Raw genomic sequence first — 72,089 nt, 5'->3', positions numbered from 1 at the left:
ACAATTGTATATTGCATCTGTCTGGTTTTTATGCAAATTAACAAAAGAGACGAAAATTAATGAACAAGAGAGTAGTGAAGAATTATGGTAGGCAAAGTAATATTTGGCAGGGAAAGTCACTGGTGATAAATCGGTAGGGGTGGCACCGTGATTGCGTGATTTTCGGGGATTCGGGGAACCCAATTTTTTTTCGGGGTGACGCATAGATTTTCGGGGAAATACCTGAAAATTCGGGGATAGAGCAAGCCCTGCTTGATTTCTAATCAGGAAAATCGAAATACAAGACCACACGACAAGGAAAAGCTCCGACTTTGCGGTTGGCGCTATAAAGAATTGCCCCAAAAATAATTTAAAGTCGACCGAACGCCGCCGCCTCTGCCGGCGGCGTTCGACCGGGCCTCTCGTCGGCGGCGTTCGGTCGATCCGCCGGCGCGGCACCGGGGTCTATTTGCAATCATCAAGGCATGGTCTGTAGCAACGTCGGCTCCTCTATAGGCTCTTACATCTTGGAGGCTCGATTTCCACTTTTTGTTGATCAAGATATGGTCAATCTGGTTATAAAACCATCAACCACAATAATTAGCTCCCTAGAAGAGATCTCTAAGATACCTGGGAGTCATGGTACATCCCCCAAAAAAACTATTCCTTAAACTCTCCAAACTTTGGCAATTACTCATAAATGTTTCAGGTTATACCCCTACTCTCCACAAAGGGGACAGACACACTCAGGGGCGTCCCAAGACTCATTTCATTGGGGGGGATCTTCATAAATTTTACCAAATTGCTACCTGATTTATGCCGAATTTTCTGCCGAAATAAAGAATTTTGATAAATTTCGGCCAATTTTGCAAAATTTCTGCCAAAATTTTCACCTCCGGTGAAACTTTTACCGAATGCCAAAACGTGGGGGGGGGGATTAACTCTATTATTCAGTCTAGGATGAGATCTATTGTGGAAAGCATGACACTTGGAAAACATCGGTCTTTGTGTTTATCAATTCAGTGTATTACTGCGTTTTTGGTAGAAAGTTGTTTTTTTTTGTAGAAGTGCGTTTTTGGTACCACGCATGAGCGTGGTAGAAAGCGAGAGATGAAAATGGGCGTAGTTAAGATACTTTTAGGGGCTAGGAGACCAGGCAGTTTTTGATAAGTGATTGGATTGAGTATTTTATGAGTGACTCTTCACCTCCTGATGGTACCATTGAAGTCAAATATGAGTCTGAGCTTGAACAGTCGCCTATAACTCCTGGTTTTATTGGTGCAATCCCTAGAGTATGTGGTGCTGTTCTGAAGTTGAAAAAGAAGTATTTGCAGGGTATTGACAACCTCAGAGGGCTTCATCTTGCCCACGGGAGCTTAAGTTAAATGTGCTTAAATTTAATATGGAGCTTAAGTTTAATTTGGAAACTCTATTTCGAAGCATTTTTAACAGTGGTCTTGTTCCTGATGTATTTTGTAATGCTTTGATAACTCCTGTCATTAAGAAGGGTAAATTGTCATCTGAGTTTAGTTTGTATTGGCCCAATACTATGTAAGTTGATGGAACTGATTGTAAGTGATGAGATACATTCAGTTTATTCTGCATCTGGTTGCCAGTTGTGACTCAAAAAAGGTCTCAATCATCAATATGTCCACTCAGTCTTTACAAATTTATTAATTGATACAACTGAAATTAGAGGAAAACTATACCTAGAACGTGATGTTGTAAGAAGGGTATTTGATTCTAGTATGCACCCACAAATGCTTGTTTCAGCTTGGCAACCTGTTTTAGATATATCTAAAGCAATACCTTTCTGTTGCATATACGGATGACTATGTTTTAGGCTGAACTTGTCTTTGCCTAATGAAATGTCTATTTCATAACTGATAATTTTCCTGAGAAATGTTATTTGTCAGGGTGAAATTTCTTTGCCACCCTTTATAATAATAGTGCTGTACCAGCCCAAAAGAAAGTAATGACAAGTTTTATTTTCTGTGGTCTAGATTTATTGTTGTATGATGCAGACAAGAGCAGGTCGATATCTCACAAAAAAAAAAAAAAAAATAAATAAAAAAAAAATAAAAAAAAATTAATTAACAGCATACTTATATGGGCCTGGAGTTAAATGCAAGCAAGAGCAAATCAGCGAGACTTTCTGGTAATCATGGTGATTATCTGCTTCAAAGTCTTGTACTAGGTGATAATTTTATTGAATTTGTGTCTATTTTGCATTATATAGATTCTGATTCTGATTTGTAAGGTACCTAGGCTTCTTAGGCATTTTAGTTATAAAATTAGAAGCACTTGAAGAACACTTAAAGAGCTACTGTATTGGCCCATCTTTATAAGCCTTACTGTATGTACTATCTTTAGTGCCTTTTTAAAGGTTGTTTGTAGACAAGGACAATAAAATTGTTTTATAGTATTTTTCACAAGCATGGAAAGTTTTTGCTGGAAATTAAAAATTGAGCTCATAATCAAACAATTACCTCTAGATATGGGATAATTGACCCAAGTCTTACTGCACCAGTATGGTTGGTAATTTTTGTAATTTACTTGATTGAAATCACAATATCTTTTCAGTAAAATTGCGTCAACTGTTATGCATATCTAGGCTAGTCTATATGTTTTGTTCTTTATTTTTCTTTGTAATCCACAATCCAACACTTTGTGTTTTTAGTGGGTAACAAAAACAATTATTATTGTTAGACCCCGGCGCCGCGCCGATGAGGGAAGACCGGCGGCGGCGGGGCCAAAAACAGCACGCCGCGCCGCGCCACCGTTAAGATGTCGGCGGCGCGCCGCCGGTAAGATGTCGGCGGCGCGCCACCGGCGTGATCAATGTTAACCGCAAACATTAATGTTTTCATCAGTCTTTCTCAAATCACATCTTAAATTTACAACAGATTCAAGCCTATTCATGAGTTCAAAAATTCACAAATCGCTGGCTGGAAACTGGTCTTCTTCGTTATTGATCAAGAGAAGTAGAAATGTGGTAGAAACGAAATGGCTGTAGCGTTTCAGAACCCTTGCATAATACGAGTAGTTGAAGTATCTATTAGTTATGTTTTCTTAACATAAATAATTATCAAAATTAGTAGTTTTTTCATCGAGCAATACTGCCTAAAAAACTTCAAATACAGTAACACAAAATTCGTCAGTTATCTGGGTAATAACTTTGAATATAACTTGAACTTAGAAGCTTAATTTTTTCATAATGCCCTTTGCCTATATCTGTTTTGTCACCTTTAAGACAGTTGAAATGGGCGACTTTGCTCATCGGCGTGGCGCCGGGGTCTACTTACAACCCTTTCCCTAGAGGCTGTGGGGTCAAGTCATCCCCAGAAGCATAGTTATTGAACCTTTCAGCTATGATGAAACAGTTTAAAACAGTTGAAATGGGCGACTTTGATATTGATTGTTGTTTTGCTCTTTTGGATTCATAAAAAGACTTCTTACATTAAAATTTTGTTTTTAATTACAATTTAAAAAAAATAAATGTGAAATCTTTTTAGCTTCGTTATAGAATAAATATTATGTAGACTGAACTGCTTCTTTTTTATTACTTTTGGCTACTCTTCTGGATATTATTCGTTTTTTTTTTCCTTTTCAGATTCATTCCAAATTATAAATTGATAAAAACCTAATATGGGCACTGGACCAAGGGTGCCATTGTCACTCGAGCGCAACGTTAGGTGGGGATGTCGATATCGCTTTCGTCACACCAATTCGTTTTGGTGTGAATCTGCCAGGTACTTATGAATGAATGTTTTCAAATTAAACCCGTTTCATCAATAAGAAAAAAAACGGGTTGGACGCATATGTCCCTTTCCCTTTGGACGATAAAACCATGCAAGTGGTGTATCAAGTATAACTCACGAAAATCTTGTTAATTTTTGTCAACTTTTGAACTTTTTGGCATCCCTGCTTTCAATAAAAGAATCAAGGTACTAACACTTAAATATAATAACTCCCTATGCCCAACCCCTTATGGATACTATCTTGATAGGATACCGTCTCTGCTTTAAATAAAAAAAATAATTAACTTATTGGCACCCCTGCTTTCAAAAAAAAAATCGAGGTATTATCATTTAAATATGATAGCTCAATACCTCCCTCCCCCCTCTGGATACCACTTTAATAAAATGCCGTCTCTGCTTAAAAAAAAAATTGGGATCCCTGCTCTCAATAAAAAAATTTCGAGATAGTATCATTTAAATGTAATACCCCCCTACACCCCCCCCCTCTGGATACCACCTTGATAGGACACCGTCTCAGCTTTCTTTAGAAAAATAAGTTACTTGATAATTAACTAGATCACTATATGGTTCAAAAAAACAACACGCAAAATAACGTTAAATAACTTAGTGTTCCTTGACAAAATTGAGGGTATGAGTAAAGGGGTACAAAGACAACAACAAAAATATCGAAATTATTCAGATATACCTCAAGTTATTGGAAAACTGAGTCATAGATTTGCCGTGGCATTTAATAAGATCCAAAGAATATAATTAAAAGGGAGCACACACAAAAGCCAAATTAGGCCAGTAGCATTTGAGAAATCGCAAAATACCCAAGACAATGAACAAGTCTTAATGGGGGGCCCTGGGTCTATCAAAATATTTCAATGGTTTCCCAGGGAATTTGATATAATTTTCTTCTGTCTCCACTTTAGATGAAAAAAATAATTATCCTTTTGGCATCCCTGCTTTCAATAAAAAAAATAAGGTATTATCACTTAAAAATTATAGCCCCCTATCCCCCCCCCTATAGGCAATAATTTACAATTTATTTATTAGTCATATTTTTGGGGTAGCTTCCGAAAAATTGAGTATTAAACATTCAGGCGTTCTAAAATTGAGTGTTAAACATTAAGAAAATCTTATCAAAAAACAGCAAAAAACAGCAAGGGAAAGTCACTGGTGATTAATCGCTAGGGGTGGCACCGTGATTGCGTGATTTTCGGGTATTTCGGGGAACTAAATTTTTTTTTCGGGGTGACGCATAGATTTTCGGGGAAATACCCGAAAATTCGGGGATAGTGCAAGCCCTGCTTGATTTCTAATCAGGAAAATCGAAATAAGACTAAACCACACGAGAAGGAAAAGCTCCGACTTTGCGGTTGACGCAATAAAGAATTGCCGCAAAATTAATTTAAAGTCGACCGAACGCCGCCGCCTCTGTTGGTGGCGGCGCACCTTTGGCACGCCGGCGGCGTTACGACACTTCGGCGGCGTTCGACCGGACCTCTCGTCGGCGGTGTTCGGTCGATCCGCCGGCGGATCGAAAAATCTTATCTAAAAACAGCAAAAAAAAGAAAATCTGCAAACTTCCAATTCAGCTGTAGAAACAATCTGTCGGCTGTCAATTTCAAAAGTCAAACTGAAGGCTGAAGCTGTATAGTAGTGAATTCGTTCTATAATTCTATTCAACTTGAAAATAAAATTCTTGACTACGAACGTTGTTAGGAATAGCGATTGGAAACTACGTTCGAAATGATTTAAACTCATTTTATAAAGACGATACTGTTTTTTGTCAACATATGAAGAACTGTGTATATTGCAATATTTGCAATTGCATTAGACCCCAGCGCCGTGCAATTTGCAATTGCATATTGCATCTGTCTGGTTTTTATGCAAAGTAACAAAAGAGATGAAAATTAATGAACAAGAGAGTAGTGAAGAATCATGGTATGCAAAGTAATATTTGGCATGGAAAGTCACTGGTGATAAATCGCTAGGGGTGGCACCGTGATTGCGTGATTTTCGGGTATTGAGAGAACCAAATTTCTTTTGTGGGGGACGCATAGATTTACCCGGAAATACACGGCAATTCGGGGATAGTGCAATCCTTGTTTGATTTTTAATCAGGAAGATCGAAACGCTATACATCACGAGAAACAAAAGCTCCGACTTTGCGGTTGACGCAGTAAAGAAAATTAATTGAAAGTCGACCGAACGCCGTCACCTCGGCTGATGGCGGCACGCCTTGGGCGTACCAGCGGCGTATGACACTTCGATAGCATTCTACCGGGCGTCGCGTCGTCAGCGGGCGGTCGATCCGCCGGCGTGGCACTGGGGTCTACTGCAATTGCAAATATTGCAATATACACAGTTCTTCATATGTTGACAAAAAACAGTATAGTCTTTATAAAATGAGTTTAAATCATTTCGAACGTAGTTTCCCAATCGGTATTTCTAACATCGTTCGTATTCAAGAATTTTATTTTCAAGTTGAATAGAATTATAGAACGAATTCACTACTATACAGCTTCAGCCTTCAGTTGGATTTTGAAATTGACAGCCGACAGATTGTTTCTACAGCTGAATTGGAAGTTTGCAGATTTTCTTTTTGTTGCTGTTTTTAGATAAGATTTTCTTAATGTTTAATACTCAATTTCAGAACGCCTGAATGTTTAATACTCAATTGTTCAGAAGCTACCCCAAAAATATGACTCATAAATAAATTGTAAATTATTGCCTATAGGGGGGGATAGGGGGCAATCATTTTTAAGGGATAAGACCTTAATTTTTTTACTGAAAGCAGGGATGCCAAAAGGATAATTAGTTTTTTCATTTAAAGTAGAGACAGAAGAAAATCATATCAAATTCCCTGAGAAACCATTGAAATATTTTGATAGACCCAGGGCCTCCATTGAGACTTGTTCATTGTCTTGAGTATTTTGCGATTTCTCATAGGCTACTGGCCTAATTTGGCTTTTGTGTGTGCTCCCTTTTAATTAGATTTTTTGGATCTTATTGAATGCCATTGCGAATCTATGACTCAGTTTTCCAATAATTTGAGGTATATCTGAATCATTTCGACATTTTTGTTGTTGTCTTTTTACCCCTTTACTCATACCCTCAATTTTTTCAAGGAACACTAAGCTGTTTAACATTATTTTGCGTGTTTTTTTTAACCATATAGTGACCTAGTTAAGTATCAAGTAACTTATTTTTCTAATGAAAGCTGAGACGGTATCCTATCAAGGTGGTATCCAGAGGGGGGGGGGGGGAGGGGGGTATTACATTTAAATGATAATATCTCGAAATTTTTTTATTGAAAGCAGGTATCCCAAAAAGTTATTTTTTTTTTAATTTAAAGCAGAGACGGCATTTTATCAAAGTGGTATCCAGAGGGGGGGGGGGGTAGTGAGCTATCATATTTAAATGATAATACCTCGACTTTTTTTTAATGCAGGGGTGCCAATAAGTTAAGTACTTTTTTTTTATGTAAAGCAAAGACGGTATCAGAACAAGATAGTATCCATCGGGGGGTGGGCATAGGGAGTTATTATATTTAAGTGTTAGTACCTTGATTTTTTCATTGAAAGCATGGATGTCAAAAAGTTCAAAAGTTGACAAAAATTAACAAGATTTTCGTGAGTTATACTTGATAAAGCACTTGCATGGTTTTATCGCCCAAAGGGAAAGGGACATATGCGTCCAACCCGTTTTTTTTTTTCTTATTGATGAAACGGGTTTAATTTGAAAACATTCATTCATAAGTACCTGGCAGATTCACACTAAAACGAATTGGGGTGACGAAAGCGATATCGACATCCCCACCTAACGTTGCGCTCGAGTGACAATGGCACCCTTGGTCCAGTGCCCAAGTTACATTAAAAGACCAGTTCATAATAAAAGCTTTCAATTTGGAAGGTTCAAAGAGGAGTCTTTGACAGTCTTTTGACATCAGGGTACTAGATGTTGCAACGTTCTTACGTATCTAGTGGTTTAAAAAAATCGATCACCCCACAAATGATTACCAAAAATATGCACAAATATAACAAATGTAACATTTGGAATAATATAACACTTTTTTCAAAGCTTTGAAGAAAAGCAAAAAAGGCTAAATACTCCTAACTACGCTTAAAAGCTATTTTAAAAAGAAACTCTTTGAAGATTTCCATGAAAATGACCATAGCAGAAGCTTTGAGCCTGGGTGGGAATCTAAGAGGAGTCTTTGAGTATTTTGACCACAGGCGACTTATTGTTGCGACTTTTTTAAATTTGGTAATTTTTTTTGAGCATTTGGAAATCAAAGCTTAAACTCAATAACTGATACTAAGTGTCCTAACATTTTGCTTGGATTAAAAGTGACGAACTAGGATGAAAATCTCAATATCTTCCTGGAGCTACTTCAGTATGCATATTATTTCATTTAATTACACTTAAAACGGAGGAGTTTTTGATTTTTTACCGGAAAATAGCTGGCATTTAATCTGTCTTCATAGCGAATAAACTATTAAGCGTTTATTGTTTCATTGTAATTGAAGTGTTCTCATGTGAAGTGTTCATCATGTATTTTTTGATAAATTTACTCCTTTTACATGCAAGTTTACCATTTGGCTGCTATTTTTTATTTATCAATCTATAATTTTGAAAGAATCCCCAAAAGAAAAAAACGAAGGACTTCAAAAAGAACACTCGTAAGCAATAAAAAAGCAACAGTTGAACCTTAGTCTCCATGAGATGTATTCTATAAAAAAGCCAAAAAGCTTTAAAATACATTTTTTTTTTAATTATAATTAAAAACAAGTTTTTAATACAAGAAGTCAAACAGTTCGTGGTAACGAACTGTAAGTAAGGAGCGACCCGGCTCAATGGTAACCGAAACTCTAGAAAACGGGTTTTTGATACCAATAGATATATCAAAAGAATCAGATTTCAATGCTGATTTCAAATATATAACTTTCATCAAGTTTAGAGCTACCCATCAAAAGTTACGCGCCTGAGAAAATTTGGCTGATTTTCAAAAAAAGGGGGAAAGATCCCCTAAAAGCTATAGAGCCTTGATGAAAATCGCACCATCATTTTAAGCGTATAAGAGAACCCTATTATCGAGGTTTTAAGCTCCTATCTAAAAAAAATGTGGAATTTTGCATTTTTTGCCAGAAGAAAGATCACGGATGTGTGTTTACTGTTTGTTTGTTTGTTGTTTTTTTTTGTTTTTTTTTTTCCCAGGGGTGATCGTATCGACCCAGTGGTCCTAGAATATCGTGAGAGGGTTCATTTGAACGGAAATTAAAAGTTCTAGTGCCCTTTTAAGTGACCAAAAAAAGTGGAGGGCAACTAGGCCCCCTCCCACGCTCATTTTTTTCCCAAAGCCACCCGATCAAAATTTTGAGATAGCCATTTTGTTCAGCATGGTCGAAAATATGATAAAAATGTCTTTTAGGATGACTTGATCCCCCAAAGTCCCCAGGGGGAGTGCTTAAAGTTATGAACTTTACTCACTGTTAACATTTTGTATTGGTTATTGGGAAGTATACAGACTTTTTCAGAGGATATTTTTTCTGGTAGGTGGGGGAAGGAGAGGGTCGGGGGCGATATGGAAGGGATATCGTTCCAGGAAGGAAGTGTTCATGGGGGAAGGCACAGTGCTCTGACGGGCGCCCCGGATTTCCCAGCATTATTAAAGAAAAAGATCAGGAATTAAATAAAAAAAAACAAGTTTTTCAACTGATCAACTGATTGTGATTAAGAGGTCATTTTTAAAGAACTGGAAAAAAAAATTCGAACTATAGTTTAAAGAGCAGGGTATTGACTAGGGGGCGAACCCCTAATATACGTGTTAAAAATTTATGAATATAGAAGTTCGTTACGTAAGTTAATTCTAAGTTACGTATATTTATTACTAATAAAAACGTTCGTAAATAAAATTAAACAAGTTTCGAGAAAGCCATTTAACCAAATAATATGAAATTTTGTTTTAATTATTCATGTACGGTGACGTCGGTGAGCCACAATCAAAACCTGCATTAATTCAAAAACGTTCAAAAATTAAATAAAAAAAACAAGTTTTTTTAACTGAAAGTAAGGAACGACGTTAAAACTTAAAACGAACAGAAATTATTCCGTATATGAAGGGGGATGTCCCCTCCTCAACGCCTCGCTCTTTACGCTAAAGTTTGACTTTCTCACAACTCTATTTTTTTAAACAATAAAAAAACTTTAGCGTAAAGAGCGAGGCGTTGAGGAGGGGACAGCCCCCTTCATATACGGAATAATTTCTGTTCGTTTTAAGTTTTAACGTCGTTCCTTACTTTCAGTTAAAAAAACTTGTTTTTTTTATTTAATCTGTTTAAGAATCCAAGAGAGCAAAAAAACAATCAATATCAAAGTCACCCATTTCAACTGTTTTAAAGGTGACAAAACAAATATAGGCAAAGGGAATTATGGAAAAATTCGGCTTCTAAGTTCAAAGTAATATTCAAAATTTTTACGCAGATACCTGACGAATTTTGTGATAGGGTATTTGAAGTTTTGTATGCAGTAATGCTCGATGAAAAAAACTACTAATTTTGATAATTATTTATGTTAAGAAAACATAACTAATAGATACTTCAACTACTCGTATTATGCAAGGGTTCTGAAACGTCACAGCCATTTCGTTTCTACCACATTTCTACTTCTCTTGATGAATAACGAAGAAGACCAGTTTCCAGCCAGCGACTTGCGAATCTTTGAACTCATGAATAGGCTTGAATCTGTTGTAAATTTAAGCTGTGATTTGAGAAAGACTAATGAAAACATTAATGTTTGCGGTCAACACTGATCAAGTCGGCGGCGCGCCGCCGACATCTTACCGGCGGCGCGGCGTGCTGTTTTTGGCTCCGCCGCCGCCGGTCTTCCCTCATCGGCGCGGCGCCGGGGTCTACTTACAACCCTTTCCCTAGAGGCTGTGGGGGTCAAGTCATCCCCAGAAGCATAGTTATTGAACCTTTCAGCTATGATGAAACAGTTTAAAACAGTTGAAATGGGCGACTTTGATATTGATTGTTGTTTTGCTCTCTTGGATTCATAAAAAGACTTCTTGTATTAAAAACTGGTTTTTAATTACAATTTAAAAAAAAATGCATTTTAAAGTTTTTTGGCTTCTTTATAGAATATATGTCATGTAGGCTAAGACGGAACTGCTGCTTTTTTATTGCTTTTGGCTGTTCTTTTGCATATTATTCGTTTTTTTCTTTTGGGGATTCATTCCAAATTATAAATTGATATATACCTAATATCAGTCAAATTATAAACTGCATCTAAAAGGAGTAAATTTATCAAATTGAAAAATACATGATGAACACTTCACATGAGAACACTTCAATTACAATGAAACAAAAAACGCTTAATGGTTTATTCGGTATGAAGAAAAATTGATGAAAACACTGATGAAAGACTGATGAAAACATTAATGTTTGCGGTCAACATTGATCATGCCGGCGGCGCGGCGTGCTGTTTTTGGCCCCGCCACCGCCGGTCTTCCCTCATGGGCGGGGCGCCGGGGTCTAAATTGCAAATTGCATCTGTCTGGTTTTTATGCAAAGTAACAAAAGAGACGAAAATTAATGAACAAGAGAGTAGTGAAGAATTATGGTATGCAAAGTAATATTTGGCAGGGAAAGTCACTGGTGATAAATCGCTAGGGGTGGCACCGTGATTGCTTGATTTTCGGGGAACCAATTTTTTTTTTCGGGGTAACGCATAGATTTTTGGGGAAATACCCGAAAATTCAGGGATAGTGCAAGCCCTGCTTGATTTCTAATCAGGAAAATTGAAATACTAAACCACACGAGAAGGAAAAGCTCCGACATTGCGGTTGACGCAGTAAAGAATTGCGGCAAAATTAATTTAAAGTCGACCGAACGCCGCCGCCTCTGTCGGCGGCGGCACACCTTTTGCACGCCGACGGCGTTACGACACTTCGGCGGCGTTCGACCGGACCTCTTGTCGGCGGCGTTGGGTCGATCCGCCGGTGCGGCGCCGGGGTCTAATTATTGTTACTATCTCTCAACCAAATCTTGGAAGAAGTGTGAAGCCATTTCATATTAAAAGTTTTAAAAATTCTGCATGATTTGGTCATACTATGCCTACAAATTTGAAACCTAGCCTATCAAAAAAATCAAAAACAAACAAGACAACTAGTCAATGAATTTTTGGATAGCTGTGACTGAAAGCACCTATAAAAATTTATTTAGCAAAACACTGCTGAATTTAGCCTAATGACGCAAAGATTTGTTACTATAGTGGCCTAGCTAGATAGGAAACCGAAATTGCTCACCACCTATAATATATATGGTTTAAATTGTTTATATTCTTCTTTTATAGTTTAAGGCTCTCTTTATTACTAAGTCTACTTGATTGGTATACTAATCAATCTATATTGTATGTGTCTGGGTTTAAGTAAAGCAATTTAAATAAATTGAAATAAAAAAACAAGTTTTTTTAACTGAAAGTAAGGAGTGACATTAAAACTTAAAACGAACAAAAATTATTTTGTATATGAAAGGGGCTGTCACCTCCTCAACATCCCGCTCTTTATGTTAAAGTTTGACTTTTTCTTGCAGCTCTACTTTTAAAAAAAAAATAAAAAACTATAGCGTAAAGAGCGAGGCGTTGAGGAGGAGACAGCCCTTTTCATACACAGAATAATTTCTGTTCGTTTTAAGTTTTAATGTCACTCCTTACTTTCAGTTAAAAAAACTTGTTTTTTTTTATTTAATTTCTGAACTTTTTTGAATTAATGCAGCTTTGATTTTGGCTTGCAGTACATGAATAATAAAACCGAAATTTGCATATTAATTTTACTTTTTTTTTTGGCTAAATGGCTTTCTCGAAATTTTGATCTGACGTAACTTACAAATTAACTTAGGTAATAAACTTCTATATGCGTAAATTTTTATTACGTATATTAGGGGATTTGCCCCCTACTCAATACCTTGCTCTTTAAGCTAAAGCTCAAATTGAAAATTCAAAAGTTCAAAGTACAAAAAAATAGTATAAAGAGCAAGGTAATGACTAGGGGGCGAACCCAATCATATACGTAATAAAGTACTTAATGTACTTATACTAATGTTACAGAATGTAATTATACTTAATGATATTAATGCTACGTGTAAACAATACGGGCAAATTCCACAACTCATAGCCCTTTCTGGTATATGAAGGGTGTTGCCCCCTCCTAAACACTTCAATTTTCAGTATAAATTATTGTTTATTACTTAAAAAATCTTCTTAATAGTCTAATTAAGTGACCCTTGTGTTTTAGGAGTTGTTATTATTAATTTGGCATAAAATACAAACATTAGTGTAAAGAGCCTGATTCCAAGGAGGGGTTAATTATTCAGTATAAGAAGGGCTGCCCTCTCCGCAATACCTTGCTCTTTAAGCTATAGCTGTTAGGACTTTTAATAAGTCTTCCTATTCTAATTATACAGCCCTAGTGTTTTGGTAGCTGTTCTTAAAAAATGGGACAAACAGTCAAAATATAGCATAAACATCAAGGTATTGAAGAGGAGGCAACCCTTCACATATAGAATAATTTCTCTTGGGTCTGAATAACAGAAATTATTACGTATATGAGGGGGTTCGCCCCCTCGTCTCTTTATGCTAAAATCACAAGCCATTTAATTAGAATAAAGAGCTCTTTTAAAAGTACTAAAAAAACTTTAGCGTAAAGAGCGAGGTATTGACGACAGGGCGAACCCCCTAATATACGTAATAATTTCTGTTCGTTTTATGTTTTAATGTTGCTCCTTACTTTCAGTTGAAAAAATTTGTTTTTTTTCTAATTTAATTTCTGATCATTTTTTAAATAATGCTGGGAAATCCAGCACCCCCTTCATGGAAAATTACCTTCCCCATGAAAAACACCTCCATGGAAATATCATCCCACGTAAACCCCTCTCCTATGCCCCCCCCCCACCAGAAAAAATCCTCCTGAAAATGTCTGTATACTTTGCAATTACCTATACTATATGTAAACAATATGGGCAAAGTTCGAAACTTGCAGGAAAAAATGAGCATGGGAGGGGGCCTAGCTGCCCTCAAATTTTTTGGACACTTAAAAAGGGCACTAGAACTTTTAATTTCCACTTGAATGAACCCTCTCACGATATTCTATGACCACTGGGTCAATACAATCACCCCTGGAAAAAAAAACAAATAAACATGCATCCATGATCTTTCTTCTTGCAAAAAAACACAAAATTCCACATTTTTGCAGATAAGAGCTTGAAAATTCTACACTAGGGTTCTTTAATGCGCTGAATCTGATGGTGTGATTTTCATTCAGATTCTGTCACTTCAAAGGGGTGTTTTCCCCTCATTGTGAAAATAAGGCAAATTTTCTCGGGTTCGTAACTTTTAATTGATAAGAGTAAACTTGATAAACCTGATATATTTGAAATCAACAGAAATATTCCGTCCTTTTGTTGCATCTATTGGTATCAAAATTCCGTTTTTTAGAGTTTCGGTTACTATTGAGATGGTTTGCTCCTTACTTACAGTTTGTTACCACAAACTGTTTGATAAACTTCATCAGCCCTAGTTCTCTGATAAACTTAGATACCATTTTAAACATATGAAGTACTTTGACTAGGGTAAAGTATTGCTTTCTGGATGACATTTCTTTCATGTTTTAAATAAGGTAGTTAAGTTAGATAAGGAAACCTCTAGGAATGCTTCCAGAGTCCAAACTATGCCCCAAAGAGGTCTTTTGAAGTATCTATCTATACCTTTTCCCTCCAAAGGGTGCTGGCCCTTGGTGAACATACACAAACTTTGTGTTACGAAACTGAAACTTTCAGAAACTGATCTAAAGCACACAAAGGCCCAGAAAGTATATTTAGCATCATAAATTTGATAAATCCTGATTTATAAGGCTTCAAAGAATTGGAAAAAATATGTCTTAAATTTGAAAAAAAAATCCTAATGTGGTTGAAAATTCAATTAAGATTACTTATGCCATTGGACAAAATCAGATAGAAAAAAAAACATAACATTATATTCTTCATTCAATGGTCTTTCCCAAAACACTATTAACTGCCTGAAGTGAATAGTGTTTTAGAAATTGTAATTAAAAGTTTTATAGTAGCACAGTAATTTGAATCTAGTGCTAAAAGCAAATTGACAGAAAAACTTTTCAATAGTGGTCTGGATTTGCTTTCCAAGTCTAGCTAACTCTTGGTTTCTTGCAAATAACAATTTGATGACTTTTGCTAGTTGCAAATATCACACGGAAAGCTAAGCTAGCTTTGCTAGCCAGTTCCCAGACAATGACATCAAGTTATGAGTACTATCAAGATTAGGATTAAGCTTTGATTTTTAGCTTCTTCTGCATCATTCCCATCAATGTAGTTTCTTCTTTTTTTACCAATTGAAACAGGCCTGGACTAGCCCTTCATACAATTCTGCTGATTATTGCAATTGTCTGTTCTAAAATGAAAGCTTAGCAGTAGATAGACAGACTGTTTAAGGAAAGAACAATATTTGCAAATGCTTCTATATAAGGATTTTATTTCATCCTGATCAAATGAGACAAACAAAAGTGGTATTCTTTTCAAACTGTTAAGAGTCTGATAACTGACATTAACATTCCCAAAATCGGACAAAGAGAAGGTAATTAGTAGACAAAAAAGTCACTATTGCAATACACCATAAACAGGTGGACATAACCTAATGGTAGGCTGTATACAATTGTTTGTTGATTCTTTTTCAAATTTGCTTTATTTGGATTTATAAACCAGCGTTTGAAGCAAAATAAGGACAAAAATAATGGCAAGCTCAGTCTATAGCCAGATATGATAGCAGTGATTCTTGGAAAGACAACTGAATGGAGAATCAAATTGTGTATTTCTTTTTCACCAAACCTATCTGACATTTGACAAAATAAACACTAAGAAACCAACAAGATTAATTTCCAGCCACTCAAAAACAGTTCTTTTTGTGTTTTTACTGGCTAAAATCACTCTTGTTTGAAATCTTTATTATGTTTTTCGTTTATTTCTTCATTTTAACTGAATGTTATTTAAAGTCAGTGGATTCCTGTCCTATAAATAACATTAACCATTAGAAATATTTTTAACACCTAGAATCAAAGAAAACCAGACTTATCCCAGAATTTTACATAGCTTTGTCTAAGGTTAAGCAGGTACAGGCTTAGAGCAGTGTTTTAAGAAATTTTCTAAGCCTTGGAAACAGGGAAGGGGTGGAGATGGGAGCTTGAAAACACATAGCTTAGATTAGATCATTCCTTAAAGTTTTCTTCTCCTAATGCAACTAGGCCAACTTTACAAGATAGCCAAGCCAAAAAAAAAAAAAAAAAAAAAAAAAAAACAGTGAACCTTATATAAAAATTAAAAGAAAACACTCTAAAAATGAAATTATTACTTTAGCCTATAATATCCAAGATGTTTTTATTAATCAGATTTTCAGGTTTCCATCAATTATTATATATTTATTAAAATCATTTTGACTAATATTCTGGTAACTCAATCAAAACCATGCATAAATTACAGACTGAGAAGACAACTGATTTAATATAGGAGCTATAATATATGACTAGATTAATGTAAGGGAGAAATACACTATTAGGGCTATATGTGGGACCATCAGAAGGGGGTACATTTCTAAGTGAATTGATTAGTATATTTGGAAACAGCATAAAAAGGAATCAATTTGTGTTTCCCTTGTCTCCATGCCAGCTACAGATTCTTGCATATATTCACCCTTTTATTTCAATAATATATTTCCTTTAAAAGTGATTAGCCACTAAAAGTTTAATTCCTTAAAGTCAGGGACATATTTGAAAAACAAACTCAAATTCTGAAAGCTACTTTGAAGCAATAGTAAAATTTCAATTGATGGGCTTTTACCTACATTGAAATGTAGCAGAGAAAGCTGAACAAGACCCTCAGGAATAAATCTAGAGCTTCAGTGATCCCTTGGGAAGATATTCCCAAGAGAATATTCAGCCTGAGATGTCTTGTGTTCTCTCTGGCTTCAATATCTCCTTAGCCACTTAGTCACATTTTTAACATCAGCCAAACTTTGGACAAAATTTCTGAAACTTTCCAAAAACTGCAAGCAGAATACTTAAAATCTGGTCTTGAATTTTATGCTGAAAATTTTGACATAGTGCTTTTTAACTGGAAAACCCCACTTCCCCATGAAATTGTACTTGGGAATCAAAGATCTGACCAAATTGTTTACCCCAATATTTCCATTGGAAATACAATTTCTCATACATGTCATCTCCCAACAGAAGACATTAAACACTGCATATTGACTTCATATGCTTCCATTGTCTCTGCTAAGCTTTGTTCCAATTGCTGTTATCTTGCAATACTGGACACTGTTGTTCTCCTCTATATTGCACCTTTCTGGAAGATTCTTACTAATGCTGATAAATTGAAAATCTGCTTTACTTTCTTCTATTTTGCAAAAAAAAAACTACTGGGATATCCAATTTGGACCCACAATTCAAAGCTCATCAGTAGTCTGTGCATGGCAGATCCTACTATAGCTGCTTCTAAGCTTATTAAAAAAAACACAATCAAAAGATTTCAAGACATGCTTGGAGTCAACTTCTTCAACTCTAGTTATAGTACTGGTAAGTGCCTGGGTAAGGTTTATATTAACAGACTATTTAGGTAGCTAAGAAATAAACTTACCTCTATAGTCAGAATTGCATCCTGAATCCAAATTTAACATTGATTTGCACTGGAAATGAACTTTACCCCTACCCCTATATATACCAATTCAGGGTATATATTTGCACATTAGGGGGTGGGAGTAAAGTTTGAACTTAATTCTATTGTCTGAATTGCATCCTGAATCAGAATTTAACACTCATTTGTCTTGGAAATGAACTTTACTCCTCCCCCCTCTTAATGTGCAAATATATGCCCTGAAACAAAATAGCCTATACCCTGAAATGGTATATATAGGGGTGGGGGTAAAGTTCATTTCTGGTGCAAATGCATAACAAATTTGGTTTCTGGATGCAATTCTGACTATAGAGGTATGTTTATTTCTTAGCTACCTGGATAGTCCATTAACATAAACCTTGCCCCAATGTCTTTCAGTATACCCACCTTCATAAGGTACACTTAAGCCTCTTGTTTTATCCCTGAAAGTGTTATTTACCTAAGTCAAAGTCTTTTTGGTAAAATTCTACTTTAGCTACTTCTGACTATCTCAGAAAGGGGTTAGGTTAGGAAAATGAAACTTTTAGGGATGGGTCTACAGGCTAAAGTATGTCCCAGGAAGTTATTTTGAAGTACTACCTCCACTCCTTCTCCCTCTAGAGGGCCCTGACCTTTTATGACCTTTAAAAAACTGTGAGTTACAGAAGTGAAACCTTGCAAAATAGATCTTCTGCTTAAATGAAGTACAGCAAAATTGTTTTCAGCCTCACAACTTTGCTTAATCCCAATGTATAAGGTTTCAAAGATAGGCCTATGCAGATACATTTCCTAAATTCTGGAAATAAAACATTGATATGGCTTAAAATTCTGCTCAAAAAACTGAAATTGCACTTTCAGAGCAAAAGCCAGAGAAAAAAAAACTGATAATTGAAAATTAAGGTAAAATTTTAAATGGGTATAGACCTGTCACATAGGCAAATTTCAGGACCTTCTAGAGGGAGAAGGAGTGGAGGTATGTACTCCAAAATACCTTCCCAGGACATGCTTTGGCCTGTAGACCCATACCTGAAAGTTTCATTTTCCTAACCTAAACCCATTCCAAGATAGCCAAAAGTAGCTAAAGTAGAATTTTACTGTCTTTTCAAATAGGCTAGTAACTAGAACTTAATAGACTAGTAACTCTACTATTCTACTCCTTTCTACTTTCTTCAAATAGTAACCTACAACTAGAACTTTCAAACCAATTTTAAATACTAACTCATCTTATTCTAAAGACACATTGCTTCACTTTACATCCCCTAGCCTACATGGATAAATATAGGCTACATCTAATTTAGATTATAGGCCATCTTTACAACAGCAAACAGTGAACATTAATGTTTTAAATTTTAATATATTATCATTTACTGTTTGCTATTGTAAAATATGATGAGAATAGGCTATAAATTTAGCATTCAGGAGGGGGAGGGGGTAGCTGAAGCCAAGTGTTTTTAGCAGTGAGGTAAGCAGTTGTTTCTTACTATCTTAAGAGTACTTATCAGAAATTCGTAGGGTTTTCTCCCAACGTACCACTGATCTTAATGTTTACCAGAAAACTCCCATCTTGAATTTTACCACTAAGCCTACCTAGACATATTGTATCCAAGAATACTAAATTTCTTGACGCGTAGCAGTAACAACACCCTTCCAATTTTCTTGCAGGTCCAAAGATGTGTACAGTCAAGGCTACTCTTCGAACTTTCAGTCTTGCTGCTGTAGCCTTATATATTTTGTATTCAGTCTGTTGTTGTAATCCTAAGATTTTAACCCTGTCACCAGTGTTGCCACTCGACTGATACCAAAAAGCGGTGTTTTTGTGGGTATCCTCTCTACCGATACACGGTATAATTTATGGTGTATTTTGATACCCGTAATACAAATACGTTGCCGCTAGTTTCAACAAAAACTTACCTTTTAAAAGCAATTAATTCCTTGCTACTTTTCTAACAAATGGATAAACATTTGTCTCTTTTCCCGTACGGTAACATTACTTAGTATAAATTCAGTGATAAGAGTCATTTCGCGGTATAAATACGCTGATCAAAGTCATTTCGCGGTATAATTGCGGTATGCGGTATGATCAGAAAAAGGTGCGGCATTTCTCAATCGCAAAATGCGGTATAAGTGGCAACACAGCCTGTCACTGTCCTATTTTTTTTTCTATTGCGTTTAATAGAAAAAAACCAGTCGTGTTCATATAATCTTATAAAATAAATTACAGTTTTTGCGACATAACGCGAACACCGGTAATAACCTTTGATCACGAAAAGGCTAAATTTCTACAAATAAACCTTGTATCTTGTTTCCCGCTTCCACCGTGGCACCCAGATTTCTAATTTGAAGCCTCAAATTTAATGCATAACGTGACACGTGCCAGCCCTATAGAACTTTCCACAAATTCATGATTCGGTCAACGTCGTTTTCAAGAAGAAGCATAATTGGCAGCGATATTGAACTAGGAAATACTTTAGACATTCCAACTGATGTTGGATACTGGCGCTAATTGTAAGTTAAGTAACTATAATATGCATCCAGTGTCCTGTAATGGGTACTGTCTCCAATTAATACAATCCTTTTGTGCCGCAGTCTTGAAGAGTGACCCCCCGATCCCAAGCTTGGCCACGAGATCCCCTTCGCAAAAGCTAGCAAGGTTGATTCGGAAAGTTACAACGAGACGAATATTATGCGGATTTTTGAACGAGAAAGAATTAGGTTCTTTTTTTGTTATATTTTTTGGCTCTAACAATACAAATAAGAATATGGGTCGTCGAAAGGTTTACAGGCAAACAACATCAACAATTAATCGATAAATAACATTTATACACCAACAATCTGGCCAGGCTGATATCTCGATTAAAGCAAACTTACAATTAGCAATGGCTACAAGCTTAAATCAACAAATGCTTAAAGGTTCTATTTTATTCTTGGGCTCTTACTTCATATTTTACTCTCAAACCATAATTGCTTGGTTCCGACGTCCATATTTTACCCACAATCTATCCGGTATTTTGTATTTATCTGATGTAAATGTTCTGTATATGCAACAGCTTCCTTGTTGATTTGTATCAGGTGTAAATTTTTAGTTTCAAAGTCCTAACGGGTTATTGCCTATTTAATATAGTTGATCCTATTTATTATGTTTCTTTGGCTATGAGAATCGTTAAACAAGACAGAAAATTTTAGTGAAGTTTGTGAAAGACTTAGTAATTTTCTAAGAAAAGGGAATCGTGTTCTACACGGTGTCCAAACAAAAGAATCCTTGCTGGGAAAGTAAACTTTTTAAAAAATAATTTTATTTCGCACTCCTGCAGAATGTTTATTTCTCTGAGAACCGAAAAGCAAAATTCAGTATGTCTTCTACATTTCTTGAAGATAAATCTGGAATGCAAAATTTTGACTTGTCGGGTTCTTTTCATAATTTTTGATTTGATACCTCTTGTAACATATTGAAATACTACAATGAAATATTACTACATTACGTATCAAGTTTTTTTCAGTTTCCTAGAGTGTACGTTCCTATTAGACAAAGTAAAATGTTTTCGAACGCGGATCAAGGGACACAATTTTAAGACAGAACTTGCCTATATGATACTTAACAATGTACAGCAGAAAACTTGCAGTCTTTACTACCTAAGATGTATTTACAAAATATTAATCACCATCTCATCTATTCTCCCCCCCTCTCAAGAAAAGATACCAGACACACATGATAAAATGCGTTTTCCCGTTCTATAACGTTTATACTTTTGAAATGTGGTAAGTTGACCAATTAAGTCAGAAAATGATTTAATTTAAAATAAAGTATTACGACACAAAATGAAAGTATGGAGTTTTGAAAATACCACTTTGACTAAGATAAGAGTTTGCAAATTAACTATAAGAAGTACCACAGATCTTGGAAAACTAGGATATATTCGGGAATCCAAGGAAATTGAAAAATAACCCCATCTTGGCTTATGCACAAGTGTGGCCCGGAAAAAGCGGTTGAGCCTAACATATAAAAGATTCATTCTATTGTATCTAGTAACTTTTATCTAATAATTCTCGGATGACCTTTGGTCCTTTTGCTTAGGACTGCTTTGGAAACATACGTGTCCTTAACTATCTTATAGTTATAATCATATCTTTGTGTTCTTTATTTTCTGAGGGGCAATCAGTCCCAGTGGCGTATATAACCAGACCGTTGCACCCTTGTTTGTTGAGTTCAATACAAGCAATCAGATTTATATCAAGCCGCTCTATAACATTATATATGCTCCTCATCTACGCCCAGTAGGTACACCTAGCATAATTAGTCAGGCCAACCCCTAAGTGAAACGCTACCCTAGTACTAGTCACCTCAGGGCTGTATCCCATACCCCCTCTAGGAACCCGACTAACACCACTTTACTACGTCTGGTGGCAGACAGAAAAGCTGGGCCGAGACGTCCAAATAAAGTTGTAGATTATAAAAAATGACTTTACCAGAAGGGGAGCGCAAAATAACTTTCCTAAAAACGGTACAAAGATGAATCCATCGAAAAATTAACAATTTTCGACGTTTTAACGGAAACGCTTGAGATAAAAATTAAAGAACAATGCGTAGCAGTGAGATTAAGGGGAAGTAACCAACAATATTTTGAGTCAATAAGAAAAAATGAGGAAAGGGACATTGACACTCTAATTGAATCCTCCAAAACCAAGTTCATTGAGATGAGCCTTTCCGAAAGGCGAGAGCTTTGGTAGTTACGTTTAACGCCTCAAACAGTATTCGGGAATTTGCGGAAAAGATTTTTCGGTTGGCAAGGTCACAATTACATAAAACCGGAAGTGATGAGACCATACAAAAAGTGTGATTGCACACATTTTCACAAGGGCTACCAAAAAAAATTCTAAGACTAGTGTTATCGCAAAAACCTGAAAATCTTGAGCAGGCCATCAATGAGGCCATGAAAAAGTTTGATGAGATGCCAATAAATAGCGCAGAAAACAAAGATAATGTTAACCATAGAAGAGGGCAAAATCGTGTGAGATTAGGAGAGATAGATCGTGGGCCAAAAAGGCGCAAAGAGAGCAAATGGTCATTATCTGTAGAATTAATTGACAAATTCCATGATCTTGAATCGTTAGTGGCCTAGAACTAAAAAAAACTATGGGCACCCACCACCACCCTATGCGAAAAGTAGTAGAATAAACAATGACTTGTCAAAGATTTATAGGATTAGTTACAGATCCCGTGGGGGCCAGGACACTGCCAGCCAATATAGGAAAAGATTCTGTGGCTATTACTGTGGCAAACCAAATCACTATGCGGCAGATTGTTTCCATAAAATACAAAAGGGAGGGCCAACATATACTACAAGAAACCAGTTTTGACCACACGGTAGCAGGAATTTAGAAAGACAGGGAAAAATAATGCTTGGCAAGTACCAAATAATATTCCTGAATTTATATCTAGAAATCAGACGGTAAACCACGCCCTAGTTTATGACAATAGCACTGAACAATCCTTGGGAAACACCCGAAGTTTTTGGAAAAATATCGGCGGGCATTTAAACGGAGACACCAACTTGTGAAGGCCACCAGAGCTGTACCTCACCGTGTCTAATTGATACAGGTGCTTCAAAGTCCCTAATTAGGGGGGATATTTTAAGGAAGTTTCTTCATAGAGTACAAAATCGTGTTAGCAAATTTCAAAATACCCTGACCTCTGTAACAGGTCACAGAGTGACAATTTAGGGGAAAACTCCCTTAAAATTTAGCACAGGGAATACTGAAATCATGGTAAAAGTTATAATATATAAACAGCTGCCATTTCCTTGTATTCTAGGAGTAGACACAATAAAAAAAATATAAGATCGTGTTGGATCCAATAACAAATGATGTTACCATAACAAAGCCAAACGCAACGGATAGACCAATCTGTGTAACAGCGGGTAATAATAGTGACAACGCCGAATATACTTTAAAATTAGATGGGGAAAATAACCATTTAGGGAGGAACCACAGCTCAAGCCGTAGCGACATCAGATACAAAAGAGGGTAAAAACAAAACAACTGGCGGCGTAATAGGAGGATACACCCTAAAAGTCTACTCCTCAATTTTCATGGAAAATTAAATTATAAACATTGAGAAAGGGATCGCACATTGGAAATTATCCAATATAAGCAGTGACAAGGTAAAACTGAATAAAGCAACCTTGAGAACGTCCAAAAATATTTCAAATACATATACTAAGTCGCTAAGCGGTCCAGAAATAAGCATAAATTTTACAAGTCAAGAGCGAATTTCACCAAAACCAAAGCAACAATAAAATTAGGGAATGACAAAAATTGATTTTTTTAAACAGTTCAATTTAGAAACATTACGAGAAAATATAAAAGCCCAAGTATGAAATATTTTATGGGACTATAAGTGGACTTGCGCAAGGCATAAAGCTGATTATGGCTTAAAACACCTGGTTACTCACAAAATACTGACTCAAAGACCACCAATTAAAAAATCCCCATATAAAACCAACTACGTTTTAAGATCGTGGCTTGATGACCAAATCAAGGATATGAAAAAACAGAGAGTCATTAAAGAGGGAGTCAGCGAATGGTGTTTTTCATTGGTCATAGTCAAAAAGAAATACAATACATGGAGGTGCTGCGTAGACTTTAGGGCGCTAAATGCAGTTACGCTAAAAGATGTGGTGAAATTACCATGGATAGACACAATATTGAATTCCATAGAAGGATCGAAATACTACACTAGTTTTGACATTACAGCGGGATATTGTCAAATATCCTTAGACCCAGAAACGAAACTTAAAGAAAAAGTTATTTTGGACGATGGTTATTTTGGACAATATGCATTTAAACACAAAACTTTTCGACTTATTCTTTAGTCCGAACTGTTTTAGTCAACTAATGAATTTATTATTGAAGGATAATGAACAAAGAAATAACACAGAATTCGATAGAAAAATGAAAAGAGTTACGTTAGCTAATTTAGACGATATAATATTATTCACAGAAAAAAGACCATTTAAATGGCTTAGGAGAATACTGAGAAAATTAAAAAAAAAAACAGAGTTAAAGCTGAAACCAGAAAATTAAAAAGTTGCAGTACCAAAATTGGTCTTCCTCGGACACTTGATAAATCAAGGAACTATTTCATCGCACCCTAAAAAACTTACAATCATAGAACAGCTAAAGCCACCATGACATCAGAAAAGCTGTAGATCAGTATTTGGATTATTAAAGTATTTCAGGCGTTACATCAAGAACTATGCTGGAGTAGCTCAACCTCCAACGAATCTTTTAAAAAAATCAGGTCAATTTGAATACCCGACGAATGCAATAGAAGCTCTAGAGACACTCAAAAGGATCTGTTGAATACTCTTGCACGAAAATTACCAAACCTTTCCCAAGAATTCTATTTACAAACTGACGCATAAGCCTAAGGGATTGGAGTAGTTTTAGTACATATAAACTCTAAGGGCAAAGAATCAATAATCCAATATGCCAGCCGTCCTTTAACAGAGACATAAAGAAAACACTCGACAGTTGAAAGAGAATGTCTGGCAGTTGTAGTCTCCACCGAATATTTTCGCCACTTTTTGCTTGCTAAAACGTTTACCTTACTTGTAGATCAAAAATTGATAATTTGGCTACATACTAAGCAAAATAGTCCAGCGAAACCAACAAGATCTGTTCTATGCTTTCAAGCCTATGACCATAATCCTGTTTGTATAAAAGGCCGTACAAAAATATTACGGGTTTTCTGTCAAGAAACCCAGATGAAAATGAGGTATTACATGCACCAACAACCGTAAACAGTGGTCTTGTCCATACTAATATTTTGTCTAATAAAAATATATAATTGCATGCTGACAAAAATGAATTTTTTATAGCCATGAAATCGTTTTTTCTAAACTGAAACGAGCTCCCAGAACACTTCAAACACTTTACAAAAGTGCTAGATCAATTTGATGTAGACAAGGATAAAAATCTTCTGATAATTTTTTATTGATCGCCCCAGGAATATAGGAAAAATGAATTCAAAATCCTTCCCGTTATCCCAAAGTCACTTGACGGAGAAATATTACAGACGTTATATTCAATAAGCGGTTCCAATAATTAGAGAAGCAAAAGCTCTTGGTAGAATAATGGGAAATTTTATCATACGCAGCGCAATAGCGCTGCCTAAGTAAAGAACGATGCTGGCACAATATATTATTCATTTTTAGTTCTTGGTCTTAGACCAGGGTACTTCGTATTGAAGGAATTGTCATAGTAACTTGGAAAAGGGCTCATTCGATTGGACATTGGAGTGGCTTGTGCCTTTTTTAATAGTCGAAAGTGATTGGAAGGCAACTAACACCCTTTCCACACCCACCAGTTCCCCAAACACATCCAATCAAAATTTTGAAATAGCCATTTTGTACAGCGTTGTTGATTTCCAGATAGAAATTATGTTTTTGAGGAGCCCCTACAGCCCTCAGGGCAAGGGTTGCAAGTTATGCCATTGATGCATATAAATTTTTTACAGAAAGTATTGTCGTAGAAACTTAAAAGGAGCTCGTTCGATTTGAAATTGAAAGGGCTAGTGCCCTTTTTAATAGTCGAAAGTGATTGCAGCACAACTATCCCCCCTCTCAAGCCCAGCTTTCTCCCAAACATATCCAATCTAAATTTTGAGATTACCATTTTGTTCAACATAGTTGAAACTTCTAGAAATTAAGTCTTTGAGGATGACAACCCGCCCCCCCCCCACAGCCCTCAGGAAAAAGGATGTAAATGATGCCCTGGAGGTATATAAGTTTTTTTTATAGAAAGCATTGCCGTAGAAACTTCAAAAAGGGCTCATTTGATTGGAAATTGATATGGTTAGTGTTTTTTTTTAATAATCGAAAGTGATTGGAAGACAACTAACACCCCTTCCACGCCCAACATTTATCCAAAGACATGCAATCAACATTTTGAGACAGCCATTTTATTCAAAGCAGTTGAAAGGTCCGGAAATTATATTTTGAGGATGACAATCCCCTCACAGCCCTCAGAGTAAGGGTTCTCAGTTATGCCCTGGGGGCATGTAAGGTTTTTTTTGAAAGGTTTGTCGTAGAAACTTGAAAAAAGGGCTAATTTGATTGGAAATTCTAAGGCCTATTGCCCTTTTAAATATTCGAAAGTGGTTTAAAGGCAACTAGCCCCCATTTTACTAGGTCTTAGAGGAGGATAACCCCCCTCAGAGCCCTCGGGGCAAGTGTTGTAAGTTATGCCCTGGGGGCATAGAAGGTTTTTATAGATAGTGATGTCGTAGAAACTTCAAAAAGGGTTCATTCGATTGGAAACTAAAAGGGCTTGTACCCTTTTTAATAGTCGAAAGCAATTGGAGGATAACTAACACCCCTCTCAAACCCGAGTCAAACTCAAAACGAGCAGAAATTAATTTGAGTAGGACTCAAAACCCCTATGCCATCCCAAAGCCAGAACACAACTTGCACTTTACTTAAAAAATGCAAATGAATGTGCATTGTCAGTTTAATATACATATAGTGATATTTAGTAATCAAAATGTTAATATTATTTGATTTATAAAAATTATAACTAACACCCCTCTCACACCCACCATTTCCCCAAACACATCCAATCAAAATTTTGAGATAGCCATTTTGTTCGACGTAGTTAAAAATCTCGAAACTACGTCTTTGAGGATGACACTTCCCCCACAGCCCTCAAGGCAAGGGCCGTAAGTTATGCCCTGGGGGCATATAAGATTTTTTTTATCGAAAGCGTTGTCGTAGAAACTTCAAAAATGAATCATTCGATTGGAAATTGAAACGGCTTGTGTCCTTTTCACAGTCGAGAGTGATTGAATGGTAAGTAACCCCCCTCTCACGCCCACCATTTCCCCAAAAACATCCAATCAAAATTTTGAGATAGCCATTTTGTTCAACGTAGTTAAAAGGTCCATATATTATGTCTTTGAGGATGACAATCTCCTCACAGCCCTCAGGTCAAAGGTTATAAGTTATGCCCTAGGGCATATAAGGTTTTTATTGAAAGTGCTGTCGTAAAAATTTCAAAACGGGCTCATTCGATTGTAAGTTGAAAGGGCTAGTGCCCTTTTTAATAGTCGGAAGTGATTGGAGGGCAACTAACCCCTCTCTCACGCCCAACATTTCCCGAAACAGATCCAATCAAAATTTTGAGGTAGCAATTTCCTTCAACGTATTTGAAAATTCTGCAAATTCAGTCTTTGAGGATGACAAATCCCCCCCAGCCCTCAGGGCAAGGGTTGTAAGTTATGCCCTGGGAGCATATAAGGTTTTTATTGAAAGTGTTTTCGTAGAAACTTCAAAAGGGCTCATTAGGTTGGAAATTGAAAGGGCTGGTGCCTTTTTTAATAGTTTAAAGTGATTGGAGAGCAACTAACGTCCCTCTTACGCCAGCTGTTTCCCCAAACACATTTTGTTTAACGTAGTTGAAAATTCTGGAAATTAGGTTTTTGAGGATGACAAACCAATCACAGCCCTCAGGGCAAGGGTTGTCATTTATGCCCTGAGGGCATATAAGGTGTTTTATAGAAAGCTTTGTTGTAAAAAATCAAAAAAGGACTCATTCGACTGGAAATTGAAAGAGATAGTACACTTTTTAATATTCAAAAGTGATTGAAGGGTTGACATTTTTATAGTAAAGTTCGACATGGGTACAATGTCTTATTATTTTTTCTTTTTTTTAGACCAGGGCACTTCGTATCGAAGGAGTTGTCTTAAGAACTTCGAAAAGGGCTCATTCGAACCCCTATGCCTTCCCAAGGCAGAACATAATTTGCGTTTTACTGAAAAAAATACAAATGAATGTGCATTGTCAGTTTAATATACATATAGTGATATTCAGTAATCAAAATGTTAATATTATTTGATTTATTAAAGTTATAAAAGTAAAAATATTTATATTTTTTCAGTAAAGTGCAAATTTTGTTCTGGCCTTGGGATTGCATACGGGTTTTGGGCCCTACTCATGTTAATTTCTACTCGTTTTGAGTTTGACTCGGTTAAATATTGTAATTTCTGTTCGTTTTTGGTTTCATTTATTTATCGATGCTTATTTGTGGTAGTTTCACGCTTGGTAGATTATTTTATTTATGCTCTTTTTTGGTTTACTGGGGTTCTTTACTTTTCTTTGAAAAACTTATTTTGTGGAAACAGTTTTTTAAATTAGTTTCCAAAAAATCTGCAAAAAAGTAAAAACGCTCATTCAAGGATGCAAAGAACGCACCAAACAAAAAACGCCACCAATAATGAAATCGTTATATTTTATCAGTGGTAAATCATTTAAACATCTTTACGCTTTCCCTGATAAAGATGAAAAAGCAAAAAACAATAGCAAAGGTTTTAGTAAACAGAATGTTCCTGGAACATGGCATTTTCCCCAAAATCCTTCTCAGCGATAATGGACCGTATTTTAGAGCAAGACTATCAGACGAAATATCTGAATATCTTGGAATAATTCGATGGTTCACTACTTCTTGCATTTCCTCTTGGAATGGAAAAATTAATTGCAAACATAAAGAATTAGCCTATATTTTGAGCATACACGGAAAACAGGAACCAGATATTTGGTGTGACCATTTATCTTATGTTGTATTTACAAGAAAAACAGCCTATTCACAAATTTTAATCTAAACTCCATTCTTTTACAATATTTTAGAGATCCTATATTTTGTATGGAGTCCATAGAAAATGACAGAACACATTATAACCTGGAACTAAATAAACAGGAAATTATTATGCACCTGAAAAAGCCATGGATCAAGCAAAGCAAAACTTAAAAGGTCCAAAGGCAACACAGAAAGAAAAATACGACGAAAAGGAATATGAGACAATATAAAATTGGAGACTTTGTGTATGTACAAAAAACTAATTTGGAGGGCGACAAAAAATTAAAACCAAAATGGGACAGTTCCTTTAGCATTATCAAAGAACTGCCAAATAATCTGACATACGTTTTATAGCAAACTGAAAAACAGACTGAAGAAATAGTTCATCATAAACAAATGAAAAAAGATTTTTTTTGCAAATCCGGAGATCTGAGCCTCTTTTATTGGAGGAAGAAGAAATAGGAATGGCTGCACCCATATACATAAAGGAATCATGTCAATATTTTGGCCCTCTCTGTGAATAAACTAGTTGGGACGAGTGGAAAGAATATTTGATCCGTTCTTGGTTAAATTCTTTATACCTATGACAATAGATAGTAAGTAAGGCCAAATTCCCATCTGACAGTAGCGATGGAAGCGACGGAGAACAAAAACTCCCAAAACAGCCTATTCTTCCAAGAAAGAAACCAAAAGTAACCAGGGTATCCATTTGTCCATAATATGGGAAAGAGAAACTAATTAACTGTGACGAACTTGGAATTAAACAAGAAGACAAACCAAAGGAAGCAGCGAAATTGGAGGAAGCAGAAGACTTTTCCAAATTTCATTTATTAGAATCGCCAGCGATACTAACACAAGAAAAGGTTAGCCGAACAGGTGCCGAAAACGAGAAATCGGCTAGAAACCAGCCAAACAGAGAGATTATCTACAGAAACAAAGGTGACTCACAACTAAATAAAAATGAGTTTAAGAGACAAGCTATGGAGAAAATTTAAATATCTGTCCGGCAGCAGTGCCAAGTTCGTCCGCGAAAGTAGCTTAGTCATTGATGCAGAAAGCAAAACGTCAAGAAAAGCAGAGATTACAAAAATTTGATGAGGCTACCAAGCCGAGATCAAATTCAGAGCCACGCCCCAGAAAAACTTGTGAGCACTACGAGGAGGATTCAATAAAATATGAATTTCAAACCCTGAAGATTTGTAACGGATTGATAGATGGAGGACAAGCAACCCCCCAAGCCGCCTAGTAATTGATAACAAAAACAGGGTATACCTACTGGTGTAGGGAGTCGCCAATTAATCAGTTTGTTTCTACGGAAAACAAAGATCAAGCAACGCTCTAATCCGTTTAATAAGGGATAAACTAAAATGAAATTGAACAGCCCCTCTGTAATGAAATACCCTACAAGTGAGTAAAAATTGTCTGTGAAATGAAACCGCATGACTTCACAGTTTCAAGGTAGTAACTAATGTTTAGACTCGTAACTTTATACTTGTTAAACTAAACTTAATATTGATCATAGGCAGCGCAATAGCGCTGCCTAAGTAAACAATGATATTGGCACAATGTATTATTTTGTTTCTTGGTCTTAGACCAGGACAGTTCGTATTGAAGGAGTTGTAGTAGAAACTTCGAAAACGGCTCATTCGATTGGAAATTGGAGTGGCTTGTGCCCTTTTTAATAGTCGAAAGTGATTGGAAGGCAACAAACACCCCTCCCCCGCCCACCATTTCCCCAAACATATAGATCGAAATTTTGAGATAGCCATTTTGTTCGACGTAGTTAAAAAGTCTGGAAATTATGTTTTCGAGGATGACACTCCCCCCACAGCCCTCAGGGCAAGGGTTGTAAGTTATACCCTGGGGGCATATAAAGTTTTTTTTTATAGAAAGCTTTGTCATAAAAACTTCAAAAAGGATTCATTCGATTGGAAATTGAAACGGCTTGTGTCCTTTTTCACAGTCGAGAGTGATTGAATTTCAAGTAACCCCCCTCTCACGCCCACCATTTCCCCAAACACATCCAATCCAAATTTTGAGATAGCCATTTTGTTGAACTCAAAACCCCAATGCCTTCCCAAGGTCAGAACATAATTTGCACTTTACTGAAAAAATTACAAATGAATATGCATTGTCAGTTTAATATACATATACTGATATTTAGTAATCAAAATCTTAATATTATTTGATTTGTTAAAGTTATAAAAGTAAAAACATTTATATTTTTGTCAGTAAAGTGCGAATTATGCTCTTGCCTTGGGAAGGCATAGGGGTTTTGTGCCCAACTTATGTTAATTTATGCTCGTTTTGAGTTTGACTCGGTTATTTATTGCAATTTCGGTTCGTTTTGAGTTTCATTTATTTATCGATGCTGATTTGTGGTAGTTTCACGCTTGGTAGATTATTTGATTTTATTTTTGCTCATTTTTTGTTTAATGGAGTTGTTTACTTTTCTTTGAAAAAATTATTTTGGGGAAAAAGTTTTTTTAATTAATTTTTGTTCGTTTTATATTGGCATAATCTTTTCAGAGAAAAAGAAAATAATACTTTAAATCTTTTTGTCTTTTTAAAGACTATATAGTTTGGCCTACTATTTGTACACTGGAGAAAAAATTTCAGCAATTTTTAACAATATACACCCTCTTACAAATCTGGACACAAATAGAAGTGTTTAATTTACTTTCTTACCTCGTCTAGTTGACCTGAAATGGAAAACTTGATACCATTCGCAAAAAAATCTGTTTACTTTCTTTGATAGCTTGGATACAATTACGCTATTTTGATATGGTTAAATTTTAAGAGCAGAAGCAGCCCCAAAAGTTTGAACATAAGACCCTCAGTCGTTTTTGGGATACTGCTGAAATGCTTTATTGGCATTTATAATTAACACTGTGATTTTTTTTTTATTTTTATGGCAACTTTTTGTTTTTAAACATAAAGTCAAATGGGAGGGTGGGCGTGGGAGAGGAATTAGTTTACCTCCAATAACTTTCGACTATTAAAAAGGGCATCAGCCCATTCTATTTCCAATCGAATGAGCCCTTTTCGAAGTTCCTACGACAACTCCTTCCATACAAAGTGCCCTGGTCTAAACAACACCGACAACTACAAAATAATACATTATACCCACATCAATCTTTACTATAAAAATGTCGACCCTTCCAATCACTTTCGGCTATTAAAAAGTGAACTAGACCTTTCGATTTCAAATCAAACTAGCCCTTTTTGAGTTTCTACAACAACACTTCCTATAAACACCTTATATGCCCCCATGGCATAAATTACAACCCTTACCCTAAGGGCTGTGAGGGTTGTTGTCATCCTCTAAGACCTAATTTTCAGAACTTTCAACTACGTTAAACAAAATGGCTATCTCAAAATTTCGATTGGATGTGTTTTCGGTAAAGTTGGGCGTCAGAGGGCGATTAGTTGCCCTCCAATCACTTTCAACTATTAAAAAGGCACTAGCCCTTTCAATTTCCAATCATATGAGCCCTTTTGAAGTTTCTACGACAACGCTTTCAATAAAAACCTTATATGCCCCTAGGGCATAACTTACAACCCTCGCCCTGAGGGCTGGGGGGGTTGTCATCCTTACAGACCTAATTTCCAGAACTTTCTACTAATCGCTTTCGACTATTAAAAAGGGTACTAGCCCTTTGAATTTCCAATCGAATGAGCCGGTTTTGAAGTTTCTACGACAACGCCTTCTATAAAAACCTTATGTGCCCCCAGGGCAAACTTAAAACCTTTGCCCTGAGGGTTGGGGGGAGTTTCCTCCTGAAAAACATATTTTCTATCTGGAAATCAACTACGCTGAACAAAATGGCTATCTCAAAATTTTGATTGGCTGTGTTTGGGGGAATGATGGGCGTGGGGGGGGGGGGGTTGTTGCCCTCCAAACACTTTCCAATATTAAAAAAGGTACTAGCCCTTTGAATTTCCAATCGAATGAGCACTTTTGAAGTTTCTACGACAACGCTTTCAATAAAACTTTATATGCCCCCAGGTCATAACTTACAACCCTTGCCCTAAGGGCTCTGAGGGGGTTATCATCCTAAAAGACAAAAATTCCCGAACTTTCAACTACGTTGAACAAAATGAATGTCTCAAAATTTCGATTCGATGTGTTTGATAAAATGGTGGGCGTGAGAGGGGCGTTAGTCGCTATCCAATCACTTTCAACTATTAAAAAAGCACTAGCCCTTTCAATTTCCAATTGAATGAGCCCTTTTGAAGTTTCTACGACAACGCTTTCAATAAAAACTTTATATGCCCCCAGGGCCTAACTTAAAATCCTTGCCCTGAGGGCTCTGGGGGGAGGGGTTTTCATCCTTAAAGACCTAATTTCCAAAAATTTTAACATCGTTGAACAAAATGGCTATCTAAAAATTTTGATTGGATGTGTTTGGGGAAAAGGTGGGCGTGAGAGGGGGGTTAGTTGCCCTCCAATCACTTTTGACTATTAAAAAGGGTACTAGTCCTTTGAATTTCAAATCGAATGAGTCCTTTTTCAAGTTCCTACGACAAAGATTTCAATAAAAACCTTATATGCCCCCAGGGCATAACTTATAATCCTTGCCCTGAGGGTTTTGAGGGAGTGTCCTTCTCAAAAATATGTTTTCTATCTGGAAATCAACTACCCTGAACAAAATGGCTATCTCAAAAATGTTTTTGGATGAGTTTGGGGGAATGATGGGTGGTGGGGGGCTAGTTACCCTCCAATCACTTTCGACTATTAAAAAGGGCACTAGCCCTTTGAATTTCCAGTCGAATGAGCCTGTTTTGAAGTTTCTACTACGACGCATTCTATAAAAACCTTAAATGCCCCCAGGGCATAATTTATAATCCTTGCCCTGAGGGTTGTGGGGAAGTGTCCTCCTCAAAAACATATTTTCTATCTGGAAATCAAGTACGCTGAACAAAATGGCTATCTCAAAATTTTGATTGGATGTGTTTGGGGGAATGATGGGCGTGGGGGGGGGGGGGCTAGTTGCCGTCCAAACACTTTCGACTATTAAAAAGGGTACTAGCCCTTTGAATTTCCAATCGAATAATCCTTTTTTGAAGTTTCTACGACAACGCCTTCTATAAAAACCTTATATGCCCCCAGGCAATAACTTAAAACCCTTGCCCCGAGGGTTTTGGGGGAGTATCCTCCTCAAAAACATATTTACTATCTGGAAATGAACTACGCTGAATAAAATGGTTATTTCAAAATTTTGATTGGAAGTATTTGGGGGAATGATGGGCGTGGGGGGGGCTAGTTGCCCTCCAATCTATTTCGACTATTTAAAAGGGTACTAGCCCTTTGAATTTCCAATCGAATGAGCCTGTTTTGAAGTTTCTATGACAACGCCTTCTATAAAACCTTATATGCCCCCAGGGTATATTTTAAAACCTTGCCCTGAGGGTTGTGGGGGAGTATCCTCCTCAAAAACATATTTTCTATCCGGAAATCAACTACGCTGAACAAAATGACTATCTCAAAATTTTGATTAGATATGTTTGGGGGAATGATGGGCGTGAGGGGGGGGGGAGCTAGTTACCCTCCAATCACTTTCGACTATTAAAAAGGGCACTAACCACTCCAATTTCCAATCGAATGAGCCTTTTTGGAATTTTCTACGACAACTCCTTCAATACGAAGTGCCCGGGTATAAAGAACCAAAAAACAACACATTGTGCCCACATCGTTCTTTACTTAGGCAGCGGTAGCGCGCTGCCTATGAAAGTTCGACATGGGTACAATGTCTTGTTATTTTTCTCTTTTTTTTTTGTTTAGACCAGGGCACTTCATATCGAAGGAGTTGTCTTAGGAACTTCGAAAAGGGCTCATTCGAACACCCTATGCCTTCCCAAGGCAGAATATAATTTGCATTTTACTGAAAAAAAATACAAATGAATGTGCATTGTCAGTTTAATTTACATATACTGATGTTTAGTAATCAAAATGTTACTAAACAAAAAAATGAACTAGATCTTTCAATTTCCAATCAAATGAGCCCTTTTTAAAGTTTATGGGAGCATCCCTTCCATAAGAACCTTATGTGCCCCCAAGTGCATAACTTAAAACACCTGCCACTGGGCCTTGGGGGGTTGTGTCGACGCCGGAGTTTTGTTATCTGATCTATCAACTATTTTAAAACAATGGCTATATCAAAATTTTTATCTGATACATTTGGGGAAATGGGTGTAGGGGGGGGAGGGGGTATTTGCCCTCAAGTCTCTTTTGACTCTGAAAAAATAAACTAGACCTTTTAATTTCCAATCAGATGAGCCCTCTCTGAAGTTTATACGAGCATTGATTCTATGAGAAGCATATTTTCTCCCAGGGCATAACTTGCAACGCATGTCCCCGGGCCATGGGGGCTGTGTGACCCCGGAGTTTTTGTTATATGATCTTTGAACTATTTTTAACAAAATAGCCACCTCAAAATTTTTATTGAATGTGTTTGGGAAAAAAACTGCGTAGGAGGGGGAGCTAGTTGCCCTTCGATCATTTTTGACTCTTAAAAACTAGAACTCTCGATTTCCAATCAAATGAACCCCCTTTAAATTTTATATGACGACCCCTTCCATATAGTGCCTTTGAAAAAAAGTAATAATAAAAAAAATAATAAAATATTGGAGCCGTATGGCCTTTACTATAGACAACGCTATCGCGTTGTAACTGAAAGTTGAAATACTGCTGTGCCATTTGCGCTTTAGTGAAAACTACATGAATCAAAACTAAACTAACTCTAAAAAGAAATATTTCTTATACGCGCTTACTGCTTCATTTGCGCTTTACCAAAAACGAATTATATAAGACATATCTCTGTTTGCCCTTAGTTTAGCTTTGACTCAGGCAGTTTTCAGTAAAGCGCAAATGACGCAGAAGACTTTAATTTTTTCAGTTAGGGACAAGGAGAGCGTGCAAACTCTTCTTTGTAGTGATTTTGTTTGTTTTAAGCATAATCTGCATATTTCAATTCAAGTTTTATTCGTTTTAAGATTTATTTATTCATTTATATTAGTTCATGATGTGTGGTTGCTTGCTATGATTGTTTGTTAAATATCCGTTCGTTCTGGGTTTCATTTGTTCTTTCATAGTAATTTCTTTTCGTTTTGAGCTTGATTTACTGCTGGAACTTACTTCTGCGGACCTTAAGTTAAATCTTATGGAACGCTTATCTTATGGACTTATCTTTTATTTGAGAAACTTTTTTTTGAGAGTTTCTTTTTAATTGATAAAAGGAACATCCATTTTCCAAATTTTTGCTGATATTCATGGCAAAAGAATGTCCAAAAATTTATATTTAATAAAGAGTTCATAAGCAATACGGAGTGCTGATTACGTGACTTTTAATTTACTGATGCGCCGTTCCTTAATAGGCCCAGAGGTTTGAAAGTGATCATTACGAAAAGCTAGTTTTCCCAGTTTTGTATGTGGAATAGGTTTAACTGATGGTTTTAGCAATGATATATGTCCGTGTTAAAAAAAAAACAAAAAAACCTGCCATAAAGGAAGATTGTCTGTTCTTTTTTAGATTGAAGCTGAGATGTATTAATAATTGCTGTATTGAAAATAGTTGCAGCTAATGGTGTTGTGCTGAGATGGAAGAAAATTAGTCATATTGAAAGAAGTCTCAACTGTCATTGCTGTCAAGAGGAGACTCAAATCTCTCAGATCAGGTCAGTTTTTTTTTCAGTAAATTTTGAAGTTTTCGGTGATACTATAATAGCGAAGAACTGTTGTGTAATAAGTTACGGAAATTCTGATAGAAAACCTGGCCTCTCAGTTCATGGTTTTGATAAAAAATGTTTTTGAAGGGTCTAGTATCAAGTATATGAAGTTATACCTAATTTAATTTATACTTTTATTTCACTGACAGCCAAGAATAAAAATACACCAGTGTGTTTACTTCGCTTAAGCTTGCAAGTCAATATTAACAAACATCGTCACTCCGAATTCCTTTTAAGATGAAACAACATGTGTGAACCTTCCTAAATGGTCAGCTGTAGTAGGTGTTTCTTGAGCCATGGTTATCTCCATCCTGCATGAATTGCTTTAGGGATTTTTGTTTCAGCGATTTTCTCCTTTTCATCAACATGATTGCGCTTGGAATTGGTCGCGCCAAACCTAAAACTGATTCTAGAGTCTATGCAGCAATTACTAATATCCTGTTTGAAAGAAAAAAAGTAAGACTTTCGAAGTTTGCTTTGTGTTCAAAGAACTGTCTTCTAATTTAAAGATTCTGGCTTGATAGCTTTGTTTTTTTTTTCTGTTGTAAGCTGTCAGTAAACGTTTTTCAGTTAGAACAGGTTATGCTGTAAAAAAAGATGGCTGATACAAACAGGAAAACATCATTCTAAGGGGGTGTATTGCTCTGTTTGAATTATTCACACATTGTTGTACTTCTGCACCTTTATTCATAAGCCTAGTTAAGGAAAAGAAACCTTCCAAATGCACTAGCCTTGGCTATGTGCTAGGCTAAATAGAAACAACTGGCATACATTCTGGCCAATCATTCATGTAAATGAACATTTAGCCTATATGGTAATCCTGCAGCAAGCTTGCTCCTAGGAAGAAAATACTAGCCTATTTGGCTATGAAAAGAGAGTAGACTACTACCCTACCTTTAAATTCCTCATTCAACACTTTTCAGCCTCTGATAAAATGCCCAATATGACAGCTAAAAATCACCTTAACAATAGCCTAGAATCAGTGTTAGGTCATGGTTACCAAAAGAATCTGATTTAGGAGGGGACAGAATGGTGATTTGCCTATTTTTAGTTATTAACCTACTTGTTTCACCTTAGTTTAAGGTTAGTTCTAAGACAGAAATCTTATAGTGCTAGAAAAAGGTAAATGTATAAGAGTAGGGGCTATTGAGAAGGAAACATCTTAAGAAACCAATTCTTACTTTGTAATATGCAGAATAATTACAGTTAACATATTTTGAATACAACTCCACTATAATAAGCCTTTCTCCTCCCATACTCTACAAATAAATAGCCCAAATTGTATATTTCCATGCATTCTGCCAATGCATCTCTCTTAGCCTATTTATACCTGTGTACCTTTAAATTGAATAAACTGTGAGAAAACAAGACACTATAAAATAGGAGCAATCAGTTGTGGAATAGATTAGAAATATTCCATTTGAACTAGATATTTGCAGATTAGGGGGTGTTACATATAGTAGAGCTGTAGTCAAAATGTATTAGATACAATTATTCTGCATGCTACAAAGTAAGAATTGTTTCCTTAACATTTTTTCCTTCTCAATAGCCCTACTCTAGATCTGTACCAAAAGAAATATAGGTAAATATCTACCAAATCATATTATTGAGTTAGGACTTTTTGAATACACCATTCAATGCCTTTTTTTATACTGATTACAAATATAATAATCATTTCTATTGGAAATGAATTTCAGCCACCCCCCTATATATGCCAATTCAAGGTTAGGTTAGGTATATATAGGGGGGGGGGCTGAAATTCATTTCCAATAGAAATGATTATTATATTTGTAATCAGCATACAAAAAGGCATCAAGTGGTATATTCACTTTATGCATAAGTCAATAATATGATTTGGTAGATATTTACCAAAATATATTGATTAAGTCCCTATTTGATGCTCTTCCAAATATAATAATCACTGCTGCAAATGCACCCAAGCCCCCTTCCTATTTGAGCAGATTTTTAATTAGATTGGCACAACTGTTGATGAGAAATGATCAGAAAAGGTTATGGTAAAAACATAAAATCCAGCAGACCTCTTTACATATTCTAGAGGAATTCAGATTTTTTCTTTTGATTGAGGATAGAGAGAGCAAATGGCTGAAATATTTTTTTTATAATTAGAAGGAGTATTAATTGTATATTACTTTTTCTTCTGTAGGATATCTATTCCTTGCCATATTTTTTATGCCTATTTTGCCACAACAGTTGGTTCATAACCTAATGCTTACTAATATCAATTAGAAAAAAAAACAAGCAAGCTTTTTTTTCTATTTAGTATCAAGTCTATTAATAATCTTAGCCTCAGTTTATTATAAATCATACACTTTGCTCCAGGAGCTTTGGAGTTATGTTGCTACATACTACATTTTTGTTAAATTGCTCTATTTTGTTCAAAGTTACCACTTTTAGGGTATTCTCATTTCAAAACCATTTGTTATTTTTTGTAGGCTAATCAAAACAACTTTTTGCACAAAATATGTTTTTCAAAAAAAAGTAAAGAACTCCATTAAACCAAAAATAGAATCAAATAATCTACCAAGCATACAACTACCACAAATCAGTATCAATAAATAAATAAAACCCAAAACAAACAGAAATTAAAATAAGTCAAACTCAAAACAAACAGAAATTAATCTGAGTAGGGTTCAAAACCCTATGCTTTCTAAAAGCTAGAATATAATTTGTACTTATATAATACCCCCTGGGCATAACTTACAACCCTTGCCCCTTAATCAACCCCAAAAGCCTTGTTATATGATATTTAGACTATTTTGAATAGAATGGCTATCTCAAAATTTCTATTAGATGCATTTTGGGACAATATGATGTGTGTGTAGGGATGAGAGGGTAGCTGCCCTCTGATCACTTTGACTCTGAAAAAGATAATTAGAGTGTCCAATTATCAATTCAATGAGCCCCCTTTGAAGTTTATATGACCACACTTTCTATTAAAAACCCTATATGTCCCCAGGGCACAACTTACAATCCTTGCCCTGAGGGCTGAGGGGATTTGTTATCCTCAAAGACATAATTTCAAGACATTTTTGATAGGCTTAACAAAATGGCTATATCAAAATTTTGATTGGAAGTATTTGGAGTGTTTTTGACATTTGCCCTCTGATCACTTTTGACTAATAAAAAGGCACTAGTCCAACTTTTTATAGAATAAAAAGTTGGGGGACAGCATGCCCCTCTCCCATTGAGACACCCCTGATAGTAGTTATGCTGCTCCAGAGTCTGAGATCAACTTGAAGAATTTTAAGGAGGAGGAAAGGGAGCTGCTAAGTTCTTGTCATCAGCAAACCTTGTAATAACCAAGACTGGGGATTTCTGGGTTTGATTCAGCCTCTGTAAGGGAGGGACTGCATTCTTATCATCTGCATTTAACATGAGGTATTATTTGGTTTCAATGTAAGGTACTTGTGCACTATGTGGTACACACTGCTATAGACTATCAAGGAAACCAGGGACAAAACCTGTCTAATGGCTATTTGAAAGATAAATGGCTATAGACTGTGTGGTTTCTCAATGAGTTTACAATATTTAAATGATTGTTTTTTGGGGCTTGGGGGGGGAAGTACCTATGTTAGGTTATGTATTTAATATATGCTGCACTCCCCCCTTTTTTTGAAGCTTCTACAACAAAACTTTCTATAAAAATGTTATATGCCCCAAGGGCATAACTTGCAACCCTTGTCATGAGCGCTGTGGGCGGGAGGGCTGTCATCCTCAAAGACATAATTTCCAGACCTTTCAAATATGTTGAACAAAATGGCCATATCAAAATGTTGATCAGAAATGTTTGGGGAGATGATGGGTGTTGGGGGGGGGGGCAATTCTCCCTCTGATTACTTTTGACTATATAAAAAGGGCAATAGCCCTCTCAATTTCCAATTAAAAGAGCAATTTTTGAAGTTTTTACAACAACACTTTGTATATGACATTATATGCCCCCAGGGCATAACATACAACCTTGTTGGGGGTTGTCATACACAAAAACATAATTTCCAGACCCTTCAACTACGTTCAACAAAATAGCTATATCAAAATGTTGATCGGAAGTGTTTGGGGAAATGATGGGTATGGGGGGCATTAATCCTCCAATTGCTTTTGACTATAAGGGCACTAGCCCTCTCAATTCCCAATTGAATGAGTCCTTTTTGAAGTTTCTAAAACAACAGCAAAGACCTAAATTCCAGAACTTTCAACTACATTGAATAAAATTTATATCTCAGAATCTTGATTGGATGTGTTTGGAGAAATGTTTGGCTTGAGAGGGGTCTTAGTTGCCCTCAAAACACTTTTGACCATTAAATAGGGCACTAGCACTTTCAATTTCCAATTGAATGAGCCCTTTTTTAAAGTTTCTATGAAAATACTTTCTATAAAACCTTATATGCCCCTAGGGCATAACTTACAACTCTTGTGCTGTAGGGGGGAGTATCATCCTCAAAGACATAATTTCTGGACTTTTCAACTATGTTGAACAAAATGGCTATCTCAAAATTTTTATTGGATGTTTAGGGGGAAATGGTGGGTGTGGGAGGGGTGTTAGTTTTCCTCCAATCTCTTTTGACTAATAAAAAGGGCACTAGCCCTTTGGAGTTTCTTTTCAATACTCTATAAAAACCTTATATGCCCCAGGGTATAACTTACAACCCTTGCCCTGAGGGCGGTGTGTGTGTGGGGGGGGGGGTTGATCATCCTCAAAGACATATCCAGAAATTTCAACTACATTGAAAAAATGGGAGAAATGGTGGGTGTGAGAGGGAGGTTAGTTGCCCTCCAATCAGTTTCAACTAGCCTACTAAAAAGGGTACTAGCCCTTTCAATTTCCAATTGAATGACACTTTATTTGAAGTTTCTATGGCAATATTTGCTATAAAAAAAACTTACATGCCCCCTGGGCATAACTTACAACCTTAGCCCTGAGGGCTCTGGGGAGAGTGTCATCCTCAAAGACCTAATTTCCAGAACTTTCATCTATGTTGAACAAAATGGCCATCTCAAAATTTTGATTGGATGTGTTTTGGGAAATGGTTTAGCTTGAGAGGGAGGCTAGTTGCCCTCCAATCACTTTTGACTATTAAAAAGGGCACTAGCCCTTTCAATTTCCAATTGATTGAGCCCTTTTGAAGTCTCTGCAAAAATGCTTTCTATAAAAACCTTATATGCCCCCAGGGTATAACTTACAACCCTTGCCCTGAGGGCTCTGAGGGGGCTGCCATCCTAAAAGACGTAATTTCCAAAACTTTTAACTATGTTGAACAAAATGAATATCTAAAAATTTTGATTCGATGTGTTTAGGGAAATGGTGGGCATGAGAGGGGGTTAGTTGCCCTCCAATTAGTTTCATCTATGAAAAAGGGCACTAGCCCTTTCAATTTTCAATTGAATGAGCCCTTTCTGAAGTTTTAAAACACTGCTTTCTATAAAAAAAACCTCATTTGCCTCCAGACTATTTCAATTTCCAATGAATTGAACCCTTTTTGAAGTTTCTACAACATTGCTTTCTATAATAACCTTATATGCCCCCAGGTCAGAACTTACAACCCTTGCCCTGAGGGCTGTGGGGGGGGTCATCCTTAAAGACCTAATTTCCTAAACTTTCTACTGTGTTGAACAAAATGGCTATCTAAAAATTTTGATTTTATTTGTTTGGGGAAAAGCTGGGTGTGAGAGGGGGGTTAGTTGCCTTCCAATCACTTTTTACTATTAAAAAGGGCACTAGCCCTTAGAGTTTACAATTGAATGTGCCCTTTTTCAAGTTTCTATGAAAGCCTTCAATAAAAACTTTATATGCCCCCAGGGTATAACTTATAACCCTTGCCCTGAGGGCTCTGAGGGGGTTATCATCCTCAAAGACCTAATTTCCAGAACTTTCAACTATGTGAACAAAATGGCTTTCTTAAAATTTTGATTGGATGTGTTTGGATAAATGGTGGGCATCGAAGGGGGTGTTAGTTGTCTTCTAATTACTTTTGACTATTAAAAAGGGCACTAGTAATTTACATTTCCAATTGAATGAGCCCCTTTTGAAGTTTCTACAATAATAATTTCTATGAAAACCTTATATGCCCCCAGGGTATAACTCATAACCCTTGCCCTGAGGGTTGTGGGGGGGGGGGTTGTTATCCTCAAAGACATAATTTTCTGAATTTTCAACTATGTTGAACAAAATGGCTATCTCAAAATTTTGATTGGATATGTTTGGGGAAAGGTGGGCATGAGAGGGGGTTAGTTGCCCTCCAATCACTTTCAACTATTAAAAAGGGCACTAGGCTTTCAAATTTCCAATTGAATGAGCCTTTTTTAAGTTTCTACAGCAATGCTTTCTATAAAAATCTTGTGTTCCCAGGGCATAACTTACAACCCTTGCCCTGAGGGGTGTGGAGGAGTGTCCTCCTTAAAAACATAATTTCTGTCTTAAAAATCAACTATGCTGAACAAAATGGCTGTCTCAAAATGTTGATTGGATTTGTTTGGGGAAATGGTGGGTGTGGAAGGGGTGTTAGTTGGCTTTCAATCATTTCCAACTATTAAAAAGGGCACTAGCCACTCCAATTTCAAATCAAATGAACCCTTTTCAAAGTTTCTACAACAACTCCTTTGATACAAAGTGCCCTGGTCTAAAACCAAAAAAAAAAATATAATACATTGTATCAACATTGTTCTTTACTTAAGCAGCACAGTTGTGCTGCCTATGATTATTTTCTTTTTATATTCATTATTCCAAGTAATGTCAATTAAAAAACATAGAACTATATCCAGGCATAAGGGAGGGGTGCTAGAATGATAGTGCTGCTGTGGTAAATATTATATTTTGGAAGGGTATTGAATAGAGAGTCAAACATTGTTAATTTTTTGTTGTTATTGCAGATTGTTCAGAAGGGAAATCCTACACCAACATTACCTAGTAAAATTCTAAATGATATGATTTTTGCTATTGTGGAAAGTAGATGAATAAGAGGAATTGATGTTACAACATGCACTGAGTGCTTGCCATTGTGGGTAAGAATAGATAAATAAAACTATCAACAGAATACAACTCTTCTTTAAGCATATCAACTAGTAACTACCAGGATTGCTTTGGTTCCTAGTACTATGATAACTCAGTCCTAAAATTATTTGTCACTAACTTCCCCTTTAGATATGGTGGCCACAGATCTGATTTTGAAGTTTAGGGTGCCCTCATTGCTGTTATTGAATATTGTTCTGTGAAACATGATCTTCTCCTTGTAACAGGTCTATATTCCAGGCAGGTAGGAATACTCAAGCCTTTCTTATGAATGAATTCCAGAATTCAACTTGAAAATTAAGTAAGCTAAATAAAGGGAAAGTACTGAAATGAAAAATGTTTAAACGCTACACCTCCTGAAGAAGCAAACCTTTAACCTCATAACATTTCAATTTATACTAATGCAGTTAAAATATGTTGGTTTTGTTTTTGTTTAAATTTATTCTGCTGTCCCTTTTTCTAAATTTATGTTTGCTCTAATATATTTTCTCCAAGGAAGAAATTAGTCTTGCTTAATCTCAATGAGGTTTTTGGGAGAAGCAAATTCACTCAGTTTTTTTTCCTTGTAAGAGATTAAGTGTTGAGGCAAAGATTACAATATTTTTTCATTATGGTGGATGAGGGATTATTTACATTTTTACTTTCTAATTAGAATTCATGGAAATGGACCTTGACAAATTTACCTTTTTAAAGCTTGACATTTGTTGGGAAGCATCTAAAATTTCGAAAATTGTAATATGCAGTTCTTTATTGTGTATTTTTTTATACACAACAAAAATTAATGGTGAGCACTTCTCTTTCTGGTCCCTTTATTATCTAAATAAAAAAAAAATTAACAATATTTTCTAAATGGAAGGAAAAAGCAACAGTAGATCTTAAAAAAGCATGTGAATTGTCTCTGTACTAGATCATTAGTTCTTCAAGAATTGGGGACACAAAGTCAACCTTTAGCAAAAAGAGAGTAGAAGGGTAAAGTCCCTCATATACAGAATATTTTCTGTTTATATTAAGTCTTATGTTGCTCTTTACTTTCCCTTGAAAAAATAAGCTTTTATATTTAGTTTGATTGCTTTTAATATCATATCCACAGTTACCCTAAATGTAAGGAGTGTTGCCACCCTTTCAAACTTGACTCTATAAATGTCAAAGTAAATTTTGCAGAACCAATGTTTCTAGAACCATTTAGTGTATTTGCTTTTCAAAATGAACCATAATTGTCCACAATGAACTATCATGTCCACAATTTGAGCTTTTGTGTATTTATTTGTTGTATTCTGTAGCTCTTAAATGATTATGAATAGGTTACACTTTTTATGGGTAAGGTTTGGAAGGATGAGGTTGTTCAAGCTCTTGGTAGGAAACCAGGATCCAGAAAGTTGGGGGGGGGGGGGTTATTATGTCAGTGGTGAGTTTCTCCTTTTATTAGGGTGTCAGATTCTTCATGTATGTAGATGCAAGGTACCATGTCTTTATGTATCTCAAAGAAGCTTTCCTTGTCTTTTTTTTAGTGTGCTATTGTCAGGCTTTGGCAATTGATCAATTTTTTGTATGACATGGAATTGTTTTAGTCAGCTTTTGGACATGTATATTGAACTGCTTCTATTTTCTAAACATAAATAATTGAAAATGCTCTATAGAATTGAGAATACTTCTGATGAGCTCTGGCCAATTGACGTTTGCAACTTGACAATTCTCAAAGGAATTGTCAACATACCATCCCTCACTGGAACAGCCTCTCCAAAGCCATCATCCAGTCCCTGACCATAGATGCATTCAAGAAAGGAGTTGATCATGAGTGGGCCAATGCACAGTGCAGGCTAACCTGGGATACCAAACCATAGTCATATCACTCTACGAGCAAGATGTTCTGTAGGAGGCTCATAACCACCTTATCTTGCTGGACATGTAATTTAAAATAATTAAGGGACAGTATGGCAATCTAATTAAATATTTGCTTTTGGAACTGTTGCAGTCACTTAATGAAAGTGTAGGTTTGTTTCTGACAAGAGGCTAGATCATTCAAAATGACAAGATCCAGCCACCATGTTGTTTTGTTTATTTATGATCTGTTTGCTAAAGAATACTAGCAGATGTAGGACACAAAAGGCAAATATTTAGTTCTATGATGCATGATTACCAAGACCTGCTCAATTGATGGTAAGTTGAAGTTGCCAATGATTATCAGATCACAAGACTGGATAGTAGTGATGAGACTGGTCAATGATGGTTTTAATTGATGATTCACAGTCTTCCAGGGAATGAGCACTAGGGCTTATATAAATCCACCAAACAGAGCCATTTTGTACAGAAAAACTACATTAAGCCCTACAAATTTAACCTAAGGTACAGTAAAAATGGGACTATCTATGGTAGTTACATGGATTTCTTTATGTTGACATCAATGCCTCTTCTATAATCTGGCTGTTCCAGGCTGGTTCAAAGTTGCAAATTGTGGTTCTACAATGAAGTTTCAGTAGAATAGGTTGTTGCTTTTTATTTTTCTTTTTTTTTCAATTAACCCAGCAACATCTATTGCTTCTGCTTTTACTGACATAGAAAACCTGTGAGGGATTGCTTGGCTTGTTAAACTAGTAATTTGCATTAGTAAAGTTCTTTGAAAAGCAAAATTTTCTTACATTATTTTATAATTTAAAATTACACTAAGAAGTAAAAGCAAGCTTCATAAAATCTACATATTTAGATACTTTTCAATCTTTTTCAGCATTTAGAAAAATAAAAAAGTAAGAAAATAGGATTTTGCTGAAAATTTGAAATTGGACTTGACACTACATAGTAATATGATCCAGGAATTCTTCTGAAAATTATTTTTTATTGTTTTGTAAAGATCTTTAGGAGGGTGTAAAGAGTGATGCTTTGAATAGATTGGGGTGGAGGAAAAGTATATACAGCTGTGTTGGCCTCAGGAAAGATAGGGCTGCAGCAAATTGTTAGTAATAGCTGTTAAGACCTTTTCAACACTACTTAAAATATTTAGATTTTTTAAACCTGATAAATAAAAATTCAAATAGGGATAAAATCCTTTTAATAGACAGTGATAAACTTCACAATCGGTGATAAATTTTACAAAAATACTAGATATTTTTGTCACATATGCAGTGATCAGCATCAATAGTAAAACAGGAGTTTTACTACTGATGACAGTCACTGCATATGTGACCAAAATACCTATTATGTTTGTGAAATTTATCACTGTCTATTAAAAGGATTTTATCCCTATTCAAACCTTTATTTATCATCATGGAAAGGCATGTATGGTCTCGAAAATTATTTAAACCCAATGCTTTTTTATGGTCTTAGAAAACAACAACTGGTAATGCTGCAAATACTTAGTTTCAGGATATATTGTTTCAAATAGAGATTTGTTTTTATTATTGTTATTCTAGAAAATATACCAGAGATGGACTCCACATATGAAGCCCAGGAAAAAGAGGAAGATATGTCTACTGAAGACTTATTCAGAGGTAACAATCCTTATCCCTGTTTTTATAGTGATTGCTATATCTATTGTGTTATACTAAACACAGGCAAATTTAATTTAAATGTTATAAAAATTGTTGTTTTCATAAATAGAGCAAATACTTCAGAAATCTAGGGACGTTTTCTGTCTGGTATTATAATTAGGTAAATGTTGAAAATATATAATTATGTAAATGTATATTTGAAAATGATTTCTTAAAGAGTAAACTGTTGGGGGATTTGAAGTATGTTTAAGTGTGTGTATAGCAATACTGTTGAAGACTTTTGGAAGATTAAAGCTGATATGAAATATCAAGAAAATGTTGATTATTTTGAAGTTATTTTTAATTCTCCTAAATTACTTTTATAAACATCAGATGTTCTGAACAAGCTTGCTTTTAACAGGCAATGTTAATGAAAGCATTTTTGTAAGAAATTGAAGAAAACAAACACAAACACCAAATTTCTTGGTTACTGTAAACTTGCTTAGTTGGACATCTGTATAATATATCTTTTGTCTTTGGACAAATTATGGCAAGCAATGTTTCAAACTTAGCATTAAACAACTAATATACCTTGACATTTTTAAACCTAATGTTTTTAGCATGTTTTTTAAAAGATAAATTTTGATCAATTACCAGCCTGAGAGACTTCAAAGTATCTACCATAGAAATTGATAGAAAACCTTGAAGGGGTAAATTAATTGGTGGAAAGGTCTGAATTTGACTTTGATTAAAATGAATAATTAGCTTTAGGTAAGTTCAAAGTAATAAAATTGGATCAGCATCTGTCAAGAATAAAAGAAAAGCCAATTTCTGACAAGCTCCTTGTCATTTTTTTTTTATTATTTATTAGAGTTCTTTTGATCCTAGCACTTGGCTCAGTCGTCAGTCCAAAATGCCATACAGGAGGTGCATATTCCAGAATTGGGCAAATAAAAGATGTAAATATTTGGAGGAAGTGATCTGGAAGGGCGCCATGTTTTGACATAAGCTTGAACATCTGCAGCCCAGCATTACCCCTTTTTACTAGACTAGATGCGTTTGCTTTCTATTTTAAATCATTGGTAATAATAACTCCCAAGAGTTCAATTTTCCTGACCTTAACAGAATCAGAGATAGTTGGTAGAAAATTTGGTCCAGAAGAATTTAAAAATGAAATAGTTGAAATTGAAGATTTACTGTCATATTTGAACTGGAAGCTTTAGTCTTCATGATACCAATTAAAATTTGCGCCTTGCCACATTCTTTTGCTTCACAAATTTCTCCAAGGGTGAGGTCGTCAACATATTTCCAGTGGTCTTCACAATCATTGATCATAACCAGAAAAAGAATAGGACCCAGAATGGTACCTTGAGCTACACCACAAAAAAACTGGCTTGGGTTCAGAGAAAGACTTCTTATATTTTAAAATTTGGAACCAATTTATTAAAAAACTCTGAATCAATTTCACAACAGCAGGATTCACTCTAAAATCAATTAAAAGCTTAGAAATTAAAATGTTATTATCAATCAAATCGAAACCTTTTTTAAAATCAGTTGTTATTAAGTTTAGCCATTTACCAGACTCATCAACATGCTTAAAAATAAAATATAAAAGACTGACTAGATAATGGGATGTTGATGTATTCTTTCTGTTACTGTACTGAATGATCTGTAGGATGAGGTGCCATTTTTGGGCTTTACTTTTTGTTATGATTGGAAATAGCACTGCAGCTTACCATAGGATGGAGAATGCAGTTTGCCTAGTGGAAGTTACACAGCTTAAGCATGAGTTCTTTATATATGTTTTCTTTAGCCACTTTGAATTTGTGTCATTTACTCCAGAAGATGCTTTGGGGTCTAAGTCACTCAGCATTTTTATATTCTAAATCATTGGAGGAGAAAGACTGAGTAATTTCCCAAAAGTATATTGTTCAAAGCCTATTTAACAGGGATGTAATATTCCCTTGGCAGGCAGTTCTGTTGTATTTTTCTTCAGGGGTTTCAAGGTGATTACCATCAAAAGTTAAGGTATGTCTAAGAGTCATTATTTGAATCTTTGCCATTTACTTTGCCCAAGCGGAGCAGTGTAGGGGCAAATTTGTTTCAACTATCCTATTTTGATGGCTTGATTGTATGTTTTGTTTTGAACCTTGCTTGACTGCTGTAGTGTTATCTTCTCATTGAAATTGCTTGGGTGTGTTCTTGTTGAGCATGGTGATTACTTAACACTTTGCTACCCATGTTAGTTTGCAATTGTCATTCCACCAAGGATTCAAATCAAACTTCTATCACAATTGTATCTGACTTGATTCTAGAGTGTGGACTCACTTCAAAATATTAACATGATTCACAGACGCGGAAGGGTACAATATTCATTCAGATTAATCTCGTGGATGGAAACAATGCTGTTTTCGTTGTTTTCATAAATAAATATATAACTCAATGAGCTTCTATTTCGAAATTGACCTTCTGTTCCAGTGTGAAGTAATGGCCAGTGATGATAAGCGCTGCATTTCTAGTTTTGATATGGAGCTATTTTTGGGGGGTGTAGCCTGGTACTAACTTGAAATTTGCATCAATTTAAAATTTGCCTATTTTGGTATGTGCAACCATTTTTGATGTAGCAGTTTGCTGTTGATTTGCAGAGTATTTGCTGACTTTATTTCAAAAGGCATATAAGTCTGTGGTACTAATATAATTGCAATAGTGTACATGATTTTTTTAGATATGTAATCGGTTTGCTGGAGGGTGCACATGTAAATCTAATTTGCCCGAAAATCGAGAGGGCTTTAAGTGAAGATACTAGCTCTCCTAATGTTGAGTCTACTTTTTTTTGGTTTGTGTCCTGTTTTGTTTTGTAATTGTTTTTTTGTTGGGGCTCCGTTGCTGCAAGCGCAATTGAAATCTGCCTTTCTTCCCCAGTTGGTAGAATCTTGGTGCATTATTTGTGTTTTGGACCATTGCTTCCAATGTCTGAAACATGCGGTTCTTTACAGCTCACACCCTTTGGGCAAAACTTGCAGTTTATACTAGGATGCAATACTTTTGTTTCTTATGTGTTGCAAAGTATATGGGTTACCATAATAGTGCTTTCGCTTCTTAGGGTAGCCTGTGGAACACCTATTGTGACTGGTACAGGCAATTCAGCAAAAATTATTGACTCTCCATAATGAGGATAATTGTGGTTCTGCCCCCCCCCCTCGATTAAAAAGTGCATCATTTAAAAGAAATTCAGCAATACTTCTTAATGGATCCTACATTTCTAAACTTCTTTTCTCAATGTAGTATAAAACTCAATATAGTATATAGGGCCATTATATGGCAGACACCTGTTGTACTGCAAAGGCTTTTCCCTATAAACACTGCAAGTTTTTGGCTCTCTGAAAAGAAAGATTTAATCAAGTACCATATCTCCTTTCAAATTTAAAGGTTTTACTTGATTCGAACAGTTCTAATGGATTGGACTTAGGTCTTCCCTGTCCTACAGTTGCTGGTTACTGTTGTTACTTCGCCTTTGGCGTTTACGTTACAAGACCTTCTTTTTGCTCAGAATCGTCAGTGTTGCAAGGGATGTCATGCAAACTGCCCCCTTCTGCTTTTGAGGAGGTTTCTGTGTAATAAGTCTTACTTTCTTTTTTTTAATTGCTTAAAGAGTGAATATCTTTTTTCCATCCTCTATGCTGTGGAGTAAAGTTCGAGAGGATCGTTTCTTGTAATATTCATTTTGAAGTTGTATTTCGGCAGCTAGAACAGTGTGATTGTGTTTTTGACCATCTTTTGCTAAGAACACTTCCTTTCACTAGAAAAATGAATTTTACTACCATTGCTTTCTAAGTTTGGTAATCTTCTGTTTTGTCATTCCTACACTCTGGTCAAAGCAATTTTAGGGAATCAGGTGTTAGATGGGCTTTCTCTATGTTTACTTGTATTTTAAGGTGAATTCTACTCTATTGAAAATGTATTTTTGATCTTAAAGGTAGTTTCATCAATTGATCAGCGTTGGGAAGCTCTTCTAGGGAATGTAATGGTTAACAGTGTATTGCCAATTGCGATTTTGGCAGAAAATCTTGTTGTTCCATTCTTTGCCTGTTTGGGGGCAAGGACATTTTTGGAAAACAGACTAATATCACTTAAATTGGTCATTAGAAGGCTTTTTGTCACTTATCAAAGGCGTTTGGAGTGTTTTGCTGCCAAAAATAATATGGGAAACACTGTCCCAGTATATAACTCGCCTTGCAAGTGCTATTCCCCTGGGAATATGAGAAATAAAAATAAGAAAAAAGGGTAAAAATCTTATTACCCTCTTTTCCAAAATCCAAAGTCGTAAAAGATCATAAAAGATTCTTAGATACTAGTGTGAGTGGTTACACTTTGCTGAGCTATTTATTGAATAAGTCCAATTTAACAACACATAAATAAAAAAAACACATGACTTCTTTCATTCAAATTCAGGTATGTCATATCATTGTGTTATTATTCTCTAGCTTTTATTGTTTTTTTCTGCTAAGCCTCTCATTTGTTTCAGCCATGTACTCTATTGATATGCTGGGAGTTGATAATACAAGCAATCCTGAAGAGCAAGGAATTATTTATGAAGATGGAGATGGCCTAGAATCTGAATTAGAAGAAAGTCATGACAATCCAGAACCACTTCAGAATGGTGCCAGTAGTGAAGATGATTGTCTCTACAGTATAGTACCTGAAAAACAACAAGGACTACCAATTAAGAATATTAACAAGAAGCAGAGTAAACTTGCAAGAAGTAAAAGGAAAAAGAGGAAGACGAGCAGTACTGTAGCAAAACTAGGGAAAATAAGATTAAGTGGGAATATTGAAAGTGACATTGAAGAATTTCGTGATTTCAATGGCTCTAGTAGTGAAGCAACATCTAATGCTAAAAGTGCTTTCGAAGCTGAATCCAAATCTCAGACATTACCAATTGCTGTCAATAACAGAACTTGTACAGATTCAGATGTTGATGTGGAAGACACAGCAATAGATACAGATACTAATGTAAATGCATCTAAGGAAAGATTAACTAGAAGTGAAAATGAAACTAGAGAAAAAAATGATAGTAATTCTCAACTTAGCGCAAATGAGAGTGACGTTGATGTCACTCAAGAACAAAAAAGTACAAACAATGAAGAGGCAAATATAACATATGATCAAGATAGACTTTTAAAGCCACTAACAATTAGATTGAAACCAGTCAGCAGCAAACAGAAAATTTATTCATCATCTGAAGAGGGGAGTGAAGAAGAAAGACCATCACTTGTGATAAATGAAGACAATGTTACTAATGATCCCACTCCTGTACTGCTGGAGGATTCGGTTAAAAATTTAGTTGATGGCAAAAATCCACTAGCCTTACTTAGTGAAGGTGACATCAGTGATTCAGAAGGTAAATTTAAGCTACAATTCTTCCTCCTTTGTCTTGAGTAAATCTTACTGTTGTGTGTGTTCACCATGTTTCTTCATTGTAAAAAGGGGACATCAGATATCTTAAAAAGTAATAAGCAGAAACATTGAATCACTAATGCCCATTGAGGTGAGTCTTCCAACTTCTCCATTGCCATTTTTTAAGAGACCTGGTGAATTGCAATACTGCCAATGTTTGGAGAAGTGTTTTCCAAAGTGTCAGATACAAGATAATGATGAGGGTAGAAAGGGTAAAGTAGGCATTTAGCTGCTACAGTGGTATTGAAAGAATGATTTTCTGACTTGCTTGATAACCAAGCACAGTAGAATGTAGCTTCTTCGGTTTGAGGAGACATGCTTAAAATCAAAATTTTCCAAAATATATTTCATTGTATCTTTTGGATTACCACAATCATGCTGCTCAGGAGCATATTCAGGATTCCATCTATGGGAGGAGGAGTTAAAACGTATGAAAAGTAATTTGGCTAAGAAACTTTTTAGCAATATACACCTCTGTTAATAAAAAAATAAATATGCCCAAATAGAATAAAAATATCTAAGTCTAATACAAATTTTTTTTTTTTTTTTTTATTTTATTTATTTTTTTATTTTGCAAACTCTAAAGGCAATGAAACAAACTTTCATTACAAAAGGAAAGATGCTGAAATTTCAAGTTTTTTTTTACTTTCCCTGTGATTTTGTATAGCATAGGTGACATACATTGACTTGGTAAAGGGCAGTGTCAAGGAAATTTTTTTCCAGACGCTTGCACAAAAGAAGTTTTTTTTTATAGAAACTTGATAATGAAATCATTTGATTGCAAATTCTACTGCCCTTCTAAAGAACAAAATGTGATTGGAGGCCCCCCCCATTCTCACTAAACCAGTTTGCTCCCTCATGCTTTCTTGCCAGTAGTTTACTGGGTTTTTTTTTGTTACTTTCCCCATTATTTTAAGTGTCAGAGATAACATATATTGACTTAGTATAGAACAGTGTCTATCATTTTTCCCTAGCCAGTTTATACAGAATAAGTTCTTTTAGGAACTTGCTATTAGGCTTATTGATCAGAAATTGAAAATTCCAGTGCTACTCTTAAGAACCAAATATGACTGGAGAGCAACCAACACCCCTCATTTGCCCTTTTTGCCTCCAGGCTTCCTGGTAGCCTATGATGACTGGTCAAAATCTCCTGATAGTTTTACTTGTCATTTTTGTTTTAGTTTTCCTGTTATTTCTTATGTCAGAGTTGACATACTTTGATTTAAGAGCAATGTCCAGCATTTTTCCCCAGCCACTATGTACAGAACAAGTTCTTGTAGGAACTTAGTAGTAAGCTCCTTTGATTAGAAATTGAAAATTCTAGAGTCTTTCTTAAGAATCAAATATAATAACGACTCACTTGAGCACTAAGCCATCTGAGGTCAACACATCTATGCATGTTACTCTTCCATCCCAATATATTCAAAGCCACCCTTTTTACAACATCACAATATGTTCTAATTTTCCTCAAACCATTCCTTACAACCTCCTCCCAACCCATTTGGAGGTGTGTGTGTGGGGAGGGGGGTAATTTTATTGCAACAATATTTTTTTTGCTGGAATTTTCTTTCTTTCTGTCAGATTAAAGGTTGTAAATCTGAACAGAAGATTTTCTTCAAATTCTTTTTAATGTCTGTCTTGAATCTCTGACTCTAATTTTCACCCTCACCTTTTAGCACTGATGAGTGCTAATGGGTGGAATGGATGGGGGGTATGATGAGAGCATCATAAGATTGCCATTTTTTACTTCATTCCTGGATTTGACCACTTGGTTATTATTTAAAAAAAAAAATTAAAAGTAAAAACTAAAGCTAAAAAGAGCAAACAAAAACACTTCAATCACAACTTTGTTTTCAATTACTATGACTGAAAGAATTGTGACTTCGTTTTGGTTAAAAACGCCATTAAGCACAATGACGTCATCATTTGAAGACAATAATGCAGGTAGTGGTGTCTTACAGCAGCTCAAGTGGGTTGTAAGTGTTTGGGATGGACATAACTAGCTGCAATGGCTACTTTTCCTTGTTTTCCTTGTTCTTCCTTGTTTTCTGATGAAGAGCAGTAAAACATCTGACTAGCTTCAAAAACTTGGCATCAGCTGTGGCTTTCAGTACTGAAGATTTGCCAACACTGTGCAATTGTGAAGCATTGTCACATCCTGAAAAGGCATGGACAAACAACAGTGACCTTGCAACCTCTGATGATAGCTTCATCTTCAAATAGTAAATGTTAAAATTTTTGCAGAGTTTGCAGGAACTCTATCCTGAAAATAAAGAGGTGCCTGCTCAGGCGTTTTGTACTTTATCAGCAAGACCAACAAGTTGGTATCATTTCTAATCAAGCAGGTCTCCCTCTTCTCAGCTGAAACAAGTGCAGTTTTGTTATTAAAATGTCTGCATTTGGCTTCTTGTACTTGACACCCGGCTTCTACAAGTTTCCCAGCTGTCAGCTTTGTGATATTTGACTTATTGTCTGAGTTAGAGAGAAAGTCTCCTTTCTTCTGAGCAAGCTTCATGGCAGAGGTGAAACTGATGGTAGGGCACTGTCTTCATAGGAAACGACTTTTCAATTCAGAAAATATTGCAGAAATTAAGATTTGAGATTTTTCCCTTCCTTTTCCCTGGGAGAAAGGGGTATTTCTGCTTGGGCGGTTTTGACTGATTCTGGATATGTTATTAAGCAACCTTTTCTGTATATTTTGGTGTTCATTTGTGTGTAATTACTTAACATATTAAGATTCCGATTTTTATTCTCCCTCTGACCTTGCTTAGGGCGGAAATGGAGTAGTAAAGGATAATTCATTCTGAGTTCAACGTGAACATATGTTTAGAATTAGATATTAACTCTAAAGCCAGTAAGCTTTTTTGAGTGAATTTTAATCTCTGAGAAGCTTGTTAGATTTCGTAATATCTAGCAAGGAATTACAGACCTGAATAAATTTATTACTGAATTATTACTCAGCATTCCAACAAGTGAAAGATAATCCTACAGCAATTATTGATACTTATTTTGATTGATAAGTTAGTTATTATCGCAAATTTCACTAATAAGCAAGCAGAAGAAAGGAGGTAATCTGTGGCAAGCGTCCTAGTGCCTGCTGGGAATATGTCTCCCTTAAACTGCAGAGAATAGATAGCAGGAGCCTACACTTCTCTTGCTTATTTTTGCATCTATGCATCTTATATTTTTCCCACCAATACCAACTTGGACTGAAAACGGACATTTCTTTTGGTATACGGTGCAGCAATGAGTGGTGAATTTTTGCATAATGTGCTCTTTAATTACATCACCTGGTCAATGCAGACAGGAATTAAATCGGACTCGTTGGTACGATCTTGCGTGCAGTTTTTTGAGAAGGAAACTATCCTTGAAGCGAAAAAAATTTTATTACAGTTGGCTGCTTATGAAGAACATTGTATAAAGCATGTGAAAGAAAATGACAATGTGGTAGACATTGGGAAAATGATGCAAAGATGTGCTAAAGACCGCAAGCGCCTACCTAAGTTTGTAATTCCTGATCCTGTGGAAGTTCCAGCTTTGTCAGAATGGAGAAATCCGGTAAGGCTACAATTCTTTACTCAGTCATGGTGAGGAATTCCCCCAAAACCCTCAGTACGGCTGAGGCTAGAAAGTCTGTTATAGATTTGGCTTTTATTACTATTCCTGATAAGTCTGCTATTGAGATTCAAAGGGGTATATCTTATTTCAAAGTTCTTGTGGACAGAAAACCATGAGCAGAGAAAATAGCCAGTTCGTTCAAAGCCAATGATCAAGAGACAGCTGTCAGTGTGCGATCTAAGCAATTCATAGGTATCATCAAGCAAGTCCCCTCGCAATTTGAAATTGCACTACATTCAGCCGTTTCCAACTGCACCAAGACTGGAAAATGTGGTGAATCCTGCACATTTAAGCTGTTCTTCTCATCACAAGCTGATCTAGACAATACAACATCAAACCCAGTTAAGATCGGGTATGAGGTGCATTGGGTTGAACTTTTCCATTTCGTTCCAAAAAGATGCTACAATTGCCATCAATCCGATGGACACGTGGCGAAAGACTGAGCAAGGCCGAGGTTTGTTCCCACTGTGCTCAAAGAGGTCATAGATCCTCGCGTGAATTGCCATGCTGTAATGAACTTTGTTGCATCTCCTGTAAGTCGAGGGAGCACAATTGCTACTTGTATTGATGTCCCGAAAATCGTAAACTAATGCTAGGAAAGCCGCGCGGTAATAACTTCACTAACCATGGCTACTTGTACCGACTTATCTGTTCTATCTTGGAACATTAATGGTGGAGTGAGCCAAAAGCTCCCACTTATTGAAACCCTCGTCCAGAATAACAGACTGGTGTGTGCAAGAACATTTTTTTTGGACAGAGCGACTTTCTTTATTAAAAGTACAGAATGCGATTTCAACTGCCATCTCAAGTGCAATCCGATGCAAATCTCGAGGTCGTCCAAGCAGTGGCCTTGCTATACTTAGTCGGTTTCAAGTTCAAACCATTGAACTCAGTGATCGTTTTATTGCAGCTGTCATCAGTGATTTAGCAATAATAAACGTATACCTGCCGACTAATTATGGTGATCAAGAATCTGACGCTTTTTTCCCTCTTCTTGTCGTGAATTGTCCAAGTGTGCTAAGAAGATACTTAGTTCATACCTGAGATGCCTGATCATTGGAGACTTCAATTGTGATCTTACACGTATGAATTGCCCACGTACTGAATTAATTAGAGACATGCTACCCTCTTTGTTCTCGGTACTAAGGAAAGATAAAGACTTTACGTTTATTTCTAATGCTAGTTCGACATCTAACCTGGATCACGTGCTGTTTTCGGGAAGTTTTTTTTCCACCATGTAACTGTGCTTCATGACCATGTTACCTGTGCTGACCCTCTTCCTATACGTGTTTCTGTCCCCCTGACCCGCAAACAGGACAACCCAACCAAAAATAAATGGTATCAGCGGAAAATGTGAAAGGAAATGAATGTGCCATTGTTTCAAGCCACGTGTGACCATGTCTTAAGTAAGATTAAAGTTCCATTTCATCTTCTTCAAATTAATACAGGTTTGAGTAATAGTGAGCTACAACTACAAATTAACACCTACTGTGAGCAAATTGTTCATGCTCTTAAGTGTGCTGATAAAGCGGCAATCCCCATGAAAAAAGTTAGAAGGAATACTGAAAAGTCTGGCTGGTCGAATAACACTCCTTGTAAATGCTGCCCAAGTGCTAAGTGGTGGTTGCGTCTATGGATTTAATGCGGAAGGCCTAGGTCGGGTATACTGAACTCTGTGCGACTATTTACAAAGAAAAGGTACCATAAGGTCCTTGAAGAGCATCTAGCTACTATCAAAACCGCTAATGCTGAAAAAGTTTGAACGACCCACATTCTTTTTGGAAATTCCGGCCTCGTAAAACTGTGCATTCTGGTGATGGTCCCCAATGTATACCAGTTTCAGAATGGGTTTCCTATTTTGAAAATCAGTTTTAAAAGCCAAATAGTAGAGTTGATAGTGTTTTTGATGCACAGTTGTCTTAGCTTCTGGTTTCCAAACCGAGACCTAATGGAGTAATAAGTTGCACCGTCTGGTATTAAGACGATAGTGCATAAACTTATGAGAAAAAAGTTTTCTGCAGGAGCGGACAGTAGGGGAGGATGGGGATTGTTGGTCACATTTTTGTTCTAAAAGAAAGTTTAGCCAAAGTATGAAGACCAGAAGAACAGTTTTGACATAGAAAGATGCAGCATTCATTGTTCTAGCTTCTTTGATTTTTTTTTAGATTTATGCATCCATTATTTTTTTTTCCACCAACATTTTTAACAGGTGAGGTCAAAAGTGACCAATTTGCCGCAGGGGTGGGCAGGTTGGTCATGGACATGAGGTAGGTTGGTCATCTTTGTTTTACTTCCGAGACCTGACACAATTACAGTAGTAGTATTGTTTCATTTACAAGGTGTACATTTTGCTTCAAATACAATTTTTTCAACTTCAATTATCAACTGTTCAGCTTCAAGTACAACAAAAACTGAAAAAGATATGCCTTAGTCAACTGAGTACTCCCCGAGACAAACTAAATTAATTTATGATGCAGTTTGCGTTTTAGCTAAATCAAAATTTATTTCAAAATATAATAAATCTGATAAGGCTGCTAATAGGGATATTAGATAATATTTTTCACTTAGTTTTAGTTCTTAAAAATTAGAACATACTAATGTGTCCGTTGCCTTGAGGCAGTAAGGAATGAAGATAGATCTACCATATACTCGTGCTTACAAATATAGGCCAGTTTTGACACATAAATATTCACAACAAACTAATTAAATGACTTTTAGATATAATTCAATACTAAAAAAGTTGACAAGAAGATTAACTGAAAACCAGTTTGTATTTGCGAGCAATTTTTACCGTAGTTGGATCAACCTTACGAGCATGTTGTAACGGAGGATTTGTCCATTATAAAGCATCTTGATCTTCAAAATATAATGAAAATGGGATCTAAATTCCTTCTTTCTTACCAGATAAGGTAATAATATATTATTAGCGGATTAAAGAATGATTTAAATCTATTTATTGATATATGGTGCAAGAAGGAGAAAATTATTAAAAATAGATTTCAGAATTGAAAAAACTTTGTTTTGACTAGTGTACAAAATAGCATGTATAGAATCAATCCAACAAATTCTGAGAAAAAATCAATATTTTATAATGCCAATATGAAACAAGTAATTGCTAATATACAGAATGAATTTGTAATTGTACCATTTGATAATGCTGGCAATAATTTTGCCATAATTTGTCAGAAACTATTGTGATATTTTATCAAAAGAGTTACAAACAACAAATACATACGAAAAGGCTCATATAGAAGAGAATAGTTTAATTGAAAATATAAAACAAATCATTTTGAAAAATTCAATATCGAAATTAATGATGATGATAAAAAGTTTCCTTTCTTAGTTTGGACGATAAAATTTCATAAAAATCCCCCCATATCCCGTTTTATTTCTGGGGCATCGAGGTGGCCAACAAGAATTATGGCCACTGACCTATCTTTAATTTTAGGAAAAATTAGAAATAAATTTAAAGCATACTGCACTGGAATTAAAAAAATTTCTAACTTTAACCCATATTGGAGTGTTAATAACTCGTTACAAGTGATATATTCTTTGGCTAATGTTTCAGCTAAAAGAGTCGATTCATTTTATTTTACTAATATGTATAAAAATTTTTCACTTAATTTAGTATTAGAAAAATTTAAAATGGTCATAAATAAATCTTTTATTTTTTATAATATCGGATTTTTGAAAATTGATACTTTTAATAAAAAAGCCCGATGGACGAATTTCTTTAGAAGTACTATTAATTCAAGATGTTATAGCTTGGATATGGTATGTGATTTATTAGAAGTTTTTCTATTTGATACTTTTTTAAGACTTAATGGTAATTTATATAAACAAATTGTTGGCATTCTTATGGGTGGGAATGTGAGTCCATTCATAGGGGACTTGTTTTTAAGTCAATTAGAATACGAATATATGATACATAAAAATAGCCCAAGCAATGTAAAATATAACCTTTCAAATAATAAAAGATATCTGGACGATCTCTTAGTAATAAATTGTGCAGAGTTTATTAAGATTTCAAAAAATGTTTATCCACAATATGTAATTCTGGAACCTAGCAATGGGATAGGACACTGACCATTTCTTAGATTTAAATATTAATATTTCTGATAATAATGAATTAGTTTTTGAAATATATAGTCAAACGGATGATTTTGAAGTAATTAGTTTACCGTTCCTTGAAAGTAATATACATTCAAATATTACTTATTCAGCTTATTATTCCAAATTATCTAGGTATGCAAAAATATGCAGTAATTACACAGATTTTAAAAATAGATGTAAAAAGCTGAGCGAAAAACTGATCTTAAGAGGTTTTTCTGCCAAAAAAATTAGTTGGCAATTCAAAAAATTTAGTTTTATGTATCATGAACTTTTAGGTAAATATACAAAAAATTATAAAGAAATACTGAATGATATTTTTGGGACGTTTTGACCAATTTTGATAATCAATCTCTACGTAAATCTTACTTTACATTTGCAAAGTACCTTCTACAAATCCCTAGATGGTTTAGAAACGGCCATGTGATTCGGTGTTACGGAGCCCCTCCTTGCAGGAGACTCTCAGTTCGAATTTTTATCAAACCGGTCATCTTTACACCCCTGGAAAAAGACTATTTTGATTTTGTTTTGATGTTTATGTTATGTGTTCATAGTTCGTTCTTTTTCTTTATTTTATTTTCATAATACTCCACCGCGTTTTGTTGTTTAACTTTATGATGGGAAATAAATATTCATTCATTCATAAAAAAGTTCGATTCCTATGTCATTTTTGGTCTCCCAAGACATGAATTAATAGGAACTGACCTTTCAATCCACAAAATATTGCAGAAATTTAAGTTTGTGATCCCTCCGTCCCCCTACCTCTGAAAAGGGGTATTTCTAAATGGGTATTTTGGATATGTGACCTCGTTTAGGCCGGAAATGGGGTACTAAATGATGGAATTTTTCAATTCCAATGTTATTTTCTACTCCCCATACTTAAATTAATAATAAACGACCTTTCAGTTTAGAAAATATTACGGAAATTAAGATTTAATATTTCCCTCCCTTTTTCCCTCTTTTCCCTGAAAAAGAGGGTATTTCTGCACAGGTTAGATTTCGGCTGAATTTGTATATGTTACTAAGTGAAATTGTTGTTGCTCAAATGCCTAGGTTTGACCTTTTTTTGTAGTTTTACTTTACTAATGCGAGGAAGGCAGCTATTGATCAGGTGTATTTTTTGGGAAAGTTATAATTTCGGTCATGCGCTTTTATTTCGCTCAGTCACCCCTCCCTTTGCCCGAAAATTCCCCCCCCCCAGACAATTTCATTCTCACTGAAATCTCCTCCCCCAGAAAATTTCTTGCACATGATTTCGCCTGAAAAATTTCTTTAAGCATACTTTCATTCAAAAAAGACTTTAACATCTGATTGTTTTTCAAATCATGCTGGAAATCCCCTCCATAGAATTTTTTCCTGGAAGTCCCTCCTCCCCCCCCGTCAGTGGCCCCCACCCCTCCCTGTAAAAACAAATAAAAGAGATAGTTATACAAATAAAAAGAAGGTTGTATAGTTATTCTGCCAAATTCCCCCAGTGCTTATTTTCACCTGGATATTTCACCCTTGGAAACGTCTCTTCCCACAGAAAATTCAAAAGTAGAAGTCCTCTGTTTGGAGGGGAAAAAGCTTAGTTTTGAAAATTTTCGGTAAAAACAGCATCTATAATGAAAATCTAGTAATGAATAAATAAATGTGCATTAAAAGTACCTACTTTTTATGCTGATTCCAAATATTGAAACATAATAGATTTAAATTCGTTTATTTTATTTTTATTTTATTATATTATTCGTAGATTTTATTCGAAGTTAAATTTAAATTCGTGCATTGTATATACAAACCAATAATTTGAAAACGATTCAATTATTTATCATGCTTACTGTTTTAATCAAATTTACAATTGCCCATATAATTGGTTGTGGATGGGGAAGGGGCAACACTAGGTACATATGAATTAGTTTCATGCCTGTGCATTTAAGTCTAGTATTTTGAGTAGCAGGAATATTAAAGCACCACTCATGTCCAAACATTAAGGATGGGGGCCTCCCAAACTTTTTGTATTGCTTCTTTTGTTCTCAACTGAGTAAGAGTTAAGTTGCCACCAGTGACTTCCCATCTGCTGTGTCTAATTAATTATATTCCTAAGAAATTTATGGTTATTGAAAATTCTGATACTGGAAGTAAATTGGAGATATAAGCAGTAAGGAGGTAAACATAACCTAGGCAAACAGTAGAAAAAAGCTTTAGTTTCCCTTCTAACTTGGCTGGGGGATGACGGGTAACCCTGCAACACATTGAAAATGACTTTAATGCCGTTTAAAGAAAAACAATTAAACTCACCCATCCATCAAAATTTTGTATCAGCCTGATATTTGCTGCATTCAGCGTATCTTCAATTACAGTTGAGGTTCAAGAGAAGAAAATTATGAACAAGTTTTTTAAGTTTGTTTATCTTTTCTAGGTGGGATCTCTGGCAATGAAGGTGTTACAGGGGCTCTGGAAAAATGTGAGCATTGTTCAGAGGAGCTAGATCCAAATAAAACAAAAGCTCATAGATGCTCTGGGTTGGAGAAGAAATTGAGTGATTTTTGGGTCTGCACTATGTGCCAAGACATATTTCCAAGTGAAGAAGCTACAGCAGAACACTGTTCCAAAAATGAGCATACACGTTGTGTATTTTGTCATAAAATAGTAAGTGTCAGAGTAGAAGCAGCATTGAGGCATGTTGACAAATGTTCACAATTTCCAAGTACTCCTAAGAAGAAAAAACATCGATTTCATCAGCAGGACAAGACTGTAATAACTTCAACACCAACATCTGGATCTGCAACAAAATTGATGTCCATTGACCTCCAGAAACGGAGTGCAAAGAAAAGATGGAATAGGAGTGGTTTGCTTGCTTGGAGAAACAATTGTTGTGTTGTTTGTGGGATGGCTGGCTTTGATACATATGTGTCTCGATTTTTGCACTTTAAAGAATTCCATCATAAAAACATATGCATTGAATGTGGAGCTATTTACAACACAGCTCATCCCCTTATAATCCACATGAAAAAAGTTCATGGGAAAACTGAACATGAGCATTCTGAGTTAGACCTGACTAAAAAATATGAATCTGATGTTCTAATTTTATGTGTTGATTGTAATCAAATTTTAAAATTTGCTGATTTAGGAAGTCATTTCTGTAAGCCAGCTTATGGCAAAGCAAAAGCTCAGTTGGCTCCTTCTAAGTCTCAACTCCTTCAGCAGGCTGTTTCAGATGCGAAACAATCTACACCAAAATACGCACCTCAAAAACCACCCACACCTACTGTGAGTGAGAGGCCTTTTAGAAACAAACGTCGTAAAAGACGACCTAGTGAATCTGAACTAAGTGTTGGCTCAGATGATATAGCGTATGCTGACTCTGAGTCGGAATTTAAAGTAAGGTCTAGAAAAAAGTCAATCAAATCCTTGGAACCTACAAGAGCTGGTTCTCTCATTGAATCTCCTAAAGTAACAATATCAGTGTCTTCCACACTACCTTCTCAGTTGCCCTCCTTAGAACCACCAGACATTCCTGCTGAAAGAGAGACTACTCCATTTTCTTCTGAGTCTGAGTCTGAACTGGAAGCCCCTGCACCACCAAACCTAGAGCCTTTATCTAGAGAGCCAACTCCAATACCAGTATCACCAGTACCACATGAACCAATCAATTGGCGTGAAAAGCTAGATACTCTTTTATATAAGCTGGTACTACGATTAAGAAAGATGTTAAGTTTAATGCAAGATACTGGATGCAATAAATGCCTTTCTTATGAAAGTTCACCATTCTCTATTGAGGAACTATTTTCGCATTTAAAAGACTCCCATGATTTGTTCTTGTTACGTGGACTTGGTGTTGATACTGAGAAGCATCTCTTTAAAGAAGTTAATAGGATTTACATGCAGGATATACCACAAAGTGAAACAAATGAGTTAGGTGAGGAGAAAATGTCAAAATCTTTTTGTGCAAATATAAATAAGGAATATGCCTGTGCATTATGTAATAGTGATAAGATGCCATTTTTTATTTTTGTAAATCATTTACGAATAGCTCATACATTTCGGTATTACCCATGTGTAGAATGTGGTAAACGCTTTAGAAGTTATGGTCAACTGTTATCTCATTTAAGTGACACAACTGGTGAGACCTTGTTTGGTTGCCGTATTTGTAAAGTGTCTGGGATACAAAATGTATTTATGCTTCAATCACACATACGAGCTCATTCAGTCTGTGACCGCTGTTTTAGAGGTTTTGATGGACAATTAAGTTTAAAGAACCATTTATATGCCCACCAAAAAGATCAACCATTTGTTTGTACAACATGTAATAAATCTTACAAAACTAGTGAAAGTTTAGAAATGCATTTGCTGTGGAAGCATGGCACAGAAGGTAAGCACTGTCCCAAGTGTCAGAATAAAATATGGGAATGTACTTACCATTTCTGTCCAGGTAGTCCTGGAGAGGAACACTATGATGAACAGTTAAATAAGTGTGGTCTTTGTCAGATGGAGTTTAAAACCCAGGAAATGCTGAGAATACATAATAGATTACATTCTGGGGCAAGACCTCACAAGTGTACACTCTGTGAAAGAGCTTTCATTTCTAAAAAACTGCTTTTCAAACATAGAGAATTGGCTCATGGACAAAAAATACCTATTTTAGACAAAATTGGTGCTGTTAATAAAAAGAAGGCAATGGAAATCTTGAAAAAAATTGGTCTTGAAAATCAAGATGCAGTGGAAAAGAGTGTCACTGAAGATACAGAGAAAAGGGAAACAATTTTAACACCTGTACCTCAGCCAGGAAAATCATTATTTGATATTGATGAAAATGAAGAATCACTCCCATCACCACAAGAACCAACCCCACCACCAGTATCACCCCCTAAACCAAAAGAGCCAATTATTCCTTATTTTTATCTTGAACATGACTATTGTAAACCATATGATTTACCTGAAGTAAGGCTGAAACCAAAGAAACCAAAGGATGCTTTTGGTTTAAAACTTCCAAAGGTTCATTTGAGTTCAAGTTCAAGTGAAGGAGAGTCTACTGACTCAGAAAGTAGCTCTGATACTGAATCAGATAGTAGCAGTCCTGAAAACGAACCGTTACCTAAAAAGCTTGATCCAGGGGCTAAGAAGGACGAATGTCCTCCAGCAAGCATTGCTGCTGACTATGAAAAAGAGTTAAATGTAGAAGATTCTCAAAGCTCAGAATCAGAAACTGATTCTATAGCATCTGATCCAGATTTATCTATCCATGAGTCTGACCTTTTGAGTGAAGATTCAGAAGCAGAAAAAAGACTTCAATCTTCTGACAAAGAGGGGAAGTCAGTATCACCTGTCAAAATACAGACAAATCAAAAACAAACAATAAGTAATAAAACTCTCTCAAAAAAGTCTGGTGGGTTGAAAGTACTGCTACCAAAGCATCTTCAAAAACAAAATGGTAAAATTAGAACTTTGTCTCCAATGAATGTACCTGGCTCAGATTTTGGTCCTAAACAGTACCAGAAAAAGAAAGGTCTTAAGGTCTTGCAGCCTAAAAATACGGAATATAGTAGTGATGATTTAAGTAGTGGTGAAGATAAGAAAAAAGTTGTCCTTGGGAAACGAAAGCAAAAACTTTCAAAATTGGCTTCTTCTCTACCACCTCTCAAAAAAGTGAAATCTTTGCCTAGTGAAGCACCTGAGCCAATAACTAATGCCCAAACTACTGGCAAACTATATTGCTATTGTAGGTGTCCTTACGATGAAGTGTCTCAAATGATAGGATGTGATGCCTCAGATTGTCCTTATGAGTGGTTTCATTTTGAATGTGTTGGAATCATGATACCTCCAGAGGGGAGGTGGTATTGTCCAGATTGTAGGTTGAAACCGAAGTATCAAGGGAAATCTACTTGACATCCTTTTGCAAATTGACTTATCTTTAAATTAAATGTTAATAATAAATAGATTTTTGTATAGAATGTATAAAACCTGCTTTGAAGTTGACAAGAATGCATTAGAAACCAGCAACGTAACTAAGGAGGGAAATTTTCCCCCTCCTAGAAAGTTCTTATGCTACAAACATTACATAGTACTGGTTTTTTTTATGTCTAGTTGGCTTTTTAAGAAAAATATAATTGTTGCATTTGACCTTTTTCTTCCTCGTTTTTGCTTGAAAATTTTGCTTTTAAAAAAAGTTACTGAAACCAGCCAAATCTACTTTTTTCCAGACTGTATTTCCAGCTACGTTCCTGGCATTCAGAGGTATGTTTGGTGTTAGTTTTCTTTTTTAAATATTGTTTTTTTTTTCTAGGATTGAGTTCCGTGTCAGTTTTTTTTCTAGTTTTATGCTCTTTTGTGTGTGTCAGCGTTGTCTAAATTGTGAAAAAGATCCTTCTGGCAAAAAAGAACCAAATTATGCTTATGTTAATAAAGTTTGGATTTGCTCCTCTGCAGACGTTTACTTTGAGATGATGTGGCAAACAAAAAGTTATTTGGAATGACGATTTTTCTCCTAAATAGGCTGCTTTAGAATTTTTTTTTTCTAAGTATATTTCTTCCTGAAAGTTTTACTAAATAGTATTTCAAAAATTTATAATAAGTAATATTCAGGATCAATAGAATAATTAAACCTTTTCTCTCAGATGTAAAACCTTAAATCTGAAAATAGAGATTTCAATGGAAAGTCATATTTGCAAAGTCTGCCCAATACATTGTCTCTACTAAACCCACACAGTTCAAATTTGTTTATTTTTCATTAATTTCGAACCTACAGAGATCATCATAGAGAAGAGAAAAAATAGAAGAATATCGTTTTTTATAAACAAAAAGCTCTTTTTTTTCATGTAAAGTAAGTAACGTTTGGTTCATTTAAATGTACTGATATAGGCTATTTTATTTACTAAGAATAAATATGATAAAACTTGCTTCAATCATTGGTGTGTTATGGTCTAGTGTTTCGAAACGCTTTTTTCTCTTTTCAATGTTTGACTCCAAGTTTGTTTGTTTTTGGTTTCTTTTCTTAGCTGTTTGAATTGTGTAGGTTTAGTAGGCAATTCGCTTGATCTGACTTTAAAATTATAATTTTTTTGAAAAATACCTTTTTACTATTGAAAAAATGTCTAGTTTTTCTGGTACTCTGTATGTATAAATTGGGTGTTATTAGTTAAAAACAACTTGGATTAGAAAATATCAAGTGAAAAGATTCAATGACATGATAGGTATAGTACAGCAATTTTATTTTTGTATAATAATATAAATTCTACAACAAACAAAGCTCTAATGCCGAAAATGTGTGTTTCAACGATCACCACAAGACTTTTCTTTCGATAAATTTCTATGGGGTATCAGATAAATTGAAAGCATGGTTTTTCAAAAATATACTGACTTAGACCACAGGTTTAACCGTTTGTCAATTATTAAGTCACAGAATAAACCGGAATATTTACGTGTAAGGTAAATAAACGTGCTGCTTCTTACTTTTCTCCCACGTTTTTCATATTGTGTACAGGCTTCAGATAGAATGACAACGTGGCATTTCATCGACATACCAACTTTGACAATAGGTAAAGACATTAGTGTGCTATTAAGCAAGCATATGCGCATGTTAGCACAAGATGAATGGTCTGTGTTGGAGCGGACTATCTGAAGTTGCTCAGACCAGCTTTCTTCACTTCAAGCGCTGTATCTGCTTTCTAGTCGGAAGCTCTGCTCAAGCACAGCCAGCAGTTTCAAATTAAGGTCTGATGAAAATCGAGTAGGGCTCAAGTCTTACGACGGCTCTATGGCCTCATTGCCGGAATATTTTCTAAGAATAACAAATAGAGAATTTAGAGGCCCAAAAAGGAGCATTTTTCCAAAGGCTAGATAGTTGCTGTCATCTACTTTTGCAAGTCATGTTTGTTGCTGATTTTGTTGAATTTGCTACTGTATGCTCGGTGTTTGGGATTGAACTAGAGAAATAGTATAACAATTTAATGGTTCTCTCATTACGAACAAATTTGGGGGTATCTTTTTGCTCCTATCTTAGTATTAATTTTAAAAAAAAAAATCCAAAAAAGAAGTTTTTTAAAGTAAAGACCATATTAAACTTTAGATCTGAAGAAATAGAAACCTACAATAACTCAAAACGACCCGAAATCATGGTTGCAGCAGTAGCTGCAACCTAGTAAAGGTGGACCAAACTTTCCAGGATCCAGTACCATAAATGCAAAGAATTATTAAAGAAAATTGGCCTGTTTCTCTAAATTATGCAGACTTATCTGCAGATTTTTGAAGAAACTGAGATACTTGCGTAGAATCCAGTGGTCACGAGAGAATTGTATTTAAGATCAGATAGGCATTTTACCGGGTAATGCCTAGACGCTGTATAAACAAATGACTTCGCTCCTACACGCTTATCTTATTTTTGACAAGATTTTTGAAGAAACTAAGGTACTTGTGTAGAAAACTGGCCCGTTTCTCTGAATTATGCAGGCTTATCTTAGTTTTGACAAGATTTTTGAAGAAACTGAGGTACTTGCGTAGAATCCAGTAGTCACGTGAGAATTGTATTGAAGATCATATAGGTATTTTACCGGACAATGCCTAGACACTGTATAAACAAATGGTTTCTCTCTCTGGAGACTATATTTAAACTTCAGTTTTATGGGGTTTAAAGGGACTAAAAGGTACCTAAGTTGGGTTGATTAGGTTAGCCGAAACTAAATTTCAACTGAGGGGGGGGGGTGCAAACGGAGGTCCGGAGGGGGCAGTTGCCCCCTGCCTTATAACAAATTACGCCCTGACATGGGCGCCCAAAAGGGGGAGAAAGGGGGTGCCCGCCCCCCTGGCTGAATGATGTTGCCTTATTTTTATACTTTTGTTCTGAGATTTCTATTAAATAGCATTAAACGTGCCAATTAAACTAGGTTTGCCCCCCCCCGGGAATTCAGCTTATGGGCACCCATGCACCCTGATAAAAAACAACAATTTTGGTGTCACTTCTTAAGTAGATAATGCAAATATTGCAAACATATAAACAAAATCTACGAACGAATTCATCAAAGAAATATAAATGTTTTTACTTTTATGACTTTAATAAATCAAATAATATTAAAATTTTGATTACTAAATATCAGTATATGTATGTCAAACTGACAATGGGCATTCATTTGTATTTTTTTTTTCAGTAAAGTGCAGATTATGTTCTGGCCTTGGGAATGCATAGGGGTTTTGAGCGCAATTCATGTTAATTTCTGCTCGTTCTGAGTTTGACTCGGTTATGTATTGTAATTTCGGTTCGTTTTGGGTTTCATTTATTTATCGATGCTGATTTGTGGTAGTTTCACGCTTGGTAAATTATTTGATTTTATTTTTGCTAATTTTTGGTTTAATGGAGTTCTTTACTTTTCTTTGAAAAACTAATTTTGTGGAAAAGGTTTTTTTTTAGTTAATTTCTGTTCGTTTTATATTGACATACACTTTTCAGGGAAAAAGAAAATAATTTTTTTAATCTTTTCGTTTTTTTTAAGACTTTATAGTTTGGCCTGCTAAATTTGTATGCCGGAGAAAAATTTTCAGCATTTTCTAACAACATACACCCTTTTAAATATCTGGACACAAATAGTAGTGTTTAATTTAGTTTCATACCTCCTCTAGTTGACCTGAAATAGAAAACTTACTACCATTCGCAAAAAAGATCTGTTTACTTTCTTTGATAGCTTGGATACACTTACGCTATTTTGATTTGGTAAAAATCAGAAGTAGCCCCGAAAGTTTGAACATAATAACTCAGTCGTTCTTGGGATACTGCTGAGATGCCTTATCGGGAATTAGCATTAACACAGTGCATTTTGATTTAATCTTAAGGCAACATTTAGTTTTTAAAGATAGTGGGCAAATGGGAGGGTGGGCGTGGGAGGTGCACTAGTTACCCTCCAATCATTTTCGAATTTTAAAAAGGGTATTAGCTCTTTCAATTTTCAATTGAATGAGCCCTTTTAGAAGTTCTTAAGACAAATCTTTCGATAAGAAGTACCCTGGTCTAAACAAAAAAAAAAAAAAATATAATAATGCATTGTACCCACATCGATCTTTACCATAATTAAATTAAAAAAAACAGGTTTTTTTAAACTGAAAGTAAGAAACGACGTTAAAACTTAAAACGAACAGAAATTATTCCGTATATTAAAGGGGCTGCCCCCTCCTCAACGCCTCGCTCTTTACGCTAAAGTTTTTTTTTGAATAGAGTTGTGAGAAAGTCAAACTTAAGCGTAAAGAGCGAGGCGTTGAGGAGGGGGCAGCCCCTTTAATATACGGAATAATTTCTCTTCGTTTTAAGCTTTAACTTCGTTCCTTACTTTCAGTTAAAAAAACCTGTTTTTTTTATTTAATTTTTGAACGTTTTTGAATTAATGCAGGTTTTGATTTTGGCTCACCGTATATGAGTAATGAAAGCAAAATTTGTATATTAATTTTACTTTTATTTGGTTAAATGGCTTTCTCGAAACTTGTTTAATTTTATTTACGAACGTTTTTATTAGTAACAAATATACGTAACTTACGAATTAACTAACGTAACGAACTTCTATATTCATAAATTTTTAATATGTATATTAGGGGTTTCGCCCCCCTAGTCAATACCTTGCTCTTTAAGCTAAAGTTCGAATTTTGTTCCAATTCTCTAAAAATGACCGCTTAATCACTAAGGCCGTTAATTAGAATAAATAGCTCTTACGAAAGTACTAAAAAATCTTTGGCTTAAAGAGCGAGGTATTAACTAGGGGGCGAACCCAATCATATACGTAATATTTTCTGTTCGTTTTAAGTTTTGATGTTGCTCCGTACTTTCAGTTGAAATACTTTTTTTTTTTTTTTTATCTCTGATCTTTTTCTTTAATAATGCTGGGAAATCCGGCGCCCCCTTCATAGCAATATCCCTTCCCCCATGAAAATTTCCTTCAAGGAAAGATCCTCCCATATAACCCCTGACCCCCCCCCCACTTACCAGAAAAAATCCCCCCTGAAAACGTCTGTATACTTCCCAATAACCAATACTATATGTTAACATTGGGTAAAGTTCACAACTTTCAGCCCTCCCCCCGGGGACTTTGAGGGATTAAGTCATCCTGAAAGACATAGTTATCATATTTTCGACCATGATGAACAAAATGGCTATCTCATAATTTTGATCGGATGACTCTGGGATAAAAAAATGAGCGTGGGAGGGGGCCTAGTTGCCCTCCATTTTTTTGATCACTTAAAAAGAGCACTAGAACTTTTAATTTCCGTTCCAATGAGCCCGCCCACGTTATTCTAGTACCACTGGGTCGATACAATCACCCCTGGGGGAAAAAAAAAACAAATAAACACGCATCCGTGATCTTTCTTCTGGCAAAAAATGCAAAATTCCACATTTTTGTACATAGGTGCTTGAAACCTCTACAGTAGGGTTCTCTGATACGCTGAATATGATGGTGTGATTTTCATTAAGGTTCTATAACTTTTAGGGGGTCTTTACCCTTTTTTTCTAAAATCAGCCAAATTTTCTCAGGCGCGTAACTGGTGAAACTTTGTTTGGGTAAGACTAAACTTGATGAAACTTGTATATTTGAAATCAGCATTAAAATCTGATTCTTTTAATGTATCTATTGGTATAAAAAATTCCGTTTTTTAGAGTGTCGGTCACCA

General features: G+C 35.6%; 2 protein-coding genes across 4 annotated transcripts in view; one reads left to right on the top strand and one right to left on the bottom strand.

Annotated features, from left to right (window-relative positions):
- LOC148954507 (synaptosomal-associated protein 29-like) overlaps positions 1-19,216 on the bottom strand; it is an 87,558-nt gene extending 68,342 nt beyond the window's left edge. The window contains exon 1 of the mRNA XM_089087123.1: positions 19,031-19,216. Coding sequence (XP_088943249.1) covers positions 19,031-19,038 — 8 coding nt within the window. The 5' untranslated portion in view covers positions 19,039-19,216. The remainder of the gene's footprint in view (positions 1-19,030) is intronic.
- Positions 19,217-37,169: 17,953 nt separating this feature from the next.
- LOC148954506 (uncharacterized) lies at positions 37,170-67,763 on the top strand. 3 transcript variants are annotated; one of them, XM_089086555.1, is made up of 5 exons: positions 37,186-37,256; positions 43,686-43,817; positions 47,229-47,306; positions 51,811-52,686; positions 62,869-67,763. In XM_089086555.1, the coding sequence occupies exons 3-5, from the start codon at positions 47,243-47,245 to the stop codon at positions 66,333-66,335; spliced, it is 4,407 nt and encodes a 1,468-aa protein (XP_088942681.1). In that variant the 5' UTR covers positions 37,186-37,256; positions 43,686-43,817; positions 47,229-47,242; the 3' UTR covers positions 66,336-67,763. The 3 variants fall into 3 exon arrangements, with proteins under 3 accessions (XP_088942682.1, XP_088942681.1, XP_088942683.1); XM_089086556.1 differs by lacking the exon at positions 43,686-43,817 and having other exon boundaries at positions 37,170-37,256; XM_089086557.1 differs by lacking the exons at positions 37,186-37,256; positions 43,686-43,817 and adding an exon at positions 37,295-37,832.
- Positions 67,764-72,089: the final 4,326 nt, after the last annotated feature.

Source organism: Artemia sp. Qi Xiang Cuo, chromosome 3 (genome assembly GCF_049724085.1).
Source record: "Artemia sp. Qi Xiang Cuo chromosome 3, ASM4972408v1, whole genome shotgun sequence".
NCBI lineage: Eukaryota > Metazoa > Arthropoda > Branchiopoda > Anostraca > Artemiidae > Artemia > Artemia sp. Qi Xiang Cuo.
Note: the sequence above shows the minus strand (reverse complement) of the source record. Positions and strands in the feature narration are given on the sequence as shown.

Bases quoted from the DNA above. Each gene is read 5' to 3' on its own strand.
- LOC148954506 (XM_089086556.1), top strand. From the start codon at position 47,243: ATGGACTCCACATATGAAGCCCAGGAAAAAGAGGAAGATATGTCTACT. The intron at 47,307-51,810 runs GTAACAATCCTT...CATTTGTTTCAG, and splicing joins TACTGAAGACTTATTCAGAG to CCATGTACTCTATTGATATG. The intron at 52,687-62,868 runs GTAAATTTAAGC...TATCTTTTCTAG, and splicing joins TGACATCAGTGATTCAGAAG to GTGGGATCTCTGGCAATGAA.